The sequence below is a fragment of the Anabrus simplex genome, chromosome 10 (genome assembly GCF_040414725.1).
Source record: "Anabrus simplex isolate iqAnaSimp1 chromosome 10, ASM4041472v1, whole genome shotgun sequence".
NCBI lineage: Eukaryota > Metazoa > Arthropoda > Insecta > Orthoptera > Tettigoniidae > Anabrus > Anabrus simplex.
The window spans coordinates 50,296,240-50,357,187 of NC_090274.1; the positions used below are offsets into that span (position 1 = coordinate 50,296,240).

General features: G+C 39.1%; 1 pseudogene; it reads right to left on the minus strand.

Annotated features, from left to right (window-relative positions):
* Nucleotides 1–13,589: 13,589 nt before the first annotated feature.
* Nucleotides 13,590–59,785, minus strand: LOC136881798 (zinc finger protein ZFP2-like; annotated as a pseudogene).
* Between the last annotated feature and the right edge of the window lie 1,163 nt (nt 59,786–60,948).

The following is a 60,948-nucleotide window of genomic DNA, read 5'->3' on the forward strand; positions in this document are numbered from 1 at the left end:
TGTACATGCAGAAGTCTCGATTTGTCTATGGCACACAGTACAAGATGAATTGACATAACTGCCTGTAAAGATAATGACACGTATGGCTTCACTATCAATCCAATTATCCAATCTGAGCACCATGTTGGCAAGACTACTGAAGTCCAGTTTGGCAAGTAGAATATTTACAAAAGCAAATACCTACCAAAGGAAAAGGATATTATCGGCCTAATACTTGGTGCTTGCGGTGCAATACCTGCCTCGTTCATGGAGTTCTGGAAGAAGTTCGAGTTGACTACGAATAGCATTGAAAGTATATTTACCACCACCATATGTGATACTACACTTAATCTGAGACCTCAGTTGTTCGGACGTCCATAACTGAAAACATTACCGCTATATTTTTATAAGGCGAAAATTTCTGTTACTTGATATATTACACTTTGTCCATTTTAGTAACTCGTAATTGAGGGAAGTCGTTGATTCGTTCAAGAAATATACTTGCTAAGCCTCATAAGCATATTCCTACAGGTGCAAATAGAAAATTTCAGTCCAATAATGGTAGATGTCTTCATATCATGTCGAAATAGATTAAAGATCAATAAAAGTGTGGGATGATCTCTCCGGTAACTGTTATTAAGCCAATTACTGTCTTTTACTCAAGATGATATTTCACTAGAAAAAAATCAAAAGTGGCTTGTAGATGCAATTATTGGCTCCATCAGTGTCCTCAAGCTGGTTCCAAGTGACTAAAACTTGATGGTGGGATCAACTACGTATCTAGGAGGATAGATAGATTTATCAGCGATATGAATTGTACAACTGCTTTTGGGATATCAAACCCCATGCATGTCTCTGTAGACGATCTCCTTCTAGAATTTGGCTATCGCAGGTAAACGGCGGTAGTAACTATGACGTTACCTGCGGCTTTGAATTCAGATCCTTTTTTCTGTGCTAAGTATATTTCGATATTCTCCAGAATATTTAATTCTAAACCACGAGTGCATTTGCAAATAATTTTCATATATTTTTCATGCCATAAAATTTGTGATTATTGCTGTAAGTATGTTCGGCAAAAGCCGAATATTTGTTATGTTGTACTGCTTTACAGTGCTCTTCATAACACTGAGCAAATGCCCGGAGATAAAACAATGTACCATCCTTGCAAGTTAACCTCTGTACTACCGAGTTGTAGCAGGAATTATTTTATTAACAATACTGGAATCGCAAATTTTTTGTGAAGCTTTCACTTTAAAATCAAATTTCTCAAAAATACTCGCATTTTTATACCATTTCCCAAAACCAAAAGAGAAAAATACAGCAGGGTCGTGAAATCCTCCTCCTCCACTCATTTTCTTCTTCACCTTCATTGCTTTCTTCTACATCATTTTAAAGACGACTGAAGAATAAGAAAATAGAATAGGATGCCTTGAAATCCTCCCTCCTGCTCCTCCTCTTTTTCTTTTTTATTGTCTACTTTTACTCTACCTTCCGAAGGAAGATTGGAGAATAACAAGAGAAAATTGTTGGGAGAGTACAGAACTGCTCCTCATTCTTATTCTCCTGCTTTTTTCATTCTCCTTTTTCTTCTTCTCCTATTTCTATATGCCAGAGTGTATAACAATGATGATAACAATATTGCTCAGTATAGGCAGTAAGCAGAGGAAGTACAGGTAGTAAAAGAGGAAGACCTTTCTAGTTCTCCTAAAAGAAGGTTGGAAAACAAGAAGAGAAAGGATACAGGAAGGCATTGACATTCTTCCTCTTCTTCTTCTTCCTCTTCATTACCTTCTTCCACATCTCCTTAAGGCTGACTTAAAAGATCCATTTTCATTTTAGACTACTATTAGGTTGGGGTCACGAGACACAAAATCACTTTACAGCTAATGCCAGCAGGTTATCAGGCCACTCCTAACATGGAGTACAGACACCCCTTGCAAGCTGGGGAGGGAGGCTACTCAATGGATTTCAGCATAAATTCATGAACTGAGTGGACCACCACACCATCTAACGAAACTCAACTACCCAAAGCCGTTGATCACCTTAGAGGATCAGGTCCGAACTCAGTGTTGAGATACTGGCTGTACCATAGGAGAGTAAACGGTCCAAAACCGTAATCAAGTGATGTTGAGTATCACATGTCAACTGGTATGGATTTCCAAGGTAAATGTACAGGTAACTCAATACAAAGGAAATAATCGTCAGCACTGACTTGCAGTGGTATGCAGATGAGCAGGAGAGAAAAAAATTACACTGCTTGTAAATTTAATCCATGTATTTGACGAGTCTAATATTTTATCAGTAACTCCTTGGATGACCCTGTCCTGTAATGAATGCCTATATCTGCTCCTCAGCATTCATGTGAAATTAGTGTTTGCATTATATGCCTTTCCGAAAGGATCATTGAACATTTTGTTTTATCGTGACAAATACAACATTGGTATCAAATTTGCTGTTTACATCAAAGCCATAATTTACAAGGTTCAGTTAAATCTAAGTGTTATTAAACATGGAAAAATGAAATTGGGATACACCATTACAGAGCAACAGTGGCTGAGGAAAGAGGTTATCCCATGGCAAATTAGAAGTATGAAATCTCATCACCAGGATATTTTGAAGAAGCAATGTTATCTCCCACTCCTTTTACTAAAAGATGAAATAGCAGACCCCTGCAAACTAGCAGTTTGCTACAGTTACCATCAAACGCAAGGAAATCCTATTTTTAAACTCAATATATGTTCTAGCCAGTCAGCACAAGTAACTACTTCATATTTATTCATCACCCTATGCATGTTTTAATCATTAAAGCATGGCTGATCTGCGTTTAGAGCAGTCACACAGTTGGCTGATACCTCGTCCCTTGTTTACCTACTTTTTGGAACATACTCCAATTGGGGTCTTACCAGTAACTCATACATGCTCTCTTTTACATCCTCAACATGATCCCTAAATATCCTCATAACCATACAAGAGACTCATAACCATTTTATTTACCAACTTTTTTTATATGATTACTCAAATGAAGATATTTTCTTATATTAAACCCAGGTACTTACAATAATCCCCATGGGGTTCATTCGCCCTATCAACACTGTAATTAAAACTGAGCGGACATATCACACTGCTAAAACTATAACATAGAGCTTCCACACTCCACTGATGAGATCATTCTTAAGTCGCTCAAATTCTGTAACTCATTTTATACTCTATACTGTACAACATAAACTGCAAGATGAAGTGATTCCAGTTCTTTATTCACATCATTTACATATGGGAGAAAACAAGAGGGTACTATAATTTTTTTGCTAGTGCTTTATGTTGCACTGACACAGATAAGTCTTACGACGACGAAGGGATAGGAAAGGGCTAGGAGTTTGAAGGAAGCAGCCATGGGCTTAACTAAGGTACAGCACCAGCATTTGCCTGGTGTGAAAATGGGAAATCACGGAAAACCATCTCCAGGGCATCCGGCAGTGGGATTCGACCGTGCTATCTCCCGGATGCAGGCTCACAGCTGTGCGCTCCTAACCGAACACCCAACACACCCCGTACAATAATTTTGCCTTGCATAATGTCCCTATAAATAACTCAAGGATCATGTAATACATAAACTACACTAATTCTCTGAGTGCCGGGCTGAGTGGCTCAGACGGTTAAGGCGCTGGCCTTCTGACCCCAACTTCGCAGGTTCGATCCTGGCTCAGTCCGGTGGTATTTGAAGGTGCTCAAATACGACAGCCTCATGTTGGTAGATTTACTGGCACATAAAAGAACTCCAATACGACAGCATCATGTTGGTAGATTTACTGGCACATAAAAGAACTCCTGCAGGACTAAATTCCGGCACCTCGGCGGCTCCGAAAACCGTAAAAGAGTAGTTAGTGGGACGTAAAACAAATAACATTTGTAATTCTCTGAGTTTTATTTGCTAGTAATTTAGACATCCACTCAGTCAATATTTTGCGTATTCCAATAATCCTCATTTTTGTCACCAGCCTCTCATGATCCACACTATTAAAAGCTCAGGAAAAGTTTATACTGATACATATCATTGGATCAACTCAATCTAAAACAGCTGCTAGTACATGGTAAATGGAATAAAGTTAACTTCTTTCTATCAAAGCAGTCACTACTTCTGCAAACGTGTCAGATGTAATTGGAGCTCACTTATCCGATTTATGCTTACCACCTTTTTCCACATGTGATTTACCACATCAAAGCTTGTAAGCGACACAAGGACGGAAAACGGCTAGGATTGGGAAGGTACCGACCATGGCATTTATTAAGGTACAGCACTAGAATTTCCCTGATATGAAATTGGGAAACAATGGGACAACATCTTCAGGGCTGCTGGCAGTGGGATTTGAACTCAAAATCTCCCGCAGGGAAGCTCACAGCTACACGACACCAATTGCATGGCCAACTCGCTTGGTTACCACCCATTGCTCTGAACACTGGTTTTACTACAGAAACTCTCCATTAGTTTGATATAGCTGCTTCATGCAAATGGTAACCCAATTAAGTAATTCAGATATGGTAAACTCGTGTCCTCATCCCGAGGTGGTGTAGCTCTTTTCAGGCACACCCCCAATCAAGGTGAGCTGCGTGTAGCATTTGAACCACATACCAGCCCTCCTGCCATTCTTGAATTTCTGGCAGTACTGGAAATCGAACCCGGGCCCCCAAGGACGGCAGCTAATAACATTAACCGTTATGCTACGGAGGCGGACCATTCAGATATGGTAATATATCCCAAGCCATTGTCTTTAGTACACACTGGAAAACTTTGTGAAGTACAGCTGCTTTTCAGTCTTTGACTTCTGTATATTTGTTATTACTCGTACAGATAAATATCAGTACTTTATTGTCCCCAACCTGGACCCCACAATCCTTACATATTGCTCACTAAATAATTCTGTAAATCATCATATTCACTCTCCCCTCCACCACTTATGATTTCAAAAATGTCCAACTTGGAACCTATTCCTGCCTTAAGTTAGCTATAGATACCCTTGCATTTTTCACTAAAATGCCATATGGTACCACCTAATGTTCCTATTTTTACATAATATCTTTCTAACACATTGATAATTTACTATAACCAAAACAGTTCCACGATTACTTCCACCATGTATCTCTTCAGATTCCCTATACAGCTTATCTGGTTTTATCAGCATCATGTCAAGAACATTTTTCTCTCTAGTTGGGTCCATCACTACCCGATTTACTTGTTGTTCTAGATTAACTTATTTACCATTTGTTGGTCATATATTCTGTTATTCTCATTTGTTTCCCAATCAGCATTTGGTAAATTAAAATCACATACTACATTCTTGTTCCTTTCTGTTTTGTTTTCCACACAACTGACTAACTTATGTTACCCCTCCCATGTCTATTTACTTAAAAATATCAAGTTGACAAATTCAGGCGCGGTTCTGCCTTTAGGTCACATGGTCACGTGCCCCTCCACCGATTAAAACTATTATAAATCAGAACAACATTATGCACGATTACTGTCACGACCACCTTCAGTGAGTTCAAGAGGCTACGATTTACCATGGTTGTTCTTGTTCTAGCAGCCATGGACTAAACTAGGCAACATTGTAAAGGTCTAATCCCGGATGGGACCGACTCGTTCTTATACCTGAACATCATCCCATCATTCTGCGAGCTGTGAGGGGTGAAGGGGGTTATGTCAAATTCCATTGACCAGGTCACAGTATTTCTACGACGTGACACTTCAGCGCTATATCGTATTTTCACGGCCGACTGGATACCTCGCTGCGCTCCTTATACCGGCCTTGACAATCGCTTGTGAAGCCCAGCATAAAGCTGTAATTGGAAAGTTTCACCATAATGCCGCTGGAGCGCTGGCCTACTACCCATTGACAGGATGCTGTATACCGCAAATTGCCGCATTTCCAGTTTTATTTTTTGGTTTTGCTGTCGTAAATGTTAGCAATGTGTTCGCAATGAGGTGCTTGTTGGCTTGATAATGAAATCTGATAGTTATGTGCTAGTGAGTTTATTTTTTATTGTGTAGTGTGGTGATTAAATTTTTTTAAATTGTGTTTACAAATCTTGGAATTTGAGACATTCTTGCGCACCTTTTCGTACTTCGAGCAGAAATTTTATGGAAACAAGAACAAAGTGATTTCTCGCTGTAACTTCGTCCTGAACAAGGATTTTAATTTATGTGCTAATTCGTTTTTTAATGGTGTGTTGATTTGCTTTTCTTTAACTGTGTTAGGAAATATTCGAATATATATTGCTGTGCCTTTTTTGTATTCCGAACAGGAAAAAAAAAGCAGAGGGACACTATAATTTTACGAATTCTCTGTAGACCAGGACAAAACTACGTCTTAGTCTTCCGTTTCTATGTCGGGTATTTACCTTCATTCTTTCTTTCTCTTTTCTTACTCTGTTTACCCCTCCAGCGTTGGCTTTTCTCTCGGACTCAGTGAGGGATCCCACCTCTACCACCTCAAGGGTAGTATCGTGGAGCGTGAGACTGCGGGTCGGGGGATAGAAATGGGAAGGATGACCAGTACCTCGCCCAGGCGGCCGCAACTTCTATGCTAAACAGGGGCCTTGTGTCGGGGATGGGAAGATTGGAAGGCATATCCAAGGAAGAGGGAAGGCATCAGCCATGGCCTCAAGTTAGTTACCATCCCGGCATTTGCTTGGAGGAGAAGTGGGAAACTATGGGAAACCACTTCGAGGATGTCTGAGGTGGGAATCGATACCACCCTCTACACAGTTGACCTCTCAAGGCTGAGTGGACCCTGTTCCAGCCTTCGTACCACTTTTGAAATTTCGTGGCAGGGCCAGGAATCGAACCCGGGCCTCCGTGAGTGGCCGCTAATCACTTTTACCCATGAATTTTCTTTCATAGAATAATCCTTTAGGCGGTGTCGTATTTGCCATATGACAGCAATACAACACATTTTTGTTCAAGATAATCTGAACTTTAACATTTAAACATTGACAAGTAAGAATCACTACTGCTATGACGGTAAGGCCAGCGTATGAAGTGTTGTTACCTGAGCAATGGGGCCAATGACCTAGATGTTAGGCCCCTTTAGACAACAAGCATCATCATCATCATCATCATCATCATCATCATCATCGAGCAGAGAACAGTTTACATTTTATTTACTCAAAATACTTTTCTCTCACTGAATTTTTATTTAAAATTCTTCTTCTTTCGCTATTTGTTTTACGTCGCACCGACACAGATAGGTCTTATGACGCCGGTGGAATAGGAAAGGGCTAGCAGTGGGAAGGAATCGGCCGTGGCCTTAATTGAGGTACAGCCTGATGTGAAAATGTGAAACCACGGAAAACCGTCTCCAGAGCTGCCGACAGTGGGGTTCGAACCCACTATCTCCTGGATGCAAGCTCACAGCTCCACGCCGCGCGGCCAACTTGTTCCACCCTACTGCATTTCAAGTAAAATTTATTTTCTGAATTTAGCATGGCCAGCTTGACCGGTATTTAATATTCTAGTGAAAGGTATGAATGAATTATAATCTGAAACTATATATATTGAAATTAACATTTAAACATATTTGAGTCAAAATATTTATGTTCTGCATACAACGAATATGTAAAAAGTAAGACTCTTATATTTTGTCCAGCCCCCTTCCTGAGAGCAGCGCTTGAAGAATTTTAAAACTCTAATTGAACAATGACTCTTAATCTCGATATTAACATCAGAAGACAAAAGCATTGTGGTAAGTTCTGCTATGTATCTAAATGCCATGATAATAAAAACGATTACTATTATTCCTCACAATTAAGGAACGTCAGTTGGACTACTCCATCCTCCGCAGTTTCATTTCACGACGTTGTTTTGGCACATATCAATCAAAGTAGCCTTTAGGATTAATCATTTTAACAATATTAGTCAATGTAACATACTATTTTATTTCCTAAATTAAGATACATCGGCAATCAGAGTCAATATCAGAACGTCAGCTGGACTAAGTCATCTCCCCGCAGTTTCATTTCACAACATCATTTTGGCAAATATCAACGAAAGTAACCTTTAAGATTAATCATTTTAACAGTATTAACCCATGTAATATTCTCCATAGCTCTAAATTACGATAAATCGGCAACCAAAGTCAATATATTTTCCATAAAGAAGTATGCATTTCTACCGCAAATAGGTCGGCCGCCAGCGCCACGTGTCGAGTTGTGTAACTACTTCGATTACAGTACGTGGACCTGATTGTCAAGGCCGGTAAGGAGCTAGCTAGAGCGACGCATCAAGTCGGCCGTGGTATTTTGAACTTACTTCTCCCACAGCCTACTAGATAGCACCCAGCTACACTTTCTTGTCGGCATATGTTTAATTAACGCGCGCAAAAGCAAACCTATGCTTATCTTGTACGTCTGTTAGATTAATAGTGTCCATCCGTGTCGATGTTCATTGTAAGTCTGAAAAGTGTGTGAATATTAGTGTGATGTATCTGAGTGTATTCCTGTGCGAGCATACGTGTTTTTAAAATGAATCAAGTGAGCTACTTACAAACAAAATCTCTTAATTACGAAAACAGATTATTAGCTAAAGAAATGGGCCGACCAAGGCCAGAGCTTAGCATAAATCAAGTTTTCAAAGATAAAAATAGAACCTACAATCGCAGTTTTAATAAGAACGTGTACGAAAAGTGGGAATGGCTGTGTGGTTGTCCAATAAGTGATTCGCTGTTTTGCTTCCCGTGTATATTATTCGGCGGAGAAGAAACATGGACAAAAACGGGAGTGAAAGACTTAAAACATCTACCAGAAAAGAGCAAGAAACATTGTTTGTCGAAAACTCATTTAGATAACGCAATGAGTTTTGCCGTATTGGGCAAGGCTGATATCAGGTTGCAACTCGATGATGGATATAGGGTGTCTATCCGAAAGCACAACGAGCTTGTAGACAAAAATAGATATATTTTGTCGCGTATCATTGATGCTATTAAATTTTGTGGAGAATTTGAGTTGGCTTTGCGTGGTCATGACGAGAAAGAGGATTCAGATAACCCTGGTGTTTTTAAAGGACTGATTAATTACACCGCTGCTCTTGACAATGTTTTGAAGGACCACTTAGAAAATTCAAGTGCGTTTAAGGGAACATCCAAGGCCGTTCAAAATGAACTTTTGGAAGCAATGTTGGCTGTTTGTAGGAAGCATATGGTATCAGAAATAGGAGATGTAGACTTTTTATCTATCCAGGCTGATGAAACTACAGACAATTCATGCAGAACACTTTTATCAATAATTTTGAGGTACCAGATCAAAGGGAAATTGTTTGAAAGGTTCTGGGGTTATTTTGGGATCAGTTATAGAAGTGCCGGTGGTGTAGCAGCGACAATTCTTGAACAGTTGCGTGAAATTGGAGTAGAAAAATTCCCTGAAAAATTAGTCTGTCAAACATATGATGGAGCATCAGTTATGAGCGGTCAGAAGGGCGGGGTTCAGTGTTTTGTCAAAGAAAAATATCCCAACGCAAATTATATTCACTGCTACGCTCATCAAGGCAATCTTATTCTTCAGAAAGCGACATCTTCATCCTCGCACAGCAGAATATTTTTTCAGGACTTGCAAGATATAGGGACTTTTTTTTTTTCAAGATCTCCGAAAAGAATGGATTACCTGATCAAGTCCGTTCATAAGAAGTTAGGCAGTGTTCCACCTACACGATGGTATTTTCAACATCGCACTGTGAACACTGTTTACGAACATCGTGATAATTTGCTAAAATGTTTTGAAGATATCAGAGACCACGAAACAAGTGACAGGAAATCTTCCACTGAAGCTACGGAATTTGTTCGAACTCTGAATGATCCTCAGTTCACCTACTGGCTTAATTTCTATCACAAGATTATGCCACATGTTGCAATATTCTTTGATTGCATTCAGAACAGAGACACTGATGCTGTGAAGATGAGAGAGTTTGTCACAAATTTTGTTAATGCAATAGCCAATGTTCGCCAACTGTACGAAACGGAAGAAAGCCTTTCAACAGAGCCACTGAGAAAACGACAATGCGTTGATCATGCAAACAGTTCAACCAATAGGCTGGCAGCCGTGGAAGTTTGTGATGTTATTATAAGTAGCATCAATGATAGATTTCAGTTCACTGATCATCTGTGTGCATCTAAGCTTTTTTTCATAGATAACTTTCCGCAGTACTGCAATTCATTCCCTGAACATGACTTCCAGACGACCCTGAAGCTGTATCCTTCGATAAACGGTCCAAAATTGAGAACCGAATTAGAAGTGTTGTACAGTCGTGAAGATCTTCGCTGTGCATTCGGTGCTTTGCCTCTTTTGCAATTTTTCTATGAAAATGGAATGACACGAACATTTTCTGAGTGTATGATTGTTGTAAAAATAATTGTCACCACACCAATGACGACTGTTGAATCTGAACGGTCATTCTCCACTCTGAAAAGAATAAAGACATTTTTGCGAAGTTCCATGGGGAATGAGAAGTTGAATGCACTGGCGATCTTATCGATCGAGAAGAAGATGGTACATTCCATACTGGACTTCAATAATCGAGTAACTGAAGAATTTGCTACTGCCAAAGACAGGAGAATCGAGCTGATATACAAGAAATAAAAAGGTAAGATTAATTTAATTGATTTCATTGATTCCTAGTGTTCCTGATATGTTGAATGTGCCCCACCCATTTTTATCATCACGAGCCACCACTGGACAAATTATCTTCAGAGGTGAGCTTAACAACCTAAGTTCCAAGTTCCTTATCCTAAACATTTTCATAGTTCATTTTGTAATGCGGTTTAAAAACTAAGCTCTTGTATGATATACAAATATGTGTGATTTTTAATTTTGTATTTCTTTTTTTTGCTAACCTCTACTATCCTCAGAAATACATACTGCAGTGTGTTAAATTTAACAATCAAGACATTTTTGGGATTAGAAATTCAAATTACATTGGAACATTGCTTTGCAGGGAGAGTGAGCAATAGGCACATTTGGGCTGGCCAAAATAGCCCAAGCGAGTTACATGACTTGTCATGCTATTCATTGGGAATTACGGGAGTGTACCCACTTCCAGCATGATGGCATGTATGCTATCATAATTTTTCAACTACTACATTGTATAGATCCCGATTCAAATAACCAGATGAACATGATATAAATGTTGTTTCCCATAGGGAACATGAAATATTTGTCCCGAATTAGTAAATTTATAATTCCATTATAATGGTCTGTTATTGGACATTATAAATTTTCCAGCTCTCATTCTTGGTTGCCAGCATTTTGCTCCAGTGTGCTAAGTTGGGCTTCTTAGTTGGTAAATAGCACATCCACCAAGACGCATGGCTAGTGCATACCGATGAGCCACTGCATAGCCTACTTGAAGCCTCCAGTAGTGCCAATGCACTACGAGATAAATTTGTCCCATTTTCAAAAATTGATGCCTGCCTGGCCATCAGGTGTTAAGAGTCGTTGATTCCCATACGGGACATGAAATATTTGTCCTGAATGAGTAAATTTATAGTACCAATATAATGGTCCGATATTGGACATTATAAATTTTCACCTAACTCATTTTTGGTGCTGTTTACCAACTGATGAGCCCAACTTAGCACACTGGGGCAAAATGCTGGCATCCAAGAATGTGTTAGCTGGGAAATTTTACTATCAAATCATCAAAGAAAAGAACTTAACAAATTCTACTATTATGCGATAACTCAGTATCCTTTCATGGAATAGTCCTGGCCCATTTTAAAAATTTATTTCTATCCTTTGGTGGTGAAAACAATCGCATATCATTAACTACCTTACCATTGCCTGACTTACAGCCATGCACAAAACAGTACAGCATGTTGAACTATTAATTTAATCAAGCCACATGAGATACGTGATTTAAGTACTCAACACACAACGAACTGAGTTTAGGAACTGAAAGCAAAGAAAATTCAACTTATTGATTGAAATATCTTGCACAGTAAAGTCTTCCGCACTTTCCTATACTATACTACTGCAGCACGTGTTGGACAGAATCGCTTGCAGTGTCGGGGCCATAAACTACCATGCTATAATGGCTGAGTCCTCACACTTAGTTCATCTATTTGTTAATGTTATATATTTCAATTGCCGTAACGAATGATTGGATTTGAGTACATATCCTAATTCAGACAAAAGATTGAGAAAAACATTATGTTAAGCACGTATATATTATCTTAGCACATTATGGCAAGAAAATGTTTTATCGGTCTACCATGAATTTCAGATGCTAGTATTGCCATGTGTTATCAGCAATTCTGATATATTCACTATTGACTCGTTATGGTATTATATCATTACTCCTTAATTTAATGTTTCATCACATTTTTGTCAATCTCCTTTGAATTTCCTTATTTTATGATGCACTACTTTTCAAGTTATTCTGACAGTCATCCGAGATGATGTTACTTGTTCTTGTGGCAGGCCGTAGGTTTGTTTAATTATAAGTGAATTTTAGCGTGATTACTTTTTTTCATCATTTTCATTGCTGGGCTGATTTCATTCTTTTCTGCTGTTCTACTTCTGTCCTTCTTGTTCTGCCTAACTGTTCTTGTATTCTCTTATCCTTTCACGATTCTCATGAGTTTTTCATTTTTGAGGGGCACAATTTAACAATAATCCAGGTAATGAAGTCTATTTTGAAGAAGACATTAATCTGTAATGTCATGGGTATTACAGTTAAAACTTAAAACTCTTTGGTTAATGATTTTCTTTTCCTGTAACTGTGCTTTGCTTGAACCGAATGAGTACTTTTTTTTGTGACATCCATCGGTAACCACCCTGATTGTGTGATGGTGTATTTTGTTTATTTTTTGGGGATTGTTGAGGAGATTTCGTCATGAAGAAACATGGATGTTGGTAACTGTTGTGAATGAATGCAATATTTTGTTGGATGTTTGATAATAATCACAATTTAATACCTTAATGTCATTAATATTGGTCGATGAAGTGTGTTCCCAGGTGCTGCTTTTAGTTGCTGTTCTTCATGAAGACCTTGGAGCACTCAGTACACTTGTACATTCGGGCCACTCACCTCTTCTTGGGGTGGTGTCCCTTCTCCTCCAGCTCCTTCTGCGCATCTTCTTCCGTCTTCAACTGTTCTGCTGTAGTGAACGCCAGCAGGTCCTCCGCCATTTTCTCCCCATCCACAGTCTTGTGCGACAACAGATCCTCCTCTGATGGCATGAAGACCTCGTGGCAATTTTCTTCTTGTGAAGCAGGGACTGAGACGTCTGCGCTCGACGGCATATACACAGGGTCACCTGAAGGTTGAGAATGGCAGAGTTGTCCTGTGGTGGCACAGCAATGGTGTTGTTCTCAAAGAGCAGCATCTCACCTGGCAGTGTGTCCTTCAGCGTACAGCCAGTGAAAAAGTAAGTGCAGTATTTTGGAGGAAAGAATGTAGTGTGCTCTACTGACAAAATATCGCGGATTCTCTCCTGGAGTCTTTGTCAGCATTTGAAATGTGATGTTACTTGGTCAGCTGGGTCTAGCTCTGACGATTGCTGGACTCTACTCCTACAATTCTTCCCTTGCACAGCCTGACAAGATCACTCAAGGGCAAGGAACATGAATTACTGTCTGGGCAGTGCCTGATCAGTTACTGAGCTGCTGTTGACGGGTGGAGGAGATTCTAGGATGTCCTTTTCTGGCACTGTCGGCAGTGGCTTTATGTGAACCTGAGTGGGTTCAGCTTGTCCCTCCTGAGTTACATATATTATGAGACTTCCGTCGTCATCAATCAGCCTGCTCTGCTCCTGGAACAAGGACTCCAACTGCCTCGGCTTCCGCTTCTTTCTGTAGCCTTTCCTCCGGTGTTTGGCATGAGTGCATCTTAAGTAGGTCGACGCTTGTGAAGTCCTGCTTGCAGCACTGACAGTGGAAGCTGGTCTCCTTCTCGTGCTTCCTTTCGTGTTCCTTGAGCAGAGCAGTGAACTCGAAGCTCTCTCCACACACATTGCAGTAAAAACATCTAGTGTGTCCACTTTCCTTTGTCCTGCTTGAGATGTTGCTGGTCTCCTTGTCACCAAGCATGTGCTTCACGTCCTTCTCCACCTGGTGGGACACTTTGTGCTGGAGCATAGTACTGAGTTGTGTGAAGCGCTTGCCGCACACCCTGCAGGGGTACGGCTTTATCCCTGAATGTATGCGGGTGTGCCTGATTAGGTGTGAGACGTGGTTAAACTTCTTGCCACAGACCTCGCAGATGGACTTGTTGATGCCCAGGTGAATGCTGAGGTGAGTCCGCAGGTCGGATCGCTTGAAGAATCCCTTTAGACAGATCTGGCATTTGTGAGGTTTCTCTCCGGCGTGTATCCGCCTCTCATGGTAGTTCAGTTGGGATGCGCGGTCAAAACATGCCGAACATAGGGAGCATTCGTGGGGCCGCAGGTTCAAATGGCACTGCTTCTCATGCCGCCGCAGCTGAGACTGGCTAGGGAACTCTACTGCTGTGGGGCAGAGAGTGCACTCCCACTTGCGCTCTCCACTGTGTGAGTGGAGGTGGCCGTAATACTGTACTGCTCTGGCAAAGCTAGCACCACACAGGTCACAAACGTACTCCTGTTTCTCCTCTCCATCCTTGTCCTTCTTCCTCCTCTTCCTGGTCTCCTTCTTCACCTTCCTTGCCTTTTCTGGCAGTGGAGTTAGCATGGCGTCCAACACCTCCAGTCTGTCCTCGATGTGCAGCTCACTCTCGATCACCTGCTCCATCTTGCGGAGCTGACCGAGGGAGCATTGGTGGGACCGCAGGTTCAAATGGCACTGCTTCTCATGCCGCCACAGCTGAGATTGGCTAGGGAACTCTACCGGTGTGGGGCAGAGGGTGCACTCCCACTTGTGCTCTCCACTGTGCGATTGGAGGTGGCCGTAATATTGTGCTGCTCTGGCAAAGCTAGCACCACACAGGTCACACACGTACTCCTCTTTCTCCTCCCCATCCTTTTCCTCCTTCCTCCTCTTCGTGGGCTCCTTCTTCACCTTCCTTGCCTTTTCTGGCAGTGGACTTAGCATGGCGTCCAACACTTCCAGTTTGTCCTCGATGTGCAGCTGACTATCGATCACCTGCTCTGTCCTATGGCCCTGACCACCTTTCGTCTTCGTAGTGATGGTGCTGAAAGACAAATTGTTCAGCAAATTATCCAAGAATGCCCTCTAACAACCTTCTCAAGAGGTCCAGCCGAGTTCCCGATGGCTACTCAAAATGGTGTTAATTTGTTTAGAGATACCAATCTGACATTCTGACTTAATGTGTACAGATGTGTAAATCATTTCTAAAGACTTTTATTGTGATTGTAAACCATACGGTAAATACAAGTGAATATTGGGAAGCCAGTTGGATATTAGTGTTCAACTTACATAGCAATTGCCCGCTAAGCACTTCAACATTTCATGCTTTTATCCTTAATTTAAAATTCCCATCTGAAATCTAGAAATTTTTTTGGATATGACTCTTTTTATAAAGTCAAAAGAGAGGTGATGACATTAAAGCTACATTATACATGATGGTGACCGTGATTGAGAAAGTTTTGTCTATATGGTTTACTATCGTATTTTAGCAGACATTTATTAATTATCACGAAAGATTTGAATCACTAATCTCCCCAAATAATTAGTACATTTATAATCATTATACTATTCAATTAAAACTAGATTTTCAATTTAAAGGGTGTCAATTATTTGGGGCATTACTTTCTTAATCAAGGTCACCATCATGTATAATGTAGCTTTAATGTCTTCACCTCTTTTTTGACTTTATAAAAAAAGTCACATTGAAATGTTTTTTAGATTTCAGATGGGACTAAGGTAAGTTTTAAGGTGACATTTGTGTTATCCTGTGTTTTCTCGTAAAATTTATGTTATCCAATCTTTCTTCCTGGATTTAACTTTGCAGTTTTACCTTTGCTTATTTGTATTGGTTATTTGCTTGTTGTATTATGGTGACTTACCTTCAGTTAAAGTTAAATTTCAAAATTCTTCTATCAATAGTAAGAATAAGCCACCTTTTTATCATGCCTAACCGGTCTCTATGATATAAACATTCCACATCCACATTATCACTTCTTACCCTTGATTCAACTCCTATTTAACATCTGGTAAATATCAATTTATCAAATTATTTTATTCTATTTCATATAATAATTCTACATTTCGACACTGACAAACTTATGCCATCCTTTATCGAAATCCACCTCTCGGTACTATAATCACCACTCGCTTATCCTTCCCATCTCCTAAATATACCTCTCTATAAACCTTCTAACTAAACATCATAACTTACACATATCACTGTGGTTGAAGTAAAGGCTATTTGACCACATATTCCTACATCACTCCCAGTTTCCCAAAATAATTACTCTATATATTCACTTAAATCCCAATCCCCTTCCAGTCAGTAACTCACCAACACTGTATCTGTATCCCAACGTCAACAATCTCCGCTCCCTCATGCAGCCATGATTACTGTCATCTTCTCCACTTCTATCACGTAACTCTTTCCTACTGCAGTCCTGTTGAGCTGACCATATATTGATAAATCTGGTCTATCATCGAAAGTCATAATTGTGCCAAGGTGACCTGTTCAAAACTCTTTTCATTTCACTGGATATCTGATGCATGTTTTAATAATACCAGTGTCATCATCTTTCCCAGTTTCAGCCTCATCCCATTATCTGTAATGGTGTTTGCCAATTCACCTACCAACATCATCCACATATTCTACTGATTTCTTATATGATATGATGTCATCAACAATGCACCCTAGTTTTATCCTCAAGTTTAGAAACTTGTATTGCATGGACTGGCACATACACTACATGAATATTTGCAAAATTTATATTTAATACCTAAGAAATTTTGTACAAGATAACATGGCATGGGGAACTGTTTGAAACCATTTTAAAGACTGATACTCAACTAAGAACCACAATCAAATAAATTGCACAGACTCACAAAATTCCACACTACACAGGTTCTTCTAAATTGTAGAGATGAGAATTAATGCACTCTAAATTGAAGACATTTATACTCAATATGAGAAAATTATTTCCACATGCCTCAATTAACTTATTCACTCCCAAGCACAACGATTGTTGTTTTAGAGCATTGATTCAAATAGTTACTTATATTTCCCATTAATAGCATCCTAATAAAAGGAAACTTGCTATACAAGATTAAGGATAGTGCCCTGAAACAACAGTGCATAATGGGTGCACTCTGTTTATCCCAAAGGAATCACATAACCAATCACATATTATGCCTACAAGCAAGGATAGGTTATCATCTATCATCATAATTCATCACTGGATAATATAGTAGTACATGCAGATATCTATTACACGCTGAATAAGTGCTTTTAATGTTACTCTGAAAGCTTTCAAAACATGGGTGCAACACGCTACCAGTATTAACACTAAATCAAACTACTGCAGGACACACTAGGCTCAACTTATAGATGAATTTCCTGACGTGAAAGCACTGAAAAAAGAATTCTTCCAGTTAAAAACTGAATTGAATGGCAAGGGAATCAGCTGGATGAAGCCAAGCAATACAGACATCCAATATTACTCAGAAATATCTATCCCCTCCCATCACACAGGCATTACTTAGAAACACATAATTTTCTCTATACTGTGGTGTTTACAATGCTGCCTTATAAATGCTCTTCTTTCCTGCTGGGACTGAAGAAATACATGTAATTGTTGATGATAATAAAATACAAGTTTTACCAAAGTGGCTCACATCTACCATCTCATTCTCTACAGTAGCACCTGATCAATATAAGCTGGCCGACTGGAACTGATTTGATGGTAGTAACCCTTTATTACATAAAGCACTTCAAATTAAAATAATATGTAAGTCATTACATGGTGCTCAGCCAGCAGATCATGTTGAATGAGATTACTGTTAGTTTTCTACAAACCTCTTGGCATAATGAAAATGTCTGACTTTGAAGCTTGTTTATTTGAACTCACGTCTTTCCATAATCATGTAATAATTGTAAGTGACTTAATATCAACCTAATGAACAATTCAGCCCAAACTGAAAAAAAAATAGATATGATTTCTCCTTGTAACGTGACTATTCCTTCCTTTAAACCCACTAATCACATATATACAAATTTCACACACATTGATATATCATAACTAACAATCCCCATGAATTTCTAAATCACGGCTAAATTCCTGTTCCATTCATCTCAACGTACCCTCCTCCCATCAGTACTCAAATACAAGCCGAAGATCAGCACCTGAAGAAATATTAAATTGGATCACTTAAGTACTAGGTCTACAATGTACCCTGCAAAGATATACTTCTACTAGATAATATTGATTCAAAAATAGACACATTTAACTTGCTTGTCAGCAGACTGTATGACAAGTCTACTCACAAATGACTTGTGAAGGTTAGCTACCCTCCCTGTCTGTGGTTAAATGAAAAAAAAAAACCTGAAAATATAATGGCTCACTGTAATGCACGTTTCCATTGGTACAGGAGAAATTGCAAAGAATGATATTTAAAGAATTTAAAGACTATTGTGTACTTAGGAACAGGGTCTGGCAAGTCCTAAGAAATATAAACACTTGAACTCTTTTTCAGGCAAACAAATCACAAGTAATTTCTTGAACCAAATCCATTCACTGGGCATTATGAAAGGACATGAGCAACAACTGGAACCAACTGTAACTTTAACCTTAGTAACTATGAGAGAATTTACAGTACATATCTGAGCAGTTAAATCACCTGCGGCATTGTTGGACTGAAGCCCTGGTCATGGTCGCTATGTGGGGGGATGAGGGAAATTATTCTGTTGAGAGGTGAGGAAAAAGCTGAATACATTAACTCTGTTTCAATGAGAGGGAAGGGTAAATTCTTCTTCGTCATCATTTAACCTTTTTTATGTATCAGGGAGTAAATGTAAGCTAATGATGATGAAATAAACATATGGGAAGGAACCGAAGAGTTTCATGTAATATATAATTGTTATTCTTAGTGATAAATAACAAGGCAGTAAGACCTCTTGAGCAGCAAGAATGCTGCATAAATTCAGAGAATTTACTACAGTGAAAGGTACAGTATGATAATGAACCACTCCAGATATATTTCAGTCAACCTTAGTTTTTTCAGTTATGTATTCCATAAAAGTATATTCAGAAACACATACAACAGGTTTTAAATTACCTGAAATTTCACTTTATTCCAACCACTAATTTTCACTTTACAAATGAAAAAAGACATATATAATCCACCTTACGGAAGATAACCGTCAGTACAGAATAAGAATTATATCATACAACCACTAGTTATTTATGTTATTAAAGACTAAATTTACCCTTGGAAAGATATGATCAACATGAAAAAAAAATGAACAGTTCACAGAGACAAAACACCCAATACTGAGCATGACAGTGAACAGGTAAGCAACACATTTCATATTGTGTAGGTTAAGTAGTGTACTTACTTGTTTTCTTTCTTGACACGTGGGACAAGTTCATCAACTGTATCTTGCTCTATGGATATTTCCTCCTTAATGTCTTCACAAGGCTATGAGTAAGAAATAACAAATGTAGAGTAAACAGGTAAAGAACCAAGTTAATAAAACGAGAAACAGCTGACAAAATACATTTCAAAATGGCACAATGAAATTATCATCAATTTATCTTCCAATGTAAAACTATAAAACATGGAAAGGAAAACGCAAGTTTTAACCCTACAATGCGTCATGTATCAGATATGATACATACAATTTAACTGCATAGAATTCAAAGTCTAAGACCCTTATTGCTGTTCATGCGCATTGTATCTTTTCTGATACATTCCTCTTGCCAACATGCTTCATGCTTTTTGTCACTAGAATGCAGGTCGAATACATTACGTGTCTTCGCAGGTTAGTTGCCAAGGAAACAATGGGATGTGCTGTACTCCAGCGAAATGTGACATTATGGTATTGTGAATAATTTATTTTACTCAACAGAAAATTGCATATTTCAATTTCAGATGATTCCTAAGTATGTTTTTGCATACAGGAACAGTTGCACCCTAATAGTGTCTCATAGTACTGATATTATTTGTTCGTATCAGATCTGCTACAATGCACTTGAATGACAATGGATTATAACATGGATCGCACGTATACTGAGGATGAGTTAGTGACTTTGCTAGCAAACTGGGATGAAAGTGCAGATGATATACGAGTAGATAATTCAGACAATGAAAATGAAGATTATGTAGGACTGAGAAATGTATTGGATGATGATGAAGTGTTCGATATTTAACACATGCTGTTGGTAATTGTAGTAACACAGAATGAGGACAGTTTACCATGTTCGTCTAGCAGTTTATTTTCTGGAGTGTGTGTGTGCAGAATGGAACAGAATTAGCATGTGATTTTGAAGAAAATACAGTATATGGGATAGATGGGGTTGAACCGGGTTCTATAGTGCATCAGTGTGATGGAGATTTCGTGCCTGATAGAAACTGCTCAAATAAACACAACCTTTATCCTCAGGGAACTTAAGATGACATGCGGAAGAGGGGTCGTCGTTCCCTGGTTGACGTGGCAAGTGAAGAGAAGAAGAAGAGGGGTCCAGCAGCATATGTTCCTCCATCTGATGTCAGAACTGATAATGTTGCCCATTGCCCATCATATAGAAACACCCGACAGAGGTGTAAAATGCCGAACTGCAAGAGTTTCTGGTTCATCAAATGTTCCAAATATGCAGTTCACCTCTGTCTCAACAACAACAACTGTTTTTAAGAAATTTAATTGTTAGAAGAGCTATTGTAAGGCCAGAGTGACTTGAAAACTGAACTGGTTGGTGATGTGTGAAGAGTGGCACTGATGTGCATTGCGTAAGATATGCTACAAACTGAAAATTTAAAATATTTATTGTGTTTTTGTACATAGATCTTTAAAAGTTTTTACAGTGTTTAACAAGCATTTCTCCAGTGTAAAATAAATTTTACGAGTTTTTAAAAAGTGAGCATTATAGGGTTAAATCAAGTCATAATTACACAGGAAGATAGAAATATGAAAATGAACACATGGTAGGATAGCGCTAGAAGAGGTAGGAACAGAAAAGAAGAAACATGAGAGGACAATGATATTCTGCTCTTTACACAATATCATCCCCTTTTTCATTTATTTCCATTCCCCCTTTTTTCCACACTGACTTGCTACTTTTTTATCCTATTATATCCAATATTTAATGTTCCAATCTTTGATGATGATAATATTTGTTGTTTAAAGGAGCTTAATAGCCGGTCATTGGTACCTAATGGTACAAGCTGCAATGGAATGAAATTATAATTAAAACTTCAAAATGTATCATCTGATTAGGCACAAAAGCAAATAATAATAAAAAATGACCATGAATCCACAACAATCAGAGGATCCAAAGTGGAATATACAGTGTGAAGCAGCAAGGGGCAAAGCATCAAAAATCCTGGGGTTCCTATAGAGGAATTTAAGAGGCTTCAATTCATGACTCATAAGGTCAGATTATCTTTGCTTGATTCATCCCATATGGTCTCCCTGTTCAGCACCGCACAACAGGCGAGAACATGAGCAGACTGTAGAGTGTGCACCACCGCACCAAAAGGCTAATTAACTGTCATCCCCTCTCCCATCCAATAAGGTTACCTTCCACTGAGACAACAGCCAAACAAACTGACCTGATCTTTCTTCGGAAATCCCTTTCTGCCTCTATAGAAATCAATCCTTCCTGTGCCTATCGCATGTTCATCACTCAGCAAAAAGAGGCAAACAGATACCCTTTGTCCACCTTTTGCCCTACATCTGCCATTCTGAAGGTTTTTTTGCTAGTGGCTTTACGTCGCACCAACACAGATAGGTCTTATGGCGTTGATGGGATAGGAAAGAAATAGGAGTTGGAAGGAAGCAGATGTGGCGTTAATTGAGGTACAGCCCCAGCATTTGCTTGGTGTGAAAATAAGAAACCACAGAAAACCATCTTCAGGGCTGCCAACAGTGGGATTCGAACCCACTATCTCCCGCATGCAAGTTCACAGCCACGCATCACTAACCGCATGGCCAACTTGCCCGGTGGAGAGAAGGGTTTTTATTGGTATTCCAAAGACCTATGGAATTTGCTGCTAGGGGATTCCAGTCATTCAGCCATCATACAGTAGTCTCTGTACATGGAGTTTCTGTGATACAAAATTTTCACAATTCCTTACAATCATTTGGTATTTTATCATTAATGCTGATTTTATTGACACGAATAAACAAATTATAGAAAGTGTAGTAAGATCAGACGTCGCTGTGAGTAGCTAAGGTCAGTGTTTTTAGGTTAAGCTATATTCTACGGGTTGCATAAAACTGAGTGAGTAGCTATAGCACTCTGTATATATATAGTTTCTCTGAAACCTCTATATGCCATACGAAATAAATAAATAAATGAATTGCTATACTTAATTTTGTGCGGCTATTTCTAGCTGGATAGTACGGCAGACCCACCGATGAGGGTGGGCGCCATCTGCCATGTGTAGGTAAGTGCGTGTAATTGTCGTGGAGGATAGTGTTATGTGCAGTGTCTGAGTTGCAGGGATGTTTGGGACAGCACAAACACCAATAAACACATCCTTCCAGATAACTTTATAGTTTGATTGTTTATGGTGAACATGCTACTCTAGTGTCATACAAGTCCAAACCAAACAAAGTGGTTTTGTTGCTGTCAAGGAGAGAATACCCAAGCATCTAGCATAATATCTGAAACTCTGTGGTTTGAAGAAGACAGCAATTTAGTAACTGGTCCATATTCCACCCCTTGCAGCAGACCATAGTGCAATACACCTTTGATTAAAGGTGGAGCAACGTATGCTTATGCCATAATACTCATGTGACTCCTTTTGAACTAGCTCATGCTGCACACAGTTGCAGATCAACACCACTGCTGCTCTTCAGGTGTGTTGCTACATACTGGAAGAAGCTTGTTTTCATGAAGTGGAGCCTATTGACCATGATGATGAATGTGGTATGGACAAACAGGAATAATATTATTTTCAAATAATTTCACATAATATTACAACATTCTAGAAGACTATCGTGACGCTAAGAATAGAGAGTGTGTGGGATCAGTGTGTGGCGACAATAATGGTGGGGGGGGGGGTGATGACTTAGATATTAGGCCCCTTTAAACAACAAGCATCAATACCAGTTGGAGCTGCGCAACAACATGGTCAAATGAACAGTTAGCCAAACATTAGCTTCATTGATTTACTGAGGCTCACAACAAGAAACTATAATAATAATAATAATAATAATAATAATAATAATAATAATGACATGTACCCTACGGAGAGGCCTGGTGCAGGTCTTTTGAAATGACGCTGTAAGGACGATCAGCGTGTCTATGAGGATGGGGATGTAAAAAAGGAATTCTAACGATGAAGACGGCACAAACACCCAGTTCCTCAGCCCAAGGAATTTGCCAATTAATTTACAGTGGTTAATGGCAGCGTCTTTTTGTATCCATTTCTGCATTCACGTCAAATCATGCGGAAGCTATCATGATCCAATTTTTTATGTCCAAGCATTACATTAGGATGAGAAGCACGGTCGTATGTGCTCATCTGGTGTCTCGGGCCTATTCTTAACGTGATATCATGACGAATATAAGAACTCATCGAGTTCTAGTGCGCCCCGCCAGGTAGCGCTAGAGTTTGGTAGCTCCACAATACCTATCAGCTGGTCATAGGAATGGTGACACAGGACACGTATTACTCTGTAACTAATAAGTATATACACTGTCTTTTATTTTTTTAAATGAGAGATTACAATTAAAATACCACGGCAGAGAACAGTGGAAAAATATCATACACGGAAATGAGAGCTAGGACTTTCATCACATGTTCCGAAAAGCACAAGTTACTCGAGTGTACATATACATAAATAACACAACTCCCAGCATATTAAAAAAACACCCATGAACCATTTAAAGGTAATACTCTACTTACTATCTCAGTTTGTCGGTTACTGGACTTTCGAAAGCGTGCGTGAAGATTTGGCGGATTTCTTTCACTCTGAAGAAAAATCGGCACTTCAGATAATGATAAACAAGTCTGGGAATTATATCCATAACATGCTGAAGACAACAGCCAGCTTCTGAAGGATCAACCTGAAATTTTGTCTATAGAATCGATCAATTTGTGAAAATTTAGATTTTATAATTCCACCTTTACAATACTGTAATTGTCTTTATTACAAAGACTACATTAAATTACACTCGTGAAACATGTTTCGTCCTCTTATAGGACATCTTCAGTCACAAATACAAATACATAACATTAAAAATAAGGCGAGGACACACTAAAATAAGTAAATGCAAAGTCTTTGTATACTGTGACGCGGCGTGATAGCATCTTGTCAATCTTCAATGTTAAAATGGTGCAGTGTGAACATGATATGAAGCATGAAGTCCGATTAAAATCATATGTTAAAACTGTTGTTCAAAACAACGAATTGTCAATTATAAAACTCCGTAAGTGGCTATGCAAATAAAATTATGTGCATATTGTACATAAAACAGTGTTCTGGTGATGCCAAATTGCGATAGATTTCTTGATTAGGAGGTGGAGTTATACTGACGCAAGTTGAACCTGATTGTGTGTTGACAATAGGGGCCTAAAAAGAAAAAGAAAATATGAATGAACTGAAGAATAAAATGCTGTTAAATGTGAACTAAGTGCCCATCCCGTTACTCACCTCCTTGCCCGTCCTACATCGACCACTCCACCTCAAGTGCTAAGGCTAACTGAGTGACGTCCTCGAAGGTTGTTGATGACTGAATGTGAGGGGAGGTTGAGAGGAGTTTGACTTAAGGGGAGAGACGTGAGGTGACATATTACTCACGCGCCTTCGTGAAAAGAATTTATTGATTAACTCCTCGAAAAGTATATTGATATCCTCCGATATCTCATTAAGATTATAAATCGCGTTGAATTTTTGATCAATATTTATAAAGATGTTTTCTAAAATATTCAATAGATTTCCTTTCTTACATAAATGGAGAATTTGAAGGTCTTGTTGTATGCCCATGAATGTATGATTAGTATCGTCCATATGAGAACCGAATGCTGAGAATCTGCCGTACTTTGATGCATTAACATGTTCATTATACCTTATGTTAAAATTGCGGCAGTTAACCTTGATTCGTAGTTTAAAACTTTCCAATGCCATGGAAAAAATGCATCCAAGAAAGTGCATTTAAAGAATTCAAATAACGCACTTTGATAACTCACTGACAAACATGGCCTCTCACAATGAAAGAAAGAAAGAAAAAACGCATGATTCAAAGACGAGAAGAAATCTATGCTGGCTCCCATGTGCAAGTGCATTGTTCATTGGATTACGGTACTGTATGCATTTTAGATGCCCTGTACTTGCACAGAAAGTACTCGGTGCCCTTAAAACATTGTGGCTAATCCAACTTTCCTTTACGTGGGGAGGAAGTCTCTCCCTTCCCTCTGTATGATAACACAATACAGTCACTCTATCCTTGTTGATTTCCCACCATGGCACTTCTCTCATAGTTCAGAAATGTAAAAACCTGCCGCGTCAAAAAAGTATTCTAAGACCCACTAATGCATGCAATCACCTTGATTCACAGTTTAAACTTTTCAATGCCATGGAAAAAACTATTTCCGAAATGTATCCAACCAGGTGCATTTACAATGTTCAAATAATGCACTTGGATATATCACTGACAAACATAACCTCATGTAATGAAAGAAAAAAAAATCACACAATTCAAAGACGAAGATAAACTGTGCAAATGCACTATTTTTTTGGACTACTCTACCATTTGCATTTTTAGATGCAATGTACTTGCACGGAAAGTGCCCAAAGCCCTTAAAACATTGTGGCTTATGGAATTTTCCGATAATGAGGGGAGGAATTCTCTCACTTCTGTGTGCAATGAAACACAGTATAATGACCCCCACCCCGACCCTTGTATGATTTCCTGGCTGGCACTTCTCCTTTAAAACCATAAGACCATTTGGACTTGGCATTAAAAGAAAGCAATGCAGTTTCATTGGCAATGACAATATTGTTCGGTGCCTACGAATTGATTATATAAGCCATGCCGTTTTGTCAACTGTCAGCATTGACAGTGTTTGCGAATTCTGTTCCCCCGCACACTGCCTACTGCGTGATATTACGGCATTCCTTAAAACATTGAATACAAAAGAATTCTGATTTCACTTGAACTTTGCAATTGTGAAGCACACTGTACTCACACCGCAATGTGTGAAAGTGCAGAAAGCTACCCCTGCACATTCCGGAAGATGCGTTCTATCATGATGCGGATAAATTTTTAATTTAAATTATTCTGTAATTTACTATTGTTTGAAAATGTACAGGCAGTTTCGAATTAAAAGTCTGAATTTCGGTTATGGAGCCAACATTGTACTTCAAATTACGAATTATCCGTATTTCGAATTAAACAATTTAAATAACATACAAAACCATATGTCATGTTTCCGGGAACAAGAGCTTCTTCAAATTAGGCGGCATTTTGAATTAACCAATTTTGAATTATCGAGGTTCTACTGTAATCACTTAAATGTCAAACAACAATGAAATAATTAAGTCAGAATTCAGATTTATCGAAACAAGTTAAAACATACAGTAGTTTCCAGCAGATGCAATAAATATTTCCAGTAGTGTACTTCGATATCCATATACAATGTTGAGACCATGGTCGCTTCCTTCCCTCTCCTAGGCATTTCCTATCCAATCATCGCCATAAGACATTCATGCCTACATAGCCATGGCCTGCTGAATAAACATGGCAGGGCCGTTCAATAGAGTTCAAGTTCCTCTACGATCTGCTCCAGTTAAATAAAGAATACAGACAGCCTCAATTGCATCAAATGAAAATACCAGTATGCCACAGCTGGACACTATATAAATGTTATTATTATTGGGAAAAATATTTACCTGGATTTCATATTTCTTCATTACGGTGCTCGCTTCAACCTCATAAAAATTTTCATCAGCACACACATTACAGGGTTCAACCTTTATTTCAACTAATGTATCATGAGCATGCGGAAGCAGTGGATTTGGCACCTGAAAATATTTGGTATATTTAAGGATCAACAATATCTCCACATCAAATTTTACACATTACATTTAAGTGTGATATACAAAAAAATATAGTATTATAATACGTATAAATCACAGACATTTTCATAAAATATACAAGTTGTAGTAAAAGTCCCAATAAGTGGAGATGCACCATACAGAGAAATGAGCAGCTACCAAGACAATATTGTGCTAGTGTTTGCAACCAATGATTTACTACCAAAAATATTTAATTTTAATACCACATTTTCCTTGAAATTAAATTTCAATGAAATAATTTGGGACCCTAAAAAAAAAAAAAATTTAAAAAATGTGGAAGAAAATTTGCTTCTTAGTGAAGATATAATGGAGGGTAAAAGAGAAGTGAAGTACTGTGATTATATGATACAAGTGCAAAAAGACTCCAGTGAAGATGCCTTTACTTACTGCAATTGCTATAAATCACAAGCAAATTTTTGTATGTCATATTTCTACAATAAGAAAAGACTTACTTCCTCTATTAATGAGATGTAGGCAAGTAGACTACCAAGTCCAACAAACACATCAGTAAGCTTCAAAGCATCACTTCATGGAAATTAAAGATCTTCAACAACTGATGGGATACATTGCTGAAGAGTACCTTGGGTGAAATGTACCTATAAAGTTCAGGATTATGACTGACAGGAGATTTGCATCATGTAAGAGCCAAATAGTCACATAAGAAAGTTGGAGAAATGTTCTGATGTCACGTGAAGATCTGGACATTCATAATGATTGGATGTACAGCAACTGCAATCAGGAAGCTGATACTAACCTCCCAAAGTGGAAGGACAACTGCATCCATGGTGAATGGTGGGAATTATCATGTCCTGGTGACATATCCCTACATTTCTTGGAAGGATTGACAAAAATAACCTGTCACCAACTCCCAAAGCAGCATTTCTTTACAGGTAAGCTCTGGATATATTAGAGCAGAACTTGTTACCTGCACACAAGGCCAAGTCAACACATTGCTAGCTGGAGTGTAATGTACCCAATACAAAGCTGCTTGTGAAAATTCTGACCATAATACACTCAACGATCACCTGTTGAATGTTTTAGTGAAAAAGTCCTTCTCTAAACCCCTTAAAAGTAGAGTGTTCATAAAAGCAGATCTGGTGAAGGCAGCAGTCAATTATGTCAAATGAGTTTGCATGGTGATGTTCAAGTGGCCAGTCATTTGAGGAAGTGTGTGGGTGAATAATCTGAGTAGTGTTATAATATGTGCACTCGGTGATGAATAAGTAACATACAGGTAGTTTTTATTTTATACACATTACCTGGCTTTGTATGACAGACAGAACTTATCACAAGGCTAGGTAGACTGTATATAAACATCATGAAGGATTCCTGTGATGGCAATAGTACAAATGATATTTTAGTTGATTATGAGAATGTTCCAGAAGTCAAGGAGTATTTTATATTTTGTTATTTTTTGTCTGTATTAGTGGTAAAGTTAGGACTCATTGTCCTCTCTTACACTTAACCACATCATTGTACAGAATAAATATGTAGACTACTAAAATATTTTATGGTTCATGTATGTGGGTTACTGTAGTCACATCCTAGTTCGTGAACCATGAGCAACGGCTGAGTGGCCTAGTAAGTGATCCTGAGAGTTGGGATACCAGTTGCTATGGAATGGGAGTGGGCATCTCGGACATATTCTGAGTCCTGACCCTCCTTGTGCTCAGGCGGCTAGGACTATACAATTCACCGGTGGTCCATAACCCGTTAGAGGAGAGATCCTCACTTGGACTATGTGCAAGTAGGGTAGCATCCTGCTTCATGAATTTACTGAGCTCAGAACACTTTAAGCAAGCCTTGGACCTATGGGAGTAACGGAGACCCACTCCCATTTGACAGGCGAGGGACTCCTTGGAAACAACTTGGCGAACGAAATGGAATTCGTTGGGGAGCAATCACTATTAATGGGGCTTATAGAAGAAAGAAAGTAGAACTGGCTGAGTCAGCAAAGAGGATGCATCTGGATGTGCTAGGAGTAAGTGATATTTGGGTAAGGGCAGATAATGAGGAAGAGATAAGAGATTATAAAGTGTACTTGACGGGTGTTAGAAAGGGAAGGGCAGAGTCTGGAGTAGGGCTCTTTATCAGGAATACCATTGCAAGCAACATAGTGACTAGAATTGTGTCCGTGTATTCACCATGTGAGAGTGCAGATGAGGATGAAGTTGACAAGTTTTATGAAGCATTGAGTGACATCGTGGTCAGAATAGTGCTAATGGGCGAATTCAATGCGAGAGTTGAGAATAGAACTGAAGGATACAAAAGGGTGATTGGTAAATGTGGGGAAGATATGGAAGCTAATGGGAATGGGAAGCGTTTGCTGGACTTCTGTGCTAGTATGGGTTTAGCTGTTACGAATACATTCTTCAAGCATAAGGCTATTCACCGCTACACATGGGAGGCTAGGGGTGCCAGATCCATAATAGACTATATCTTAACAGACTTTGAATTCAGGAAATCTGTTAAGAATGTACGAGTTTTTTGCGGATTTTTCGATTATACAGACCATTATCTGATCTATAGTGAACTAAGTATCTCTAGGCCTAGGGTAGAGAAAGTGAAATCTGTCCGCAAACGAATAAGGGTAGAAAATCTCCAGGACGAGGAAATTAGACAGAAATACATGGATATGATTAGTGAGAAGTTTCGAACAGTAGACAGTAAGCAGGTTCAGGATATAGAAAGTGAATGGGTGGCATACAGGGATGCTGTAGTAGAAACAGCAAGGGAATGCCTAGGAACAACTGTGTGTAAAGATGGGAAAAGGCGAACATCTTGGTGGAATGATGAAGTGAGAGCAGCTTGTAAACGTAAAAAGAAGGCTTATCAGAAATGGCTCCAAAGAAGCGCCAAGGCAGACAGGGATTTGTACGTAGATGAAAGAAACAGAGCAATACAAATAGTTGTTGAATCCAAAAAGAAGTCGTGGGAAGATTTTGATAACAACCTGGAAAGGCTAGGTCAGGAGGCAGGGAAACCTTTCTGGACAGTAATAAAGAATCTTAGGAAGGGAGGGAAAAAGGAAATGAACAGTGTTTTGAATAATTCAGGTGAACTCATAATAGATCCCAGGGAATCACTGGAGAGGTGGAGGGAATATTTTGAACATCTTCTCAATGTAAAAAGAAATCATCCTGGTGGTGTTGCGAATAGCCAAGCTCATGGGGAGGAGGAAAATTATGTTGGTGAAATTATGCTTGAGGAAGTGGAAAGGATGGTAAATAAACTCCATTGTCATAAGGCAGCAGGAATAGATGAAATTAGACCCGAAATGGTGAAGTATAGTGGGAAGGCAGGGATGAAATGGCTTCATAGAGTAGTAAAATTAGCGTGGAATGTTGGTAAGGTACCTTCAGATTGGACAAAAGCAGTAATTGCACCTATCTATAAGCAAGGGAACAGGAAGGATTGCAACAACTATCGAGGTATCTCATTGATTAGCATACCAGGCAAAGTACTCACTGGCATCTTGGAAGGGAGGGTGTGATCAGTCATTGAAAGGAAGTTGGATGAAAACCAGTATGGTTTCAGACCACAGAGAGGCTGTCAGGATCAGATTTTCAGTAATTGAAAAATGCTATGAGAGGAATAGGCAGTTGTGTTTATGTTTCGTAGATCTAGAGAAAGCATATGACAGGGTACTGAGGGAAAAGATGTTCGCCAAACTGGGGGACTATGGAATTAAAGGTAGATTATTAAAATCAATCAAAGGCATTTATGTTGACAATTGGGCTTCAGTGAGAATTGATGGTAGAATGAGATCTTGGTTCAGGGTACTTACAGGGGTTAGACAAGGCTGTAATCTTTCACCTTTGCTGTTCGTAGTTTACATGGATTATCTGCTGAAAGGTATAAAACGGCAGGGAGGGATTCTTTTTTTTTGCTAGTTGCTTCACATCGCACCGACACAGATAGGTCTTATGGCGAGGATGGAACAGGAAAGGGCTAGGAGTGGGAAGGAAGCGGCCATGGCCTTAATTAAGGTACAGCCCCAGCATTTGCCTGGTGTGAAAATGGGAAACCACGGAAAACCATTTTCAGGGCTGTCGACAGTGGGGTTCGAACCTACTATCTCCCAAATATTGGATACTGGCCGCACTTAAGGGAGGGATTCAGTTAGGTGGAAAAGTAGTAAGCAGTCTGGCCTATGCTGACGACTTGGTCCTAATGGCAGATTGTGCCGAAAGCCTGCAGTTTAATATCTTGGAACTTGAAAATATGTGCAATGAGTTTGGTATGAAAATTAGCCTCTCGAAGACTAAATTGATGTCAGTAGGTAAGAAATTCAACAGAATTGAATGTCAGATTGGTGACACAAAGCTAGAACAGGTCGACATTTTTAAGTATTTAGGTTGTGTGTTCTCCCAGGATGGTAATATAGTAAGTGAGATTGAATCAAGGTGTTGTAAAGCTAATGAAGTGAGCTCGCAGTTGCGATCAACAGTATTCTGTAAGAAGGAAGTCAGCTCCCAGATGAAACTATATTTACATTGGTCTGTTTTCAGACCAACTTTGCTTTACAGGAGTGAAAGCTGGGTGGACTCAGAATATATTATTCATAAGTTAGAAGTAACAGACATGAAAGTAGCAAAAATGATTGCTGGTACAAATAGGCATGAACAATGGCAGGAGGGTACTCGGAATGAGGAGATAAAGGCTAATTTAGGAATGAGCTTGACGGATGGAGCTGTACGCATAAACCGGCTTCGGTGGTGGGTCATGTGAGGCGAATGGAGGAGAATAGGTTACCTAGGTGAATAATGGACTCTGCTATGAAGGGTAAGAGAAGTAGAGGTAGACCAAGATGACGATGGTTAGACTCGGTTTCTAACGATTTAAAGATAAGAGGTATAGAACTAAATGAGGCCACAATACTAGTTGCAAATCGAGGATTGTGGCGACATTTAGTAAATTCACAGAGGCTTGCAGACTGAATGCTGAAAGGAAAAACAGTCTATAATGATTATGTATGTATATGTATGTTAAAATATTTTAAATAAGCTCATCTGTAATATAAATTCAAAATAAATGCAACATAATAGTTATATCTATATAGTCCATGCACCTGTTAGCGATATTACTTTGTACGGATTTGAGGAATAAGGAGGGAGCTCCCCTGTTCCAGTTAAACTGCCAACTGAATGGTAATGAAATCTGAATTGAATCGATAATATGATTAATCAATACGAATTTTCTAAACATTTATTATATTACGCCAACAACTGTGTCACACATACATTTTTTAATATTAAATAACATTTCTGGATGGGAATCTTGTTTCTAGAATTAATTCTATAGTTTGGCTTTGCTATGTAAACAACAACAGTACTAGTACGTAAAGTGTAAGCCAGATGTCGCACAGCGATGCATGTGCGATTCATAGTTTTTGTTACAAAGGTTGTCAATATGAATCTCGAAGAAAACTGAGGTTGACCGATTCAGCACTAGGGTGTGCATGTATCACTAAAAGGTGCGCGTACGGTATGTACATATCATATGTCAGACTACTAAATGAAATTTAATGAACATTAATTTTAAATTAATTTAATGAAAATTAACTAAATTATACACACACACTAACCATAATTTACTCATCATGATTTTAGCTGACCAGCTACAGGGAATGGCAAGGGTAGTAACAGAGCATGTATTTTGCTGGTGAAAGAGGAAAGGTATGTAAAGTTTGACGAAAGGTACTGGGGAGTTTTCTCAGTTAGTAATCTGAACACCAACACGGCTACATGAAGATTTCTGTGTTCTTAAAATTTCAGGAGAGATAGTTGCTTGTAATAAGATGTGACATAAGTGTCATAGCTTAAGGAAAATACAAATCTGATGCAGGAATTCATGGTCATTTGTATCTTTCTAATTTGTTCTTTTGTTGCATCTATAAATACAGCACCACAGTGATAGAATATAGGGAGAAATAATGTTTTTATAAGCCTGACTTTCAGATTTAACAGTATAAATTTTGGCAGTATTTCAGAAGATGGAGTGAGGCATTTACACTGTTACAGATACAAGTGACATGTTCATTCCAATTTAGGTTTTCATTTATAACAACACCTACATTATTTACTGAACATTTATATGGAATTTTGATACCATATAGACTGAGTGAAGAGATGTCTAAAGTTCTTGTCATGTTTATAAATTTTGATTGTCCAATTACAATGGCTTTTGTCTTGGAGGGACTTATTAATATAGAGTTTTCACAAGCATATTATGTTTTACAGGTCAGCATTCATTCTGGAAATTGCTATATGAATATCTCCTGTTTTTGTGTGCTAATATATTTGAAGGTTATCAGCATACATATGATACAATATTTCAATTAAGATGCTATGCCGTTCGTGTACAGAACTTTGGGGTAGTCCTATGTGTTTCATTGCCCACTGAGAAGTTTTATTCCTTATAACAACTTGCTGTCTGCAGTTTGGTTTGTGAGGTAAGAGCTAGAGAGTTATAAAGCAGTCTGGTTTACATGAATGGATTTTAATTTGGCCAGCAATATCTCTATCTTTACCATGTTAAATGCACTACCAAAATAAAAAAAGAGTAAATAATCTGACCATCTGTTACACTCATTGCGTATCTCCATCTGTAACCATCAATAGAGCAGTGGTCATGCTTTGTGCCTTTTTAAAGCCCAACTGAAAAGGGTCAAAAAAAGAATGTATTTTATGATACAGTGTTAGTTGGTGATGGATTATCCATTCGGAGGGTATGGAGAGAGATTAAATTATACACTTTTGTCAATAGTCTGACAGGGAATCAAAAGGCTCCTTGCTTTATTTCACACCAATACAGATTGGTCTTACGGCAACAATGCGATAGACCTAGGAATGGGAAGGAAGAGGATGTGGCCTTCATTATGGTACAGCCCCATCATTTGCCTGGTGTGAAAAAGGGAAACCATGGAAAACCATCTTCAGGGCTGCCAACAGTGGCGTTTGAACCATTATCTCCTGGATGCAAGCTCACAGCATGGCAAAATCGCCCGGTAGGAAAGAGAAGGAAATTTTTTTTTGGTACCGAATTTATGATGGCATCTTTCCATATCTTTGGATATGTGCTGATGGTTATCCATTTGGAAGGTTTGGAGAGAGATGAAAGTACACACACTGGTCAATATTCCGATAGGGAAATAGATGGAGACTTTTTTGCTACCAGATTTATGATGGCATCTGTTCATGTCCTTAGATTTGTCCTAGAACCGTACCATAAATTATATATGCATTGTTGTAAGGTTTCTCTTTGTTGACTTCTACTGACTATATATAGCACCAATCCATAATCACATAGCTTTTGTTTTCTTGCCTGTCTAATGAGTGCTACCAATAGTGGAGATGCCAACAACTTCTTTGTGGACAACCATACTGGAATTCCTCAAGATCTTCAAGATGGAGTCAAAGCTATTATGTCAAGCGATAATTAGAGTTCAGTCATACATGCAGTGGCAGAGGACATGACAGAGGATTTCGATCTTGCTGTGACAATATTATTGTAGCTGATACCAATAAGCACTTAAATATTTACATCCTATCACTGGCATTAAGTTCAACTCCACAGTGTATCAACAATATTGACTGTAGTCATTAAGGATATGCTTTCATTCCTGATACTGCTAGAAATTGCTAGACTGAAAAAACTTGCTATGAAGACTCATCTCAATTCATACCCAACTCCGTAGAGAAAGGCATCAATGGTTGGACAAACAGTGCTTGAAATTAAAGATTTAGAGCTAGAATGTGGTTAAGGTGCCACATGCAGCTCACCTCCATTGTAACTATGCTCGTAAAGGCAGGATGTTGACTTAAATTTCCATTAGATGCAATATGAAAGTATCCCCTCAACTGAAGGTTTTACCATTCAGACATATCTTTAATTAAGATTTAACTTACAAAATTAGTAGCATCTTCTTCGTCTGCTGGCGATTCTGACTCACACTTGATGAGATGTGGCTCTTCCATGTTGTTTCAAAAACCTACCAAAAAAAATCACCTTCAATAATTTAAACATTGAAAAATTATACAGTATTTTGAACAGCTTTTTCCAAGATGGTTTGAGTACTGAATTCTCATATGAGAACATAAAAAATTACTGGCTTTCTAATCTATGCTGTATAAAACAAGAAAAATGTGCTAAAAATAACCATTATTCTTGATACTTTACAAAGTTCTTTGCAATGCTTTGTTTCTAAGCCACCAGCGCAGTAAGTCACTACACTAGCGGTTAGCAAACATGCACCGGTCGGTACTACGTATAAACCGGTGTTAAATAAACAAAGTTTATTAAGCAAATCAAGGAAATCAGTCACAAGGATAGGAAAATTACATCCAACAGTTACTTACCCAGGAAGGCCCAAATAAAACACCCAGAGGAAATGGATAAAAATTTCTTGTTTCGGCGCTGAACCACACAAATAATAAAGGAGACACTGGTTTCAATGAAATAAACTTTTAATTAAAGAATGAAAACTTAACATGAAACCAAAAGAACATCGTCCTATCTGAGGGAATAAAAGTATTTTAAGTAGTTCAAAACAATTAGTGAATAATAGAAAATACACGGATGAAACTGAAAAACGTAGTCCTTTTCAGAAAATGATACTGATGCAAATCATTAGTTTAAAAACAGAAGGTTGTACTAATTAAAGACACTAAATCATTACCAGAAACAGTACACCTTGATAACCTTACTATAATAACAGAAAATGATTCGAATTAAAACTTAAATTGTTCACAGAAGGTTTAAACGGGGCCCGTTTGTTAGACTACCGTAACTAAAATGAAATTAAAACTAACGTATTAAACCTAGGGAAAGCCACTCAATCAACGAGTTTCATTGCACCTTCTTAATAAGAGGAGGCTTCGCAGGAGCATAGAACTCTAGCCAAATTAATAAACTACGAGGGGTCAAATAAGATTAGCGCACGGAAAACACACACAGTAAACAAGGGGAAAAGGGAGAAAACCGTAAGAGATCAAGTGAGGAGCAAATAAATTTTCCACCGAAAGCGGAAATTCTTAAGCAAACTCCGCCTCCACAATAAAACACGCAAATAATACGACAACAACCACCATCATCTCTCGAAAACAAATCGTTACCATAGCAACGAAAACATACGCCCGCCAAACCAAACATGGAACAAGCCACAACAAAGGCCAGAATAAAATAAAATCAGGAAACACCAAAGTTTTTAAAATTCCAGAAAATAGAAGCAAGGTTTTTCTATTTAAAGCAAGGAAACCAGAATTATATGCTTCTGCGGAACCTCACGCAGTATAAATGGCATTAAGTGCCCGACACAATTTGAATTTACATGATCAATGAAGTTCATTAACGGGTGAAAATGATAGATAATTTTAAAAGGTTTTCCTCATTTTTGTAGTTGTTACATACCAATAATTATATTATTAGAATTTAACACACGTCCCTCTGTTAGTAATTTCCAAAATAATTATTTTCACGAAATTCCACCTTGAAGGAGTTAATTTTCAAGTCACGAATCACACGAATTTGCTTGCCGTTTCATATTCACAGGATATAACTTGCCAAATGATGAAGCCACTTACTTGGGTGAAGCTGACGCTTAGCCATGATGAGCTGGTTCCTCACATACTTACAGATCCTTCATGATGAGTTTGCTTTTCCCAGGTCAGAATTAGTTGAAAGGTATCAAAATAGGACGATGCAGGAAACAAAGAAATTTGGGTTTAAAACCCACATCTCGAGACTCTCAGCCGGGGTCTTCACACCAACACGACGCCAACATCTTAAGGATCCAATAAACACAACCGCACGCCATGACTTCTCAATGCGTACTGTCGGGGACAAAATGGCGAGGTTTTCTCCATGAGGAAGTAGCCGCGCTCTGATAGGTAGAAGCGCGCTAGGGGAGGGGAAACTCATTGTGGGTGTCTGGCAGAAGATTGCAGCACTTATTGTAAGAGAAATGAAACAGTCTGTACAATTCAGAAATGCGATAATCCAAAGACGTTGCCATCAGTCCACAATAAGAATTATAAATAAGATCGATTAGTATCACCAAAGCACGTAGTAGTACGAGGGAATCCGTGCGCTTAGACATATAGAAAGATTAAAATTTTCTACGGCGATATTGCCAGTTCAAAATAGGTTCACAGGGTAGAGTAAATTGCGTTACACCGTAACAGCCCTCTCCCCCCGAAGCTTAGTGTATTCACTGATATAGCTTCCAGCTCAGTTTAGTGGTCAAGAAGTAAGCTAAATTTCCAATCAAGTCCACATTAGATAGAGACCACAAAATGACTTCATGTATGTATAACAATAACACACCGACCTTGAGTCATTTTAATATCACAATCCTCACTTCAGTTCAAGTTTGTGGTGGCAAGAGTTTAGTAAAGAGATCACGCTTCCCTCAAACAGGGTTCCATTTATCTAACGTCTAAAACAGCTAGCTTTAGCTGAATTTACACTCTTTAAGCAGTGCGCTTCTAGCAAAGCCTGCTACATATTACAATTCACCCGTTTAAAGAAAATTAAAATTAAGTATTTTATTACAGGTTAGGAAATAAATATTCTCTAGATTATCAAGAAATGCAGCCTCTTGTTTCATTAACATAATTAAAATTTACCATAACCGCAAAAGAGCAAAGAAGGAAAACAGAGGAAAGATGGGCTAAATTGGTGACTACGTTCCGACGGATACTAAGATCCAACTGTCAATTAAATTTAAAATCTCAACTACAATCGACTGAGTCAGGGCCAGAGCATACCACATAAGAGCATAGGTTTGCCTACGGAGTAGTACAAGAGTAAACCGCACAAACATGAGCAATTCGACAAATACCACCCATACAGAATGAACAACACTTTAAGTGCACACGTTCGAATTTTAGAAAATAGAAATTTCGACACCAATTTCAATAAGCAGCGCAATAATCAATTTCCGCTTCACCACACGGCGGAAGTCCGTTACCAGTTAACATCATCACAATATCAAAAATTCAATACGCCAAGTTAAATAACAGTACCACCACTGAACACTTAACTAGATAACACACAAATTTAAGGCATACATCGCATGTACTTACCAAACCAGGTCACGACCAACCACATCACAGTGGACATTAAATAACCCCCGGTATCTTCAGAGGTACAAAATTCCTAACCATAACATTACAGGAGCGGACATTCCGAAGGTACACTTAATTTCAAATTATTAGAACAAAATCACCTCAATACTACCGCTCGATGAGCAATTAATGCATTTTAAAATTCCTCACAACTATCACAGACATCAAGTCAAACTTGCACCTATTTCTGGTTCAACATTCCCAATCACAATACATTACCTGATTGAATAAGAGAGCTGAGAGGAAACATAACTTCAATTCAAGATTATGACACACCTACGGCAAGTTTAGGAAAATGAAAATATCCTAGGGTTAGAGGAAAAGCCTTCGAGACAAGATAACGTTGGCAGTACGGAAGGAGACTTCTGGTACTATAAGATGGTGAGGTGCGCTAAAGTTTGTCATCAACAACCGAACAAGCGACAACAATACCAAGCCAAGATTAATTTTGGGATGGATAATATTAAATACAATGGTTACCTCGATAACACCAAGGAATAGCGGAATAGAAAATGGATGAAAGAAAGTCAGGAGGGAAACCAATCCGAAGTCACATATCCTCAAACTTCATTGAATTCACAACAACATGCTTTCACACAGGACACCCGATTAAGTAAGAAAAGGTGATGAAATTCACCTCAAACCAAGTGACCACCAGGAAATTAGAGCAATGACCTACGCAACCTAAACTACCGGTTGTCTTTTGCAAGACCTCGGAACTAGCCGGCCTAATAATATATGACATCCGCAGATTCATACTGCCGCATCACCGCTAAGCAGGTACCCTTCCATACAACCAGGAAACAAGGTAAAATAAAATATACATGGCAGAAAAGATGGCAGGACGTTAGCAAATGCTCAATGATAATGAAGAATAAAGGAACTCAACACGTAGATCCCATAATCTAACAGTTGGGCAACTTCGGTACCGCCTATGAACTAATAATCCGTCCCATACCAGATTAATAATCCCATAGAACGGCAAGATGACCAAACAACCTTGTCAAAAGACAAATTAGATCCACTGAAGAGAAAAGATGTCAAAGAGTGACAGGTGAACATTAACTGAGCTTTAACAAGAAGTACCAAAAGAACACAAGATAACGTCAGATCAATAGGTAATGCACTGAGACCCAAAGCGAAGAAACCAGGACACACAAAACCAACAAGTTACATAACACAAGTTAAAATCATTCCATCAGAGCCATAGACCCACACCGAAGGGTATTTCCAAATCTACGAAGACACAAGGTACAATAATAAGACCACGAACCAGTCCATACCTGACATGTCATAATGAGCCAACAACACCACACAGAAACCGTAAAACAACCATGACTAGCTCCAACATGCATGCGCCAGACCCCGATAGGGAAAAAGGGACACTTAGAACCCTCAACGACATGCTGCGAAACTATCATGCCCACCCCGAAATATAAACCCCAAACAACAAATACTTGGTACCAATATCATCACCCAACACCGATCTGCACCCAATCCTATTAGGTTAAGAGGCTTTTCCATCCTCAGGCTACAGACCACATTAGCTCAACAGCAATCCAACACAGTAGAAATGGTAGGGAGGCCGATGGAATCCACAACTCAAAAATGGAATACAATAAAATACAAATAGGTTATAAATTTTCAGAACATAGGAATTCCATTAATACAATGACCATGACAGAGTACCACAAACCATACAAGAAACTACTAGCCACCTAAGAATGTCCACACATGAACCAGAGCTAGCCGCAAGGAGGTTAACAGGACAACCCTTTTTTTTTTTAAAAATCATAAGTTAACATAAATAAAGCAAGACCCAAATGTATGAGCCAGAAACTTGAGGAAAGCCACACACCAAGTGACCACACTACAACAAGGGAACAGGTTAAATTAACAGGGGAGCACGGTATCCGTTAGAAATAGAAGACTACCAGCAACCAATAACCAGCACGGATGAACTAGTAAAGACCTGAATAGGTCCAGACACATAGTCCACAAGACATCCACACAGTTACGACCTGACAGAATTCAACCTTAACGAATGTATACACAATAACCCCATTTAAACAGAATCCTTGGTGAAATAACTCGAGTGACCCCTGACCAACTCACCAGCCCACACCAACAGCGAGACAGGGTAAGAATAATACATATTCACGCCATAGGCGAACACCAGTCCCACAATCAGCCTAGGCCAGGAATCGCCCAGCAGGTACACGAACACATCACCAACGACAGCCCCAGATTACCAAAATAAATCATACAGGAGATATAATTTCAAAATCAAGTTAAGATGACACTACTAGAAAGCATGTCCGGTCCCCAAGTAGCCCAGAAAGGTTACCAATTTTAAACTTTTCAGAAATAATTATAAGTCATAAGTCACTAATACATAGCAGCTCATACCAAATATAAGGTTAATTCAACAATTTTCAACCGTAGATCACAATAAATTTTCAAAGGAAGCAAGGCGAGCATAAGAATGATATTAATTCGGCCAAAGGTAGTTTCCAACAGCACATTATCACATACATCGCAGGTAAAAGGTTCACAAGTTAACCGTATGCAACCGTAAGCAATGCCTTCCCCATAACACATAATATTAAGGACGAGGTGGGTGAATGACTCAAACCTCTGCCCAGCAGTTCGCCAACCCATACCAACCGTGAGACAGGGTAAAAATGAAATACTTCATTCATGCAATTTTGCAAACCCCAACCTCACAGCTACCACAGATCAGCAAACACGCAACAAAAGCAGAGCCATCACATCAACAGGCCATAAATAATCAAAACAGATGCTACACAGGTTAATAAGGGCATTACAGGTTTGCCAAGCTATCACGCCAGTAAATGACGTAACTGGCCACAAGACACTGCATGTAATAATAATGGTTAAATAAGGTTGCCAGGCCAAGGTTACCGATACTCAATAGAGCGTATTAAATTCAAAACCAGCATAAATAATTCACCACCGGTTAGGTTTCACTTGGTTTAGAAAAATCAGAGCTAGCATGAAAACCGCACGAGCAAGCCCAAGGTCGATACAATACATAAATATGCACAAGGGCACCGAAAACACGACCACCAGGGAAATTACACAACACCAGAAACAATTAAAATACGTGGCACCAGGTAATAACGATGCTAGGAGAAGATAATTTCCAATATATGATGGTACAATACCAGTAGCACAAACGAATAACACACGATGCTTAGGCCTAAATTTAGGTTAAGTAAAATTTCCGTTCACACGCCAGTACTAGCACAGTAGAACACATTAAGAAACAGTAGTTTCTCATATAAAATGTAGGTACACACCTTGACAAATACACAGGCCAGGAAACAGTAATAATAATAATAATCACCATATTAAATCTGGGAATCAAAACAAGACCAGGACCCATAATTCAATAAAGTGTTCCCAGATCACGAACTATCACATCATACTTTAAACCAAAAACCAACTGCACTTCACACGGAGAATAAAATCACACGAGCTTACCAAGTAGAAATTACAATTAATGCACACCGAAGTAGTATAGAGAACACACACGTTGTTTTTAAAATATCAAACAGATATGTCACACGAATCACGGAGAGCACACTGCAAACCCAAGCATGCTCAAAGCCCAAGCTCAATCGATTTGTGTCCAAATATAAATACTAGCAACAGTTTCAAGGTTTACAATAATACACCAAATTCCAAATTAAATCAATAATGCCGTACTCACCAATTTATGAAGAAACAAGAGAGGAAAAGTTACAGGTCACCTGAGAAGCAGGAAACGAGGAAGCAGCATACAGCGAGAGTAAACAACTGGTAACAGGGCTACCAACCGCATACACTTGACCCGAAACACACCAAAACACCACGAAGGCGAAAGACACAGAACTCCATGAAGATAATCACATGAAACAAAAGGTAATACGTTTAAACAAGATGAATGCATTTCTTTTCACAATTATGCATATAATTACCATACACAGTCATCCTTCATAATCCAGTGCTTCAACGCCATCACAAGTACAATAACCCAGGGGAAAAAGGGGAAAGAATGACAATGGTTAGCAGCGCCCACAAGAAAAAAGACAACCAGAGCTTTCTGCTACCACTTTACTAAGCCACCAGCGCAGTAAGTCACTACACTAGCGGTTAGCAAACATGCACCGGTCGGTACTACGTATAAACCGGTGTTAAATAAACAAAGTTTATTAAGCAAATCAAGGAAATCAGTCACAAGGATAGGAAAATTACATCCAACAGTTACTTACCCAGGAAGGCCCAAATAAAACACCCAGAGGAAATGGATAAAAATTTCTTGTTTCGGCGCTGAACCACACAAATAATAAAGGAGACACTGGTTTCAATGAAATAAACTTTTAATTAAAGAATGAAAACTTAACATGAAACCAAAAGAACATCGTCCTATCTGAGGGAATAAAAGTATTTTAAGTAGTTCAAAACAATTAGTGAATAATAGAAAATACACGGATGAAACTGAAAAACGTAGTCCTTTTCAGAAAATGATACTGATGCAAATCATTAGTTTAAAAACAGAAGGTTGTACTAATTAAAGACACTAAATCATTACCAGAAACAGTACACCTTGATAACCTTACTATAATAACAGAAAATGATTCGAATTAAAACTTAAATTGTTCACAGAAGGTTTAAACGGGGCCCGTTTGTTAGACTACCGTAACTAAAATGAAATTAAAACTAACGTATTAAACCTAGGGAAAGCCACTCAATCAACGAGTTTCATTGCACCTTCTTAATAAGAGGAGGCTTCGCAGGAGCATAGAACTCTAGCCAAATTAATAAACTACGAGGGGTCAAATAAGATTAGCGCACGGAAAACACACACAGTAAACAAGGGGAAAAGGGAGAAAACCGTAAGAGATCAAGTGAGGAGCAAATAAATTTTCCACCGAAAGCGGAAATTCTTAAGCAAACTCCGCCTCCACAATAAAACACGCAAATAATACGACAACAACCACCATCATCTCTCGAAAACAAATCGTTACCATAGCAACGAAAACATACGCCCGCCAAACCAAACATGGAACAAGCCACAACAAAGGCCAGAATAAAATAAAATCAGGAAACACCAAAGTTTTTAAAATTCCAGAAAATAGAAGCAAGGTTTTTCTATTTAAAGCAAGGAAACCAGAATTATATGCTTCTGCGGAACCTCACGCAGTATAAATGGCATTAAGTGCCCGACACAATTTGAATTTACATGATCAATGAAGTTCATTAACGGGTGAAAATGATAGATAATTTTAAAAGGTTTTCCTCATTTTTGTAGTTGTTACATACCAATAATTATATTATTAGAATTTAACACACGTCCCTCTGTTAGTAATTTCCAAAATAATTATTTTCACGAAATTCCACCTTGAAGGAGTTAATTTTCAAGTCACGAATCACACGAATTTGCTTGCCGTTTCATATTCACAGGATATAACTTGCCAAATGATGAAGCCACTTACTTGGGTGAAGCTGACGCTTAGCCATGATGAGCTGGTTCCTCACATACTTACAGATCCTTCATGATGAGTTTGCTTTTCCCAGGTCAGAATTAGTTGAAAGGTATCAAAATAGGACGATGCAGGAAACAAAGAAATTTGGGTTTAAAACCCACATCTCGAGACTCTCAGCCGGGGTCTTCACACCAACACGACGCCAACATCTTAAGGATCCAATAAACACAACCGCACGCCATGACTTCTCAATGCGTACTGTCGGGGACAAAATGGCGAGGTTTTCTCCATGAGGAAGTAGCCGCGCTCTGATAGGTAGAAGCGCGCTAGGGGAGGGGAAACTCATTGTGGGTGTCTGGCAGAAGATTGCAGCACTTATTGTAAGAGAAATGAAACAGTCTGTACAATTCAGAAATGCGATAATCCAAAGACGTTGCCATCAGTCCACAATAAGAATTATAAATAAGATCGATTAGTATCACCAAAGCACGTAGTAGTACGAGGGAATCCGTGCGCTTAGACATATAGAAAGATTAAAATTTTCTACGGCGATATTGCCAGTTCAAAATAGGTTCACAGGGTAGAGTAAATTGCGTTACACCGTAACAGTTTCCTCCACAATTACACTTAAAACGAAGTGGACACCTCATTCCTAACAAATTTCTTAATAATGCACATGTTAGTTTCGACTATCCTTAGCCCAAAATGTAGCCACCTAACAGATTAACCACCAAATGTCATAGTGTATATGTATTCACATTAGAACCAATTCCTGGCTGTCGGATGAGCATTAAGGATATCTGTATTAGAGAGCAGGCTTGGGATTCATATGTAACATGTGCTCTGGCTGCTTGCTAAGTGATGCATTCAAATAGGGCAGCCGAGGGATGTGAAATGAAGCACATTTGAAGATGTAACATAGCCCTCAGAGATTCTTGACAAAATATAAACAATTCACACACCTAAATTTGCAATGTCCATAACTCAGTAAAACTTCCTTTGATCATTCCTGTGGCGTTTTTACTCTTCAAGTCCTAAGTGGCAGTACGCGAGGTGCACGCACAGTTCTTGACATTGCGGGGAGCATGCACATGTTCAACCTAGCAGTTGCCTATCTGAATCTCAGTTGTTAACATGGTGAGACAGTTATTTCCATATGTAAAAGTTACTTTAAGTACGAGTCTACTCGATGGGTATACGATGCATTTATTCAGCGATTCCATGGTGAAATGCCAATTTCACAAGCTCAGATTCATGTAATTGTAAATAAATTTGAAACTACTGGCTTAGCTAAATAAAATTCAGGAAACTCAATTGACAAAAATTACCAGTTAAGTTTTGGTCACATTAGCTCGGGAGTGCATATATAGCAAGTGGGAATGCAATTTTCACCTAGTACGTCGGCACTGCTTTGTGCTTATCATATATATAGCTTGCAGTGGTGTTGCTACCAGTGTGCTACCCAGCCAGTGTCTAGGGAAGGTGCGATATCCAACTGATGAGCCCATGCTGCACTGGGGTGAAACACAGGTAATTTCTGTGAATGAGTTTCCTGAATTTTATTTAGTTTTAACATTGTATAAAATCTGCTGATGCAGCCACAAGAGTGAGTTATTGTGAGTGGCATCTTGCATCATTGAAGGATTGTTCATTCAACACACAGTTTGTGTTCTTTCCAGATGAGGCCTGGTTTCATTTTAATGGTCGTATGAACTCCCACTATTGGTGTGCAGAAAATCCTGATGGTGTTTATGAAGTCCCTCACTATGTTAGGAAGGTTGGTATTTGGTGTGCTGTTAGTACAAGACGAATAATAATTGGACCTCGTTTTTGTTGAGACAACGGTAAATTCAGTGTGTGCTATTTACTTGTGGGGTAAACTGAAAGAAATATATCATACCAATCCTCACACATTGGAGGAACTGAAAGAGACCATAACGAATTAAATCAGAAACATTACAATGGCAGAACTCACTCGCATCATCCACAATGTTGTTTCTAGGTACAATGTCTGTATACTCCAGCATCTTTTATAAGGTAGGATTTCATATAAGATTGTATACAAACTGAAAACAGGGCATAAGTTCGGCTGAGGCAGCTGCCAGGCAGTAGCTCCAAATAGCCTACGCAGTGGTCTTCATGGTACGCACTAGCCATGCGTCTTGGTGGGTGTGCTATTTACCAACTAATGAGTCCAACTTTGCAAATTAGAGCAAAACGCTGGCAACCAGGTATGGGTAAGCTGGAAAATATATGATGTCCAATAATGGACTATTTATATTGGTATTATAAATTTACTCATTCGGGACAAATATTTCGGGTTCCCTATGGGAATCAACATCTATATCAGGGGTTTCCAATTGGCGGCCCGTGAAGCCGTATAATGCGGCCCGCGAGAGCATTTTAAGAAGTAATGTGGAGAATAGTTACAACATAATATTTTATAAGTCATTCAAAAATGCATTATTAATTTTTATATTCGTTATAGACCCAAGTCCGAACTAGTTCATTCTTTAATATTATTTCCTCTTTTTAAAAATTCACTTGATCTGAATGGATTAATTTTCATCTAAAGAATTTAAAATCCAAATTTCAGGTAATAATGATTGGTTTTTACGTCCCACTAACTACTTGATGTTTTTCGGAGATGCCGAGGTGCCAGAGTTTTGTCGTGCAGGAGTTCTTTTACGTGCCAGTAAATCAATCGACTCGAGGCTGACGTATTTGAGCACCTTCGGAATGACCCAACATTGAACCTACCAACTTCAGAAGGCCAGCGCCTCAACCATCGGAGCCACTCAGTTCTGCTCCAAATTTCACTCTTTTATGCAATTGTAAAATAATGTTTTACCTAAGTAATTGAAATTATGAAACCTTTATATCAGTTGAATTATTAGTATTACTTTTTCATAATGATACTTCTGTGGGCCTACTATATGCAGAATCTTATGAAAATTGGCCTATTATTCAAGTGCAGCCCGCAAACATGACTAAGGTTTCCAATATGGCCCTTGAGCCCTTACAAATTGGAAACCCCTGATCTATATAATCTGATGGCCAGGCAGTCATCAATTTTTGGTGATGAGACAAAGTCTCTCATAGTGCACTGGCACTGCCAGTGGCTCCAAACAGAAAACACAGTGTCTAGGGAAGGTGCGATATCCAACTGATGAGCCCATGCTGCACTGGGGTGAAACACAGGTAATTTCTGTGAATGAGTTTCCTGAATTTTATTTAGTATGCAGTAGCCATGCATCATGGTGGGTGTGCTATTTACCAACTGATGAGCCCAACTTTGCAAATTGGAGCAAAACACTGGCAACCAGGAATGAGTTAGCCGGAAAGTTTATAATGTACAATAATGGACCATTTATATTTGTATTACTGTCAGTCCTATCCAAGACTGAACATAACCTGGAATTCCCAACAAATAGGTAAAGATAATTCTCGATTATATCTTGTACGGTAAAAAGTTGGGTATGATTTGCTAATGAAGAACTGAAGAATGCTGCATATTTTTAAGTGAAGTAAGTTGCACAATTACTTTCATGGTTAATGAACAAGTGACCGGCATAAGCAGCATAGATTATGTCTTGTTCTCTTATTTTAGTATAGGCCTTTGCAACTCAGTTATGCTTTACCTTATAAACACTGTACGAAATGTAATTATAACCAATATGAATACATTTCCCATTCATTAATACATGTTTTAATTCACTATTTCATATTGTAAATTCTGTTATTTTGCTTAACTGCATCCATCCATTAAAGTTTCATGCAGTTTTACATGTTAACCGTGAACTGACCTCGTACTAGCATTAGCAGTACCAACAAACTATTGCAAAAAGTATTTTCTGCAAGTCTAGTTCAGTATCTTTGCTGTATCTAATCACAAGTATCATTTTCCAACATTGTGGATAGATGGCCATACAGTAGGCCAGGACATGACAGTACTATTCTCAACAATTCTGCAGTCAATAAGTAACTTGGTTCTCCTCAGGCAGTGTAGTAAATGGTATCTGTTGTACTTTTGGTCATACAGTTCACAAATACAATTGCAACATTCCGCGAATGGTATGAATTAGTTGCACCAATAATCTCCTTTACTGTATGCCTGGTCATAGTTTGCCTTTGCCCATTCTCTGTTTAATGTTGCCTCTGTGGAATGTAATTCTTCCCAGAACTTTTCATCTGTCTGTCAGTTACATGTTTCCCTGAAGCAGCAGTAGCTGGGAGCTGCAGTCTCACTTTGAGATCCATTATGAAGAAAATTTATTTTGCCAGTTCATAAACTAGCCTTGTTGGTGTAGACTTCGCTACACATATCACTGTCTTTGGGAAACTTACTTTTACCTGCTCTAGGACTGCTAGGTCTGCAGGCATTATAGCTTATGCAAGATATACTCCACCTCCTCTGCGAACCATGTGACCTTGCCGCGGTGGGGAGGCTTGCGTGTTCCAATGATGCAGATAGCCGAGCCGCAGGTGCAACCATATCGGATGGGTATCTGTTGAAAGACCAGACTAACGAATGGTTCATCGAAAGGGCGGTAGCAGCCTTTCGGTAGTTGCAAGGGCGGCAGTCTGGATGATTGACTGATACGGCCTTGTAATAATACTCAACATGGCTTAGCTGTGTTGATACTGCTACACGGCTGAAAGCAACGGGAAACTACAGCCGTAACTAACTCCCGAGGACATGCAGCTCTCTCTGTATGAATGATGTACTGATGATGGCTTCCTCCCGGGTAAAATATTCCGGAGGTAAACTAGTCCCCCATTCGGATCTCCGGGTGGGGACTACACGAGAGGGGGCGATCATCAGGAAGATGGATACTGACATTCTACGAGTCGGAGCGTGGAATGTTAGAAGTTTGAATCGTTGTGGTAGGTTAGAGAATCTGAAAAGGGAGATGGATAGGCTAAAGTTAGATGTAGTTGGCATAAGTGAAGTACGTTGGCAGGAAGAACAAGATTTTTGGTCAGGCGACTACCGAATTATCAACACAAAATCAAACAGAGGAAATGCAGGAGTTGGTTTAATAATGAATAAGAAAATAGGGCAGCGGGTAAGCTACTACGACCAGCATAGTGAAAGAATTATTGTCGTCAAGATAGACACCAAACCAATGCCCACCACAATAGTGCAGGTCTATATGCCGACTAGTTCAGCGGATGATGAAGAAATCGAAAGAATATATGAGGAGATAGAAGATTTAATACAATATGTAAAAGGTGACGAGAATCTAATTGTGATGGGAGACTGGAATGCAGTGGTAGGCCAAGGAGGAGAAGGTAGTACAGTAGGAGAATTTGGATTGGGACAAAGGAACGAAAGAGGAAGTCGTCTGGTTGAATTCTGCACTGATCATAATTTAGTCCTTGCCAATACTTGGTTCAAACACCACAAACGACGGCTGTATACGTGGACGAGACCTGGAGACACTGGAAGGTATCAAATAGACTTCATTATGATTAGGCAGAGATTCAGAAACCAGGTGTTGGATTGCAAAACTTTCCCAGGAGCAGACGTGGACTCTGACCACAACTTGTTGGTCATGAAATGCCATCTGAAGTTGAAGAAATTGAAGAAAGGAAAGAATGCAAAACGATGGGATCTAGACAAGTTGAAAGAAAAGAATGTGAGGGATTGTTTCAAGGAACATGTTGCACAAGGACTAAATGAAAAGGCTGAAGGAAACACTATAGAGGAAGAGTGGAGAGTCATGAAAAATGAAGTCAGTAGGGCTGCTGAAGAAATGTTAGGAAGGAAGAAAAGAACAAATAAGAATCATTGAATAACTCAGGAGATACTAGACCTGATTGATGAACGACGAAAATACAAGAATGCTAGTAATGAAGAGGGCAGAAAAGAATACAGGTGATTAAAGAATGAAGTGGATAGAAAGTGCAAGGTAGCTAAGGAGGAATGGCTGAAGGAGAAATGCAAGGATGTCGAAGGCTGTATGGTCCTGGGAAAGGTAGATGCTGCATACAGGAAAATCAAGGAAACCTTTGGAGAAAGGAAATCTAGGTGTATGAATATTAAGAGCTCAGATGGAAAGCCACTTCTAGGGAAAGAAGACAAGGCAGACAGATGGCAGGAGCATATCCAACAGTTGTATCAAGGTAAAGATGTAGATAATTTGGTTCTGGAACATGAAGAGGCTGTTGATGCTGATGAAATGGGAGACCCAATTTTGAGGTCAGAGTTTGACAGAGCTGTGAGTGACCTCAATAGGAACAAGGCACCTGGAATTGATGACATTCCCTCTGAATTACTGACTGCCTTAGGAGAAACCAGCATGGCAAGGTTATTTCATTTAGTGTGCAAGATGTATGAGACAGGAGAAGTCCCATCCGATTTTCGGAAGAATGTTGTTATACCTATTCCCAAGAAAGCCGGTGCTGACAGGTGTGAAAACTATCGCACGATTAGTTTAGTATCTCATGCCTGCAAAATTTTAACACGTATTATTTACAGAAGAATGGAAAAACAAGTTGAAGCTGAGTTGGAAGAAGATCAATTTGGCTTCAGAAGAAATGTAGGAACACGTGAAGCTATCCTGACTTTACGTCTGATCTTAGAGGATCGAATCAAGAAGGACAAACCCACGTACATGGCATTCGTAGATCTAGAAAAGGCATTCGATAACGTTGATTGGACCAAGCTATTTATGATTCTGAAGATGATACGGATCAGATACCGAGAACGAAGAATTATCTACAATCTGTATAAAAATCAGTCTGCAGTGATAAGAATCGAGGGCTTTGAAAAAGAAGCAGCAATGCAGAAAGGAGTGAGACAAGGCTGCAGTTTGTCCCCTCTTCTTTTCAATGTTTACATAGAACAGGCAGTAAAGGAAATCAAAGAGAAATTTGGAAAGGGAATCACAGTCCAAGGAGAAGAAATCAAAACCTTCAGATTTGCCGATGATATTGTTATTTTATCTGAGACTGCAGAAGATCTCGAGAAGTTGCTGAATGGTATGGATGAAGTCTTGGGTAAGGAGTACCAGATGAAAATAAATAAGTCCAAAACAAAAGTAATGGAGTGCAGTCGAACGAAGGCAGGTGATGCAGGAAATATTAGATTAGGAAATGAAGTCTTAAAGGAAGTAGATGAATATTGTTACTTGGGTAGTAAAATAACTAACGATGGCAGAAGTAAGGAGGACATAAAATGCAGACTAGCACAAGCAAGGAGGAGCTTTCTTAAGAAAAGAAATTTGCTCACTTCAAACATTGATATCGGAATTAGAAAGATGTTTTTGAAGACTTTCGTGTGGAGCGTGGCATTGTATGGAAGTGAAACATGGACGATAACTAGCTCAGAAAGAAAGAGAATAGAAGCTTTTGAAATGTGGTGTTACAGAAGAATGCTGAAGGTGAGATGGATAGATCAAATCACGAATGAAGAGATACTGAATCGAATTGGTGAGAGGAGATCAGTTTGGCTAAATTTGACGAGAAGAAGAGATAGAATGATAGGACACATCTTAAGACACCCAGGACTTGTTCAGTTGGTTTTTGAAGGAAGTGTAGGGGGTAAGAATGGTAGGGGTAGACCAAGGTATGAATATGACAAGCAGATTAGAGCAGATGTAGGATGCAATAGTTATGTAGAAATGAAAAGGTTAGCACAGGATAGGGTGGCATGGAGAGCTGCATCAAACCAGTCTATGGACTGATGACTCAAACAACAACACTTCACTCCAAAAATAAAGCAATTTCATTGTCTTAAGTTAGTACTGTACAAACATGCACATTTAGGTAACCACAGCGCTTATCAATACAACCCATATTTTATAATACAAAACCTGTATGGGCTGCCTTCCTACCCTTTCAGGAAACAAGCTATTTCACCCATAAATCAGCTGCTGCTTATATTAAAATATCACGCTACTGGGAGTGGTCAGCTCAGTATGGCAGTTTATGCTGGGGTGAGCAAGTCTACATCATCTGGAATTGCACATTGAGTCAGTGAAGCCATAACAGCTTTATGACCCTGCTATATTAATCCTCCACAAACACCTCAGTCTATACAACAAATACAGATTAACTTTTACAATGTCGCCAGGTTTCCGAAGATGATAGGGGCAATGGACTGTACTCACATTCGGATACAATCTCCTGGTGGTAATGAAGCAGAACTCATTTGAAACAGAAACGTGCACTTTTCATTAAATGCCGCAGGAATATTTAATTCTAACATGGAATTTTCTAACAATGTAGCTAGATGGCCAGGCAGTAGTCATGACAGCACTATTTTTAATAACTGTGTACAATGAGCCAGGTTTGAGAAAGGTATCTACAGGGATTCAGTATTGCTGGTAGATGCAGGTTACCCCTGTAGATCGTATTCAATGGCTCCACTGGATATAGTTCGTACACCGGAAAAAAATATTTACAATGAATCATAAATAAGAACAAGAAATGTAACAGAAAGAACATTTGGTATATAGAAGCTAAGATTCCCAGTTCTTGCTTTGGGACTTAGATTGTGCATTTTCTGTGATGATTGCTACAGCTGTTCTTCATAATATCTTGCATCAAGATGGAGAAGAGCTGCCTCCAGATGATCCACATCTACAGCTACAAACACCATGGGGTGAACTCTTAGGAGAAGGGCAGATTGATAGATGAATGGATCAAGAGGGCATCCCTCGCTGTGACAGTCTTGTTAGATGAACAATAATAGATACCTACTTTAGAAGTCTTTTACAGAAATAGTAACACAGTACTGTCACAGTAATAATCCTGTATACTGTTGCAACTTCACGAAGAGAGAGATGTTCAGGGAGTAAAGAATACAGGGAGATGCCTTGGAGCTCTGAGAGTGAAGCCCAGTGACAGTGGTCTACATAGGGGGCATGGTCGTAAATAGGCGCGAGAACACATGCTCTTTTTTGATAGTCATATCTATCACAGCTCACTGAAGTGAATATGGTGTACGCAAATTGTAATTGCGGGAATTTTCAGATGCAAACACTGTACAACACGCTAAAATATAAAAGAGATACTAATATTTATTTGTAGCTCTTACAATGTCGTGTTGGGCATACGGTTGCAAGAATTGGAAATCCAAAAATATTCCTGGAATAACATTTTACAGGTAAGATTCTAAGTATGGCTTGTAATATGTAGTACAGTGCATTATATTACCTCCATTGTATTTCGGAGTCTCAGACGCAATGTCCACTTTTTGTAAGAATTTTTAGGTTAGACTTGTTGTTTATCGTCACTTTTTCCTGAGGTTTCCTGTTCATGAAGAAAGGAGAGCAGAGTGGATTAAGGCCATTAGGAGGGAAAATTGGATACCTTCTCATTACACCAGAATATGTTAGCACATTTCAAACCAGAATTATTTGATCGGTCCATGAAGAAAGTTGTTCTGAAGGAGAATGCTGTACCTACTATTTTTGAAGCATTCCCTTCTTACCTGCAGAATTAGAGCACTCAAGGCCTAGAGAGTTTTTCATTTGCACGCCTTTCGTGGCCCTTGTCTTCCTTTGGCCGATACCTTCATTTTTTGAAGTGTCGGATCCCTGCCATTTTTCCTCCTAATTAGTGTTAATAGAGGATGATTGCCTAGTTGTACTTCCTGTATGGTAGAATAAGGCCCACGGTATCCCCTGCCTGTTGTAAAAGTCCCTAATAATAATGTTATTTGTTTTACGTCCCACCAACTACTTTTTAAGGTTTCGGAGACGCCGAGGTGCCGGAATTTAGTCCCGCAGGAGTTCTTTTATGTGCCAGTAAATCTACCAGCACGGGGCTGTCATAAAAGTCCCTGGGGAGGTGGGTGTAGTAGGACAACACCCATGGTACCACTGCTTTTCGTTAGAAGCGACTTTAAAAGGCCCCAGGAGCTCTCAGTTTGGGAGCATGAGTTGACAACCATGGGGCCCTTAGCTGAGTCCTGGTATTCATTCCACTTACTTTTTTTTTTTTTTTTTGCTAGGGGCTTTACGTCGCACCGTTTTTTTTTTTTTTTTGCTAGGGGCTTTACGTCGCACCGACACAGATAGGTCTTATGGCGACGATGGGATAGGAAAGGCCTAGGAGTTGGAAGGAAGCGGCCGTGGCCTTAATTAAGGTACAGCCCCAGCATTTGCCTGGTGCCACTTACTTTTGCCAGGCTAATTTTAATCTATCATGTCCGACCTGCGATGGCCACTTCTTGTTCTTTTCCGACCCTGAGGCATAACTGGATTTGAGGGCTAAGGAGTCTTTCATTTTCTTGCCCTTCATGGGCCTTGTCTTCCTTTGGCTGATATCTTCATTTGTCTCCAATTAGTGTTAATAGAGGATGGTTGCCTAGTTGAACTCCCTCTTAAAAGAATGATCACCACCAAGTGTCATAAAAAGCGATTAAGGGCTAAGGGGCTCTTAACTTTGCAGTGTGTGTTGACGTCCAAGGGGCCCTTAGCTGAGTCCTGCATTCTTTCCATTTGTGTCAGAGGATGGTTCACTTAATGGTTTTACTTCCCATTAAAACAATAATCGCTACCACCACTACAAAATATGTAGTAAGCAATGTTGCTAAGCCCAGTTTGGTGATATATTGCGCATTCACCTAAAGCATTCAGATTGCAGTATGCCATTATTAATAGCCTACTCCTCATCTTTACTGATATCTGGTGAAGATTTGCATCTACTATTTTTAATATACTCGGTTAATAGCAACGATAGGCAACTAGCAAGAGGGTAGATTTAAGGTTGCGGGTCATGAGAAACGCTTCCTTTGAGCTCAGTAAAAAAGCATTAATAGTTCTGTTCGACAGAAAATTTTGTTACAGTTAATCGCCGTGATATTTTGAAAACGATTGTATTTCACTGAGCGATTCGAAGTTTCCCTACTCCCAAGAAAATGTCTCAGTTTGTATATATCCACAACGTAAGAATTACCATGTTTTGGTAACCATTGGGGGCATTGCCGTTGACTTCAGTGATAGCCACAGAGAGGAGTGTAGCTCCCTGTATACTTTACTCCCTGGAGATGTTAGTAGGAAAGAAACTTAACACTGCTTTTGTTACTTGCTTACATACAGCATGTATTAAATGAAGTACATGTTGTATTAATTAGATACATGTTTTATTAATTAGATTTCATTATCTAGCCTATGTTGATGTTTTTAAGAATTCTCTTGATTTTCAGATGGCTTCAAAATGGTGTATTCCAGAATGCTACAGTAATTACAGTAATATTAACGAAACATATGCCTTCTCAAACCAGAAGTGATTTCAAGACTATTCCCAGGCCTACCAGAATATTTGAACTACATACCGAGCTGGAAGAATTGAAGACAGATATTGGGGACAAGTGGGAGTTGTTTATAAAGAATGATTGCATGTTTTTGTGTTTTAAACATTTAGAAATTGTGCCCGTAGTGTGTGAAAATAGATACTACTTTGGGAATCCAAGTGTGTGTGAATGGTCATATAATGACTTATTTTCAATTGTCTTGGATAATGTCACAAGGGAAGCAGCAGAGATGGTTACAGCTACAAATTTTGTTAGCAAGGTATGTTGATAGGAGTAATGATTCTGCTGAGAATAATACTGAATTTTAGAAAAGATGACTCTCTAGCAATTTGTAATTAATAATAATGATGATTTGCATTAGAAAAGATGTCTAGGTCACTTGGGCAATTTGTAATTACGGTAATAACGATTTGCATGAAAATCTACAGAAAAGCAAATAATGCAATTGGATAACTCGCTACCAAACATTACCTCATGCAATGAAAGGGAAAAATGATTCAAAGATGGGGAGAAATCTATGCTGGCTCCCCTGTGCAAGTACTTTATTCATTGGATTACTGTACTGTATGCATTTTAGATGCCTTTTCCTTGCACTGAAAGTATTCAATGCCCTTCAAACATCGTTGCATATCGAACATTCCCATGAAGAGGGAAGGAAGTAGGAAGTCCCCCGCTTCCATCTGCATTGCAACACAGGACTGTGACTCTATTTTGTATGATTTCCTGCTATGGCATTTCTCTCGTAATTCAGAAATGCCAAACCTTCCCATGTCACAAAGTATTCTAAGATCCATTAATGCATCCAATAACCTTGATTCACAGTTTAAACCTTTCAAATGCCAGGGAGAAAGGCTGTTTCTGAAATGTATCTAACAAGGTGAATTTACATTATTCAAATAAAGCACTTGGATAAATCACTAGCAAACATAAACTCATGCAACGAAAGAAAAAACCAAGACTCAAAGACGAAGATAAGTTATGCTGGCTCCCCTGTGCAAGTTTCCTATTTCTTAGGATTACTGTAATGTTTTTAGATGCCTTGTACTTACACGAAAACACTGTGGCTTATTAAAAATTTACTACAACGAGGGGAGAAAGTCAGTATAGTGACCCCATCTCCCTTAAAACCATAAGTCCATTGATCTGGTCATTAAAAAGAAATGCAGTTTCATCGGCATTGGCAATACTGTTCGGTGCGTACAATCTGATTATAATTATGACCCACACTTTTTCACCAACTGTAGACATAGCCAGTGTTCGCGGATTCTTCTTCTCTGCATACTGCCTGCTATGTAATGATGTGGCATTCCTTAAAACGCTCAATACAAACAAATTACTATTTCACTCAAACTCAGCAATATTGAAAAACACTGTAGACACACTGAAGTGAGTGAAAGTGCAGAAAGCTACCCCTGTATGTTCCAGAAGATGCTTCCTTTTCTGATGCCGAGAAAATTTGAATTTAAATTACTCTGTAAAATACTATTTGTTAAAAATGTAAAGGCAGTTTTGAATTTAAAGTCTAAATTGTTTTCCGTTTAAGTATGACGTACGGGGGCAGTTTTCTTCAATCTGCGGTTACACAAAGCATACTGTACACCCAACATAAAAAAACTAACGTGAACCAGGAGTGTGAGCAAAACTTGACGCAAATAAAACCTGCAGCCCAATTTCGTGCTTCGAGTTTTTAAAGAAATATGCATGGATTCTTTGTGTCAATACAGTATTAATAATATCACAGCAGAACAAAAGTATGAAACTGAAGTGAACAAATCATAGGCTACATCTTAAGATTAAGAATTGCCTTACAGGGGTGAAGCCAAGTCTCAATTGCTATTGTTGGAGGAGGATAATGTATTAGAATCTCCCTCACTCCTGTTAACTGCATTACTGATGATGATTTTATCCATGACTTCTTCAATAATACTGTCTCTCTGTCAGTACTACTCTTCTTCCAGCTTCTGGACATAACAGCTATACCCCAAGAAGACATCATCTTTTACTGCTGGTATCTTGATACCTTCTTTGGTTAGCTGAAAAAATGATTCACACCAATACAATACAAACGTACTGTTTTACTTTAGCCAATGGAACTATTGGAATGAGTTTGCAGTTGAAGTGGGGGGTAGACTAAGTACAATGTGGCTATGAGCAGCTAGAAAGTTGATGAATTCGAATAGCTATCGGTTTCATCACCTCAGTCCAAGTCTCATACCTGTGCTCTGTACATTTTGACACAACATGGCACTACTTGTCATCGTAGCCAGTGGGCTCACACTTTTAAATGTTTTCATCGAGAGTGGTACCAGATATTGCTCACAGGGAGCCATAACAGGTCATCTGCCTGCCTGCTGTTCCTCTATTTCTCCCCCAATGTAACTTTACTTTCAGGGATCCCCTCTTCTCAGCTTGCACAGTAGTAAGTGATCTGAATGGGAAAAGTATGTAATAATGCAGCAGGATGAAATTTATTTTCAAGAAAAACTAGCCATGCATCTTGGTATGTGTGCTATTTATGCTATTTACCAAATGATGAGTATAAATTATCACACTGGGGCGAAGAGCTGGCAAAGGGAATGAGTTAGCCTGAAAATTTATAATATCCAATAATGGACCGATAACATTGAAAAAAAACAGTAGTTACAAAAATGTTGCAAACTTTAGGCTGGGGAGACTTGGGAGTAAGGAGACGAGATGCTGGACGAAGTGGGATGTTACGAACTGCCAGTGTAGAGACAGTGTGGAATGATAGTGGTAGATAAATAAGCTCTAGAAGAAAGGAAAGAGAAAGATGAATTAGTGAAGGGAGGGAAATTTGTATCAACACTTGCTCCCTCGAGACAAGATTTTCACACGTGCGGAACCACTGTTGCTTGTTTACTTCTCAAGGCCCTCTCAGGAAGGATGTTGTCCTATGGTGTCTCTACTTAGGAACTAATGGGTGGCGCTTGAGGAACTAATAGGTGGCGGTGGAGGTTACTGTTACACCATTGGTCTGGACTGATTCTTGCCATGCGGACGGTTAGGATAGGACCTGAAGAAAATAGGTGATATAGGGAGAAACAAAGGGGGTCTGGGGGTGCAAGCCTCCAGGTTACAGCTGTGAAGCAGCCTTAGGCCTCCACTTTTGTGTTGAAACACCATTGGTCTGGACTGGTTCATGGTTTGCGGACTGTTAGGATATGACCTGGACAAGACCGGTAATATAGGGACAAGCAAAGGGGCTTGGGGGCGTAAGCCCCTATTTTAGAGCTACGAAGCGGTTTTAGGCCTCTACTTTCCTGTGGAAACACCATTGGTCTGGACTGGTTCTTGCCGTGTGGATGGTTAGGATAGGACCTGGACATGGCCAGTGATATAGGGACAAGCAAAGAGCCTTGGGGGCGTAAGGCCCCAGTTTACAGCTGTGAAGTGGCTTTAGGCCTCTACTTTCCTCTGGAACCACCACTGGTCTGGACTGGTTCTTTTTTTTTTTTTTTTTTACAACTTCTTTTACGTCGAACCAACACAGATAGGTCTTATGGCGACGATGGGACAGGAAAGGGCTATGAGTGGGAAGGAAGCGGCCATGGCCTTAATTAAGGTAAAGCCCCAGCATTCGCCTGATGTGAAAATGGGAAACCATGGAAAACCATCTTCAGGGCTGCCGACAGTGGGATTCGAACCCACTATCTTCCGAATACTGGATACCGGCCGCACTTAAGCGACTGCAGCTATCGAGTTTGGTGGGACTGGTCCTTATTGTGTGGACGGTTATTATAGGACCTGGACAAGACCAGTAACATCGGGACAAGCAAAGAACAGCGAAGCGGCCTTAGGCCTCTCCTTTCCTGTGGAGACACCATTGGTCCTCAATATGTTACATTTACTTGTGCTTTTATTGTGCCAGGGTTGGTCACGGAATATGACTATCATAATTGGACAGGAATGAGATCACGTGACACTTGACGCTGGCCAATAGGAATGCAAGTAGGCACTTCAGCAATGAAAATGGCCTGTAATGCTCTTCATTAGGTTATAAAAGAAAATGTATATTTGGGGGCGGGGAAAGGTGAGTTCCTGGGCATCGCAATGAACACCTCTCTTCTCTGAGCCGCATTCAATAAAGATGTCATTCATTTCTACTTACTTATAACGTTAGAAAAATCTTGTTTCGAAGTGTCAATTCTTACCAAATTTATTGAGGGAGCTTTCCTTCTTGTTTGAAATAAATTAAATACTAGGTAAACAACTGATCACCGGGCGAGTTGGCCGTGCGCGTAGAAGCGCGCGGCTGTGAGCTTGCATCCGGGAGATAGTAGGTTCGAATCCCACTATCGGCAGCCCTGAAAATTGTTTTCCGTGGTTTCCCATTTTCACACCAGGCAAATGCTGGGTCTGTACCTTAATTAAGGCCACGGCCGCTTCCTTCCAACTCCTAGGCCTTCCCTATCCCATCGTCGCCATAAGACCTATCTGTGTCGGTGCGACGTAAAGCCCCTAGCCAAAAAAAAAAAAAAAAAAAAAAAAAAAAACCAACCGATCCGGGATCTATCAACTGGGTGACAACTTGCAATGCTGCATTATTATCTTTAATGGTTTACGAGTAATAGAAATGAACATTTAGCTCACTCACCCTTTATACCTGAAACAGATTTGATGATGGTCCTCCTTTCAAAGTCACGTGTATGTAGTTATTGACATTTTTGACTTCTGTCGCGGAAGATCCGCTAATTTTAGCAGCTGAGGGAAGCCATGGCAACAAAATATTTAACCACTACTAAGCGGTCTTCCGCTTATCACATGATTCGAAAGAGATCTCCACACAAGTAGTGATGGGTCGAACTAGCTCTTTTGAGAGAGCTAGCTCATTCGCACCCGCTCCTAACTGAGAGTAGTTCAAAAGAGTCGACTCTTGAGAGCGGGTGGGTTGGAGCGAGCCGAGGAAGTGGACGCTCTCCGCCTCCAGGTTCGTTCATTCGTTCTACCGGTTTAGAGCAGACGTCTCTTCTGACTTCCGGTCGCTCTTCATGACTTCCGGCCGCTCTGTATGACTTCCGGGAACGAACGAAATAGCGCAAATAGTTTATACTTCTCACAACAGATGGCAAAACAATGTCCAGTTTAGAACGCTACTCTTGAAATAAAACAAATGACAACTAATATATGAACTACCGGCAACTTTGGCAATTTATTTAACGATAAAGCTTTATATACAGTAACGAAGAAATGTATCACAAATATACTGTATTAATGGATGACATCTAATATTACTTTACCTAAGTTTCATTCTTCTTAAAATGATGTCTTTCAAGACTGAATGCACCGTAACGAGACATATTTTCGAGATATTGGCTCTACTTGCACGTTAATAAATAACTGTTTAAAAATGTAATGCGATTAAGTTGCTATAGTATATACTAAGGCATGAGTTATTTATTCATGAAAACACAAAAAGTGTTATTGAACATTTTCTAGATTGCTCATGACTTCCGTTTTTAATTGTAGGGACGAGATAGCGCGAGATAGTTCACCTTTCGCACGAAAGATGGCAACACAATGTCCACTTTTGAACGCTACTCCTCTGGAAGTGAAACAAAATGATATATATACACTGCTGGCAACATTGTCAATTCATCCAATGTTAAATCTTTATATACAGTAACGAAGAAACGTATCAGAAATATACAGTGTTAATGGATGACACCTAATATTACTTTGCCTAAGTTCCATTCTTCTTAAAATGATGTCTTGCAAGATTGAATGCACCGTATGGGACGTATGGTCGAGATATTGGCATTACTTACGTTCGATCCCGACAGTCTATTAAGACGAGTCTCTATTCCTGTTCACGTAGTTTACATGTCACTCAACAGATGTCATCAGAATATACTCTATCGACTGGAGCTACAGAAA